This window comes from Silene latifolia, chromosome 3 (assembly GCF_048544455.1).
Source record: "Silene latifolia isolate original U9 population chromosome 3, ASM4854445v1, whole genome shotgun sequence".
NCBI classification, from domain to species: domain Eukaryota; kingdom Viridiplantae; phylum Streptophyta; class Magnoliopsida; order Caryophyllales; family Caryophyllaceae; genus Silene; species Silene latifolia.
The window spans coordinates 7,172,990-7,244,536 of NC_133528.1; the positions used below are offsets into that span (position 1 = coordinate 7,172,990).

Consider the following 71,547-nt stretch of genomic DNA (forward strand, 5'->3'; position numbering starts at 1 on the left):
CTAAGGCGGCCAAGGAGGAAGCCGAGAGAATGAGGGCAGCTGAGGAGGCCGAGGCTAAGGCCGAGGTCGCTAAAGCCGAGGTCGCTAGGGAAAGCTATTTGGGTTGCCCATCGAAGAAGATGCTCGCTGGCGATGGCGAGCAAAGAACAGGACATAGGGAGATGATATCTGTAACCTTTTGCCTTTCCTTTCTTTGTATTTTGTCCAACTTTGGTAGGTGGTCTTTTGGCTTAATCCTTATGGGGACGGCCGTCGTTTGCTTTTCTTGTAATTTGTTGAACATATTTAATAAGAGCTCGTTTCTTCTGCCTCCGGCTTGGCCGAGGTCTTTACCTCATTCCTTTTTCTTGTGCTAATAGTTGAGCGTCTCAATCTGTACTTAACGTTTTCACTTTGTCTCTTACTCGGCCGAGGTCTTTTCTCGTCCTTGTCTGAGTTTTTCTCATGTTATTAATTGGGCGCCTCCTTTGTTTCCGCCTTGGCTTGGCCGAGGCAGTTTAGAGTGCGTTCCTCAACTGTGTAACGCTTCTAAGGCGTTTTGATCGCTTTGCGAGTATCACCTGCGCTGGTCGTGACCGTCGAGGTGTTTGTTTCCTGAGGGTGATTGTCATTCTTGCCGGTGTGACGGTGTCAGCCGGCGAGTGCTCCTTGTTATTGACTGCCGTGGCGTCTACCATTTGGAGTGACTGCGACGGCGTCAAACCTCTTGATGGAGACTGCCATGGTGTCTACCAGTTGGAGTGACTGCGACGGCGTCAAACCTCTTGGGGTGACTGCCGCGGCGTCTACTACTTGGGGTGCTGCGACGGCGCCTACTTCTTGATGGAGCGTCGTGGCGTCTACCACTTGGAGTGACTGCGACGGCGTCAAACCTCTTGGGGTGACTGCCGTGGCGTCTACTACTTGGGGTGACTGCGACGGCGCCTACTTCTTGATGGAGACTGCCGTGGCGTCTACCACTTGGAGTGACTGCTGCGACGGCGCGTCAAACCTCTTGGGGTGATTTGTCGTGGCGTCTACTACTTGGGGTGACTGCGACGGCGCCTACTTCTTGATGAAGACTGCCGTGGCGTCTACCACTTGGAGTAACTGCGACGGCGTCAAACCTCTTGGGGTGACTGCCGTGGCGTCTACTACTTGGGGTGACTTCGACGGCGCCTACTTCTTGATGGAGACTGTCGTGGCGTCTACCACTTGGAGTGACTGCGACGGCGTCAAACCTCTTGGGGTGACTGCCGTGGCGTCTACTACTTGGGGTGACTGCGACGGCGCCTACTTCTTGATGGAGACTGCCGTGGCGTCTACCACTTGGAGTGACTGCGACGGCGTCAAACCTCTTGGGGTGATCGCCGTGGCGTCTCTGCTGGGGTGACTGCGACGGCGCCTACTTCTTCACGGAGGCGCCGTTCTTGTCGGTATGACAGTGTGAGTCGACGTCGCTTTATCGATAAAGACGCCGCTCTTGTCGGTATGACGGTGCGAGCCGGCGTCTCGTCGCTTCCTAGTGACTATGGGGAAAATGAACATTTTGATGGAAGACTTGGGACGATTTTTCATTAGATAAAAACATGCGTCGGGGTGCCCACAGCTGTTTTGGACACCTCCGCCGCTACACGAGTTTTCCGAGATTACCGGTGTCCTAATGGTTTATCAAAGGCACACCTTCCCGTCGGCCGCTAGTTACATCCATGAGGTCGCCCTCTGTTGTAAGGACAGACTTTTCCCTTTTCTCGATTTCTTTGCCACTTTGAGGGATTGCATGTTGCATCCCTCCTGCGGCGGCTATCCGGACGTTGACCACCTCGTCTTTCTCGTCTTTGGAGACGAGCTTATGCGCTTCCCCGGTCGAGACATACATCAGCGTTAGGGGCCCGGATGGACATCACTGCGTCGGCCTCGCTCAGGGTGACTCGGCCTATGAGAACGTTGTAGGCGGACGAGCCGTCGATGACCACGAACTCATCTAGGACATTCTTAGCCGCATTCCTTTCGCCGAACGTCACCGGGAGTCTGATTGATCCCAGTGGTACCAGGCCGGCCCCAGAGAAGCTGTATAGTGGGTTGGTGCGGCAGGGCTCAAGTCCTTGACTTTGGCCGAGGCCGAGGAAGCACTCCCGAACATGATGTTCGTGTACGCGCTGTGTCAATCGGGCACCTCTTGACCAGGTGGTTGGATATGTCCAAATTGACTACAAGTGGGTCGCTGTGAGGAGCGATGACTCCTTCGTAGTCCTTCCTTCCAATGGTCATATCGGGGATGTTGGAAGCGGGGATCGCTGTGTTGGGCACAAAGTTGATGGCCTGATATAGCTCGTTCGGGTGCCGTTTGTGCCCATGAGCGGACCCTCCGTTCTCGTTGCCCCGATGACAACATGGATCACTCCTATCCGTTCAAAGACGGATTTATTACCCGAATCGCTGCGGCGTCGGTCTTTTGGCCTGTGGCAACGTACTTGCCGAGGCTCCCCTTCCGGATCAGCTCTTCAATGGCATTCTTCGGATGCGGTGATCGTTGGTTAAATGGCCGGTGTGGCCGTGGTACTCACAAAGATCTTGGCTCGTGTCACCGTCACTTTTTGGCTTGGGGGTCTCTCCCACTTCTGGCCCTCGTTTTTGCTCAGGGCGAAGACCTTGGCGGCTGATACGACGAGAGGGGTTTTATCATTATACCGCCTCTGGTGGTACGTTCCTGAACTCCACCCGGCGCCCGTCGAGTCCTGTTTCCTGGCAGATTTGTCCGACCGTGACCCCTTATTGTCACGGCGTCTTTCATCGGACCGTGACCCGTTGTTGTCACGGCGTCTTTCATCCGGGTTGTCCTCCCGGCGGCTCTTCTTTTCTGAGTGCTCGGCCTCGCTGGGGCCTACCCAGGTCTTGTGATAGTCCTCTACCTTGATGGCCTGGTCGGCCATCTTCCTGGCGGCATCCAAGCCCAGGCCTCCGCACTTGATGAGCTCATTTTTTAAGTCTCCCCTTGGGAGGCCCTTCATCAGCGCGAAGGCCGCCAGTTCGGGATTAATTTCTCGAATCTGCTGGACCTTTCCGTCGAACCTCTTCACATAGCTTCGTAGAGACTCGCCCCCCTCCTGCTTGATAGTTAGGAGGTCCGACGTCTCCACGACCCTCCTCTTATTGCAAGAGTACTGGGCTAGAAAGGCGTCCCTTAGGTCGGCGTAATAGTATACCGAGCCGTCGGGAAACCCCTTGTACCAACTTTGAGCCATCCCATGTAGAGTTGTTGGGAAAACTCGGCACCAGACCTCATCGGGCTGCTCCCATACCGACATGTAAGACTCGAAAGCCTCAGCGTGGTCGGCTGGATCACTTTCCCCTTTGTATGATATGGGTGGCAACTTGAGCTTAGTTGGCACCTGGACTTCTAGGACGTAGGCGTTGAGGGGCTGTCTGACCACGTGTCGAACGACACGCGGCGATCGGCTCCTCGCATTCCTAATCCGGCTCCTCTCCTCGTAGCGGGAAGGACTCCTTCTTCGACTTGGACTTCTTCTCCAACTCTGCTGAGTCGGACTCCTCTGGCTCCTTTGGGGTAAGCCTCGTTCGTGCTGCGGGGACGCTGTCCTCCCGTGAGTGCGGGAAGGACTCAGGTCTACCACGCCCACTTTGGGCTCCCCCGGCGTCTTGACTGGTTCAGCTTCTCCTAGTGCTCCGTTCAAATTTCTCGGAGTCACATTTCGGGCCCTGGTCTCCTGGACGGTTTCCGCCGCTCTTGTCGGCGTGACAGTGTGAGCAGGCGTATTACTAATTAGGTCCGGGAGCATTTTCGGTTTGCTACGTCAACCACATGTCCCATGATGGTGACCTGGTTGGTGGCGGCGGCGTGTGGTATTATTGGCATCCCGAACTCCGGTTGGATTACTCCGCCGGTGGAGGGCCGTACGACTCAGAATTGTTGAAGGTATCATCTTGGTAGAATGCGGTTTCGTCGGTCACGACTGCGTCTTGTTGTTTCGACATCTTCTTAGCTTTTTGGGTGGGTTTTTGTTGTTTGTTTTTTTTTTTTGTTTGGGAATGAATGTGACTAGCTTCTAGTAGCGATTCCCCACAGACGGCGCCAATTGTTCCGGGTGTAATTCCAGAGCAAGTATGGTTACCACCCGTGGCTTGTAGAATAATGTCTTGAGTTGAATCCTTCTTTCCTTAATTGTTCCTCTCGGCCTTTCTCGCAACAATGAACGAGGCGAGGGCTTGGCTTTGTGCCAAGCGTACTCACTCCGACGCTCAAGTCGGTAAACTTAAGAGATAAGTTGTTACTTGGGTTTGAATGTATTTTGTAGAGAGATAAGGAAGATTATACGGATGAATAGTGTCTTTTAGGTTAAGTTCGGATCCTTTCCTCAATGAAGGTTGAGGAGTATTTATAGACCTTCACCTTTTGTCACGTAGTGGCCAAGTGGCCAAGTGGCTAGCGGTGGAAAGATCGATCTACCCCTACGGTGAGGGACCTATGGCAGGCCGGCGGGCCCTGTTGACTCACCGCCGAGGGATCTTGGATATGAGTACGCGGGTATGTGCCCGGTGGCACTGCAAGTTGTCATGCCGAGACCCCAGACCGACAGCCGATGGTCTGATCGGCTAATTTGTCTAAGCCGTTGACTTGCTGTGGATGTCTTTGACCTTGCTCAATATGTTGACTTGGTCAGCGGTGCAGAATATGCCCCATCAATAATATATAATCAATCAATACTATATATTAAATCTAGAAATCAAGGGATTTCAATGTAATTAAATAAATCTATACAAATTAATTTTACTATATAGTTTTTAATCATAGCACTGTGGTGATGGACCCGACCAAGAGACTTCAATGTAAATATTATATAGTTTTGGTTGAAGTATAAATTTAGAGAACATTATAATATGGCGATTTTCCTTAAAATAACATGCCCTACTTATGATATTAATCAGTATAAAGATGTTAATTATTTAACATACACAAATATAATATTAATCAATACTATATATTAATTCCAGAAACCAAGGGACTTCAATGTAATTAAAGAAATTTATACAAATTAAATATACTATATAGTTTTAAATCGATAGCACCGTGTGATGGACCTGATAAAGGGATCTCAATGTAAATATTATATAGTTTTGGTTAAAAGTATAATAAAAAGATGCCTTGATGAAGAATATTTATGGAAACTACATTAAATTAAAGTAATTAAATTTAGAAAACACAATAATATAGTGATTTTCCTTAAAATTAACATGCCCTACTTATGGAATTAATTAGTATCATCATAGAATTATAAATTAAATTAAATGTAGTAAAAGTAATAGTAGCAGCAACGGGATTAATAAAATTAACGGTATTAATGTGAAAGTAGTGATGAGTTATAATAATGACGGAAGAAGAGTAGTGAATATAACAAAGAATGTAGTGAAAGTAACACTGGTAACAATGAGAAAAAGTATGAACATTAAATAACCAATCGACTCAAGAAAATATTTTATTTATTTAAATATAGGGCGGATAAAATTAACGGGAATAATGAATTTAACAGTAAAAATAGAGGAATTAGTAAAAGAAACAATAGTAACCACGGGAGTAGTGAACGTAATGATATTAACAAATAATGTCCTGAAAGTAATAATATTAATAGCGGGGTAGAGAACGTGTCTCATAATTTGAAAATAATTTTTACATTTTATCATAATTACAAGATATGACATAGAAAAATATATTACTAATAGTAAACGTATGAGTTAGACAACTCCAATATAGTTTATTTCATTGAAAATGAAATTTAACGGTAAATAGAGGTAGCCCGGGCGAAGCCGGGCACTAAACCTAGTATATATATATTTTGAAAACTATTAAAAGGTAAATAAATTAATCTAGATTTCCAAAAAATATAATATTCCATAATTATTAGATTTGTAATTTAATTAGTAAATAACAATGATTGCTATTAAATAATATTATAATCTAATATTTCAGATTTATTTAAATATATAACTCTAACAATTATGATATGATAGTAACCACCATGTGAGTAGTAAAAGCAACAATAATAGCAATCGAAGTAGTGAAAGTCGTAGTAGCAGTAATTGGGAGTAGTGAAATTAACAATAATAAATGCGGGAGTAGTGAAAGAAAAAATCATGACGGTGGGAGAAGTGAAAGTAATAATAGTACTATAGTAGTCACAAAACATGTAATGAAGTAACCATAGTACTATATTGGCTAACTCTCTCTCTCTCTCAAAAAAAAAAATTCTCTCTAAAAAAACCCTGGCCTCCATCATATTATACACGGGGCTCCCATCGATTATCAATCAATCGATGGTAAACCCCAAAATTGTTTCAAATTTCAATCAATAGTATGCATATCTATCTTTTATTCAATAAAAGTCTCCCTTTTGGTGAGAATCGTTTTTCCGTCCCTTATTTCGGGGTTTTTCCATTTATTCATGGGGTTAGTTTCATCAGTAATATAGTCAAGAGTAGTTCGTTGATGGTTTGCAGCGTGTTCTTTCGAAGGGTAAAAGTGATTTGTCAACGATCTTTGGAACCAATCAGAAGTAAATTTTATCTCATAAATCAAACGAAGGATCCCTTCAAAAGCTACATGAAGATAGCGAAAATAGGACGAGCCGAATTGTCAGATGCTGTTTTACGATCTCTAGTTTATAAGAAAAATATTTTTCTTTGGTTTCCATTAGATTTATTTTCGATTATAATTATTCTTTGTAAGTGCCGTACGACGTTCTATTAATGAATTGTTCTTTTCTCTAAAAAAAAAACAACGGGGAAAGTATGAAAAATTAACTAACAATTCGATTTTAAAAAAATATTAATTTATTTAAATATATGAGTTTGACAAAACTAACTGGTTAACTGTAAAAATAACTGGGGTAGTTAAACAAACAACAACCGAATAAGTAATGAACATAATAGTATTAACATGGGATGCAGTAAAAGTAATATTAATAGCGGGAGTGGTGAGCGTGTCACGTAATTTGTTGATTAATTTTACATTTCATCATAATTTCAAGATATAAATTGTAAAAGTATGTGTTAACCAAATTTAGCGAAACATATTTCATAGAAAATAAATTTAAATGCTAAATAAAGGTACCCGGGCGTAGCCGACACCAAACCTAGTATATTCCTAAAGACGAATAAAACAAAATCCCTATGACTATACTTTCTCTTACAAATTGTCAAGACTATTTAAAATTGAAATTCTTGTGAATAACTCAAAAAAAGAAGGAAAGAGGGGGGAGTGGATTTATAGAAACACAAATTCTCATTATAGACGGGATACAGATGGATAATGTCTCTCTCACATATGAAAGTGGATAGTGCAAGTGAGGGGAAATAGATACCCACTTGTCTTTTCACTTTAATTTTGTGAGAGAGCCCATATCCGTCTATACCTATAGACGGATATTGGCCGTCTATAATGAGACCGATTGAGGAAGGATTTACCCAACTTGGTCAAAATGCAATTTTCCCGCGAGCTCAAAAACTGAAAAACAAAAACAAAGAGATGTGGAGTGGAACTTCATTGAGTAATTTCATCAAACACCTTTCCTGCACTATCCGCATTCAAATTCCTCGACCTTCATACCGCCATTTTAATGGCTTCCCTCCTTCTCAATCTCTTTCCTCATCTCCTTTCCGCCGCCATTGCAGCTCCTCTTCAGCTTCAGCTACTGCTTCCACGGATTCTGGCATTCCCCCTTACCATTCCGTCCTCATTCGATGTCGGAAAGATGTCGCTGTAATCAATCTCATTTCCATCACTAATTTGTTATTTATTTTATTTTCTTGAAACGGGGTTTGAATTTGGTATTGATAATTTGATATCTAAGGCCCCGTTCTCCCGGACTTAAATAATTCGGCTCATTTTAGTTCAGTTTAGTTCACTAACGTTTCGTTTAGCTTTTCAGTCAGTTCAGCATATTTGCGATTTTTTTTAGGGACCGTTTGGATACAATTTTAGGAGGGAAGGGGAGGGGAGGGGGAGTGAGGGGAGGTGAAGGGAGGGGAGAGAAGGGGAGGGCAAATGGGATGTGGGTGTTTGGATAACAAAAATTATGAAGGGAAATGGAAGGGGGGGAAGGAGGGAGATGAAGAATGGATGGAGGATTGAAGGATCTTAGTGGTATAATTAAATTCAAATAATGTTTTCTTTCCAAATCTTGCCACTCTTGGAAAGATTATAGTTTGTTATAGGAGGAAAATAAGTCTCTCATTTCTCTCCCCTTCCATTTCCTTTCTCCCATATTTTTTATCCAAACAAAAGAAATTAAATCCCTCCCTTTCCCTCCCCTCCCCTTCTCTCCAATTCCTTCAATCCAAACGGACCCTTAGGGTTGAAATAGGTTTCTAACATGGTCTTTGTTATTGACATCTAAGGCCCCGTTTTTTTAAGACTCAATTCATTTCAGCTCATTTAAGTTCAGTTTCGTTTAGTTACGTTTTGTTTAGCTTTTCAGTACAGTTCAGCAAATTTCGGTCCAAAAGAAGAGAGCTAAGTGACATACATGAGATTTTTGTGCTAGAATTGTTACTTTTTCGTAAGAAAGATGATGATTATGTTTTTGTTTTGGTGGTTTTTGTTATTGAGTTTGAAACTTTGATGGATGTTTCAGTTCTTGTATGTGTTGGGAGTATTTAGAGGTGATATATAGTAAGATTAATGAGTAAAATTAGGTAAATTGTTGGAAGTTAGCTGGGATTTGCGAGTTCTTGTTAATGTTTGAGCTTCAGCTTAGCTTATGTGAAAGTAGAGAAAAATGTAATCTTCTCACTTATCATGAGTTTTCAACTGGTGAATTTAGTTTCGGGTTTTGATGAATGCTGGTCTGACTTGTGTTAATTTGTTGATTGTACTCTCAACATTGATGTCAGCTAATTTTGGGGTAGGATTGGAGAAACAGTCGCAATTTTTTTTTTTTATCTAGGGAGCTTTATAAGTGTTGTGTAACAACTTCAAATGCTAGTAAGAGGAGAAAAACAACAACAATAACAACATTTGGCCAGTGCCTCAAGGCCCACTTCACCTGGAGGGTAAGAGGGGTCAATTTATGCATCCTTAGGCTGGTTACATATGACCCAAAATAAAACTTGGTCGAAGATTATGTCGGATTTGAGGACATAATAGAGAGAGTATGGCCTGGTAATTGAAGTATATGAGGGAGTTGTGGTAATTTTTATAAAAGTAAGTTTTGGTGATAAAGGATGATATGGGAATGGCTTTAGTTCGTTGTAAATGGAAGCTCAATTTTCCAAAAGGCTAAATATCATATTTCCAATATGCAGGATCCACTTTCAGAAGCTCTTATGAGTTTTGGTGCGAATTCAGTGAGTATGGATGAACATGAAGGCTATGAGGATTCTGACGAGGTACTTCAGCTGTAAAGTATCTTATTTAATTTTAATTCTTGGTGATTTTATTACCTGGTTCTTTGTGTGTTCTTCATTTTATGTCTTCTCATTCACATATGTTTCCTCAATTGTGATACTTTGTTTGGATACTCTAAGAGGTTTCACTATGGTGAATTATACCCATGTGCGTCATCAGTGTTCCGTATACCAATAGTTAACTTGTTTGTGTGTTCTGTGTAGTACTCAATTTGTACATTCGTATGCTATACTGTAGTTAGGCAAGGCGATACAATGTACCCAATTATTGTAGTCTAGGTCTAGCATACGACTACAATAATTTGTTATGACAAAATATTCAGCTTATGATATTTGTAATTTTGTGTTGTTTGTAATTGAACCATGTTCCATTTTACGTCATATATGGAATGTGTGATTTTTCTTTATTTAATTAACGCAAAGATGTGTATAATTGATCCATGATCCACCAAACCTCATTTTTTGAATGTGCAATAATACTTCAGTGTCAATGGCACTATCTAAGTAATAGTGATAATACGAGTTATAACACATTGTGGTTGTCGTTGTCTGCAGGTTAGCATTTGCTCAATATTCACTGAATGTGACGATGTGAACTCATCCATCTCACGCGCTGCTGATTCCATCGGCATGGACATGCCATCTTTTGAGCTATTAAAATATAACCCTTATGAGTGGTTAAAAAGAACTCAGGTCAAATTTTTATTTCCACGCTATTTTCATTTTCTTGGCACCTTAATCAAGCCTTCATTTTGATCTTATTTTGATTTGTAAGTTGTAACATTGGTTTTTGGCTGTCTCATGGTCTTTCAAAATAAAATGAGACATTTGAGATTGTGCAATATGGTTGATTACATTTTGTGAAATTCATTACATGGACATGGGTCACTAACTGACTATCAAAAGGAAAAGAGACACAATCAACTTCATATTCCTAAATCGGTTTCCATCCCATTACCAATTGGCAGTATATAAAGTGATTAACTATGCCCCTCCTTTATAACATGTGTAAACTTATTGGGGTTCCATACTCCCAATGATAAAAGCACAGATTGGACAAAATAAAGAAGAACAATGCTCTTTAAGCTGCAAATATATGGCTCAGGCCTCAGTCTCAAATTATCAACCAAAATCATAGTTAAAGGCTTTGATACTATGTGAATTTATCAAAGGGTCTAGCCAGCACCACAAATAAGAGCAGATTTCCTCTTCATAAGTAAAAAGGAGGTTTTATCCCAAAACCAATCGACAATGATGTACTACATAGTACATATTCACAAAAACATGTTCGTCTCTACTGATTTATCAGCAATTTCTAATGCGATAGTCATTCTAATCCATGCTTTGTGTCATTGTCTGATGTACCAGTTCCCTCTGAGTTTGAATGTCATTATGAATGCAACTACAACACCAATACACTAGGCGTGTGTGCACTTCCAATAGCAATTTTATGTGTGTGTGTCTGCGTCATCTTTAGTCGCTCACAATGTTATTGTCTCTAGTCTGTTAAAAAGGAATCTCGCATGCCTGGCCACGAAATATATTGGCTGATGTTTCATATAACCAACAGTTCATGATTGCTGACATTTTTGCCACTTATTGTGCTTCTATATGGCTAATTGCTGCTAAACCCTTTTCACTCGGCATTTTAAACACTGACTCTTAGGTCTTGATGATTTATTCATTGATTATTGCAGGAATCATTTGATCCTGTTGAAGTAACAAAGGGCCTCTGGATTGTGCCTGAGTGGAAAACTCCTCCTGTATGATCTTGTATTTTTTTTCTAGCCGTCTCCTTTTAATGCTTTAGTTTAACTGTTGATTGCAAAAAGTCACAAGTAATCTTTCTTATTCGTCGTATATGTTTTTTATATGCCAGATATCAAATGGCCAATACATGCTTTCTTTCATCTCTAACATTTTTGTTTGCATAGCAGTGGTAAATATCCAAGGTTTTCATATTATATCTATTTGCTTACCTTTCCAGGATGCTCAAGCAACAAATATTTTTTTGAATCCTGGTCTGGCTTTTGGAAGTGGAGAGCATGCTACAACCAAGATGTGTCTACTGTTACTACACCAAACTGTAAAGGGAGGTGAACGCTTTCTGGATTACGGGACAGGCTCTGGAATTCTCGCTGTCGCAGCAGTGAAGGTAAACTTTTACTATATGACCGGGTTATTAATTTGGGCCTTGAGGCATCCCAAACTCAGGCAGGGAGCTAAAAGTTTTAATAATGGAGGGAAGGAAAGGTCGACACTTACAGATTTACTGATCATTTGATTTCATCTCAAAAGAGTGATAGATGACTTTTTTTACCAATAAACAAGTGATAGATGACTTCAATGTTGCCATTTTTTTGTTTTTGGAATGAAAAGGTTAGGGGATCATTTGTTTTTCAATCACTTAAGCCACCACCAATAACAACAAAGCCATAATCCCGTGTTGATTTGACATTGGCAAATCATCGTTCAGAACCATCGATAGATAAAATAATGAAAAGACAAAAAAATAGTAAAGGAAACACTATATATAAGCCTATCTACAAATAAAGCTAGGAAATCGCACCAAAAAAAAAAACAAATAAATCTAGGAAAGCCATGTAGTGTTTAGTACTAAAAACATAAGAAAGCTGAATAAACAAAAATAATAATAACGCTAATAATATTATATTAATTAATTAATAATGATAATAGTTACGGAGCATATAGTAAAATAAGATAACATCTATAGAAAAGGTACTGTAATTTGGAACATTGTGAATGGTAATATACAAATGATTATCATAATTGCTATTTTCTGAGACCTCTAGTCTAATGAAGGATCAACATTTTTTTTGGTGGGGAATACAGTTGGGTGCTGCTATATCAGTTGGTGTTGACATTGAACCTCAAGCAATAACAGTTGCACGCCAAAATGCTGATTTGAACCATATATCCCCGGAGAAACTGAAATTGCATCTAGTCCCCTCAAAAGATGATGCGTCTTTCAGTGATAAAAAAGCGCCGGATGCTTCGCAGTCTAGAGAAGATGCCAGCCTTGCCACAGATGAAACTTTGCAGGAAGGTCTATATGATATAGTCATTGCGAATATTCTGCTAAATCCGCTGTTGGATTTGGCAGAAGTGATTGTTTCGCCTGCTAAAGAAGGTGCAACTATTGGACTTTCCGGCATACTGCGTGAGCAGGTAATTCACCAGGCCAGATATATTTATGATTAGTTTTAGCTAACACATAAAGTCATTGGGGAGGTGCTACACATGATTTGGGTTTGAAACCTGTCGGCTTTAAAATTGCTCGTGTGACTTCCTTTACACACAGAAAACATTGTGCCTGATATATGTATGTTCCGGGTGTAATTCCAGAGCAAGTATTGTTACCACCCGTGGCTTGTAGAATGATGTCTTGAGTTGGATTCCTCACGTCTCTATCGTTCCTCTCGGCCTCTCCTGCAACAATGAACGAACTGAGGGCTTGGCTTTGTGCCAAGCGTACTCACTCCGACGCTCAAGTCCGTGAACTTAGTAGGATAAGTTGCTATTACCTGACTAGGGATATATTGTAGAGAGATAAGGAAGATATTACCAGATGAATAGTGATTCTTAGGTTAATTTATGGATCTCTTCCTCAATGAGGGTTGAGGAGTATTTATAGACTTTCACCTTTTGTCACGTAGTGGCCAAGTGGTTAGCAGGTGGAAAGACCGTTCTACCCTCGGTCGATGGACCTATGGCAGGCCGGCCGAGGGTCTTGGATATGAGTACGCGGATATGTGTCCCTTGGTGGTTGTCGCCGAGACTCAGGTGTGAGCCGATGGGTTGCATCGGCTAGACTGTCTAAGTCGTTGACTTGTTGTGGATATCTTTGACCTTGCTCAATATGTTGACTTGGTCAGCGGTGCAGAATATGCCCCATCAATGTAGATATATGCACTTAGTATTGCTATCACCGATGTTACTCCCAACTCTTCATATGACCTATGTCCGACATGCAACATTTGGACATTTCCCTCCTCGACCGTTTTAGTTGTGAATTTCTTCTTGGGAACTCCAAGAACAATAAAAATGCTAATCCCTCTTGTACTGCAGGTCTCAAGGGTTGTAGAACGGTATTCACCGTTCATGGAGGATATTTCAGTTGAGGAGATGGAAGATTGGGCTATCATAAAAGGTAGAAAAAAAAAAGATTCAGCTGCTGCTTGATTTGCAGTTCTCTGAGTTAACCGAAGAAACAGAGTCAACTGTACACAATGATGTCCAGGATGTGCCAAGAAGCCGGCTCTCAGCTACACGGACCTTCTTAGGTTAACCCCATTATTCGGCAGCGCAACAGTGCATCATATGACAGCTATCCAATCAGACTGCCGTACCAGTAACTTAAAGTTGCATCATATGGCAAATATCCAATCGGAATGTCGTACCTGTAACTTAGATTATAAACAAGCTATTACAAAAGCTCGATCTTTTCAAACGCTTTGCTTTATCTCTGAATCCTATGGTTGTGTAGTCATTAATCGTATGTAACGAGAGCAATTGATCAATTTGATCGTATTTATATTGTCTTGCAAATGCTCGATCCATAGACGCATCTATCTTGCTGTTGAGTTATAGTGATGGCTAATGACTATACACAGATTAATCGATAATCTTATTTGGCTATATAGGTTTGGAATTGAACCCGATTCTTGTCAATCCAATGCTTCTCTTAAAAAAAACAGAGAATGAGAGGCTCGTAAAACAGAATTACAGGAAGAGCCTACTGTATACAGCATTTCAAAGTGAAGTCGTCGTCAGAAATCATTTTGGATGCTTGACAGTAACGAACAGCTTTAGCTGAACTCTCTCTTCCCGATTCTACTCAGTTTACATATAATGTTTATCTCGTGACATTCACCGCAAACAGGGAATCCACAATCAGGAAATGCATTACCGAGATTTAATGATTAAAAAAAGTATATTCAGTACTCCCTCCATTCAACTCCACTTTGCAAGTTTCACTTTTGCGCACTATTCACAAGCGGCCATTCAACTTCAATTTTCTCTCGATACATAAGTGAAAATATATTCATGTGGGATCTTATTTGATTCGTCTTTAAGAGTACATTAAAAATATCTAACTTTTATAATTTTTGCAAATACACAGTTAACGATATTTATCGTTTAAAAGCTGTGTTGGCAAACGTGATAAATGAAAGTTGTAAAGTGGAGTTGAATGGAGGGAGTATAAACCAATGGAATGTGAAAAATCAAAATACAAAAAGAAAACTACTCTTCGGTTGGGGGATCATCTTCGTCAGGCGAGTCTTCCTTAGCCTTGGCCTGCCTTTCTTGCCACTTTCCCCATGCCCATTTCAATATAATGTAACCCCCGAGTGCATATACCTGCCAAAACCGCCCCATAAGGTAATCACACAATTCATAGCAAGATCGTCTATCAGTTCATACTTCATAGACTATACATCTGAGGTAGTACCTCTTATTGTTTATTTTCTGAGTTTTATTTTAAAGTTTTTGAGTTCTGCTTTAGTATAAAGTTTTTGAGCACATTTACTGAAACATTACACTAAAAAAATATAATATTGCTCAAAAACTATATTTATAAATGGTAATATGCTCAGGAAAAATGTGTATATGCTCAAAAACTACAAGGTCTGAGGTACTACCTCAGATGCGTAATCCTTTTTCTCATCGTCTATACATGTTCTTGGCAAAGAGACAACTAAACAAGAGGAAATTACTCCTCCATCATAGAAACCTGCTAATAAGTGATGGTTCACTAAAGGAAGTACATAAGAACTAATGGTGTTGACTGTGCAAATTTGCCGAACCAACAATCATTTTCATAATCAATTAGTACATAAGAACTAATGGTGTTGACTCTGCACTTCTGACCAATAGGTTGCAGGTTCGAACAACCTTTCCCTTACACTGTTACACACTATTAAGCTTATGTTCATTCCATAACTTAAATAGTAAAAAGTGATCACATTTCAGACACCATATTATATCATCCAAAGTCGTTCATTAGTTACGCACAGCCAAATAGACCTCATTTCCGAGCACAATAGATAGTAAATATCCTACAGCCCCAATTCTCAAATGAGCTGAATATAAGCTAGTATGTATCGTTGTACGACATATAAATGTCTTGCAAGATATTAACAAAACAACAGTCTTACAGGAGATCAACTAAACATTGAGTCCAAACAGTCTTCAGTTATTCATGATTATACCCAAAACAGCGGTCTTACAAGATAAAATTAAGTAATCTAAATCAGTGACTAATAAAAGTTATTCAACCATAAGTATTTTTGGTCTTGCATTCCAAATTCCAATAGAATCAAAGACTCGTTATTCTTTAATTTTTACGAGTCTTTAATTCTGGATTATGATGGAATAAACCCTTCTTTTTCTACTTTTCATGCGAAGTATCAGTCATTCAATGCAATACTCAACCCAATTTTCTGAAATAACTTCTTTGTGTTACTAGTGCAAGAATAGTAAGGCTGCGTACATCTGACCCCCTATGCAATATCAATTCACCATAACCACTAATATGTTGAGACTAACTACAAATTAGTTTCTATCCAAGTAATCCAATTAGACATAATGGCACTTCGAAATTACTAATGTCTAATGCCACTCACGTTTGTGAGACGGTGAATAGTAACATGTCCTTAGACTTAGCTTGTATTGCTGTAACATTAACAATCTTACAAAATCAACTTAAAATATAGAATCTTTCCAACATTGAAACACAAAATAAAATCCAAAGTACATGGAATAATACAAATAGCAACATTACCACAGTCATTCAATGGCTCCCGCTAATTAGAAGCTAACAGAGTCGAATATACGCAACCTTACCCTTATATTAACAACACAAAGAGTCTGTTTCCGAATGAAAAAATAAAAAAAGTACCTGCCAAAGTATAATGGGATTAGTATCATCCTTAATATCATCACCTTCAATCTTAATAGGAGGAACATCATGTTTAACCAAAGGAAACCTAACAACATCAGGAGTTGTAAAATTACTCAATGGAACTACTGTTTCTTCTTCTTCAACATTTTTCACAGATTCAATATTTTCTGCATTTTGTTGCTTATTGTTGGTGAAGTTCATCAGTGCATTTAGCAGAAACTTGGGAATATTACATAAGAAAACAAAGGGATTATTTGGTTGATTTTCTGATTGTTTGGTTGTGGATGAAGTTTCTGCCATTTTCCTACAAAAAAGGTCAAATAATGGACAGTGTTGCTTTATTGTATCAACTATGAATGTGTGTTTTATGTGGGATATTTAAGGATAGTATTTGGAGTATTGATTACTCCCTCAATTCAACTCCACTTTACATGTTTCTCTTTTGCACACTATTCACAAGCGGACATTCAACTTCAATTTTCTCTCGATACATAAGTTAAAATATATTCATGTGAGATCTTATTTGATTCATCTTTAAGAGTACATTAAAAATATCCAACTTTCATATTTTTTTGCAAATACGTAGCTAAAGATATTTAACACGTAAAAATCGCGTTGGCAAACGTGATAAAGCAAACATGTAAAGTGGAGTTGAATGGAGGGAATAGATCCAAATCTTATTTGTGAGTCTGTGACGACTGACCGTCACAGACTATAACCGATTTAAATAATGTTATGAAAAAAATGGGATTGTGAGACGTCATAAGACTCATAACCTGGTGACCGTCAGTTCGTCACACATAAGACTTGTTGTTTGATTAGTAGGACTATTTGACTATATGGTCATAACTCATAAGCTTGTACCAATCGTTGGTTGACGCAGTGGTAGCATGGGACTGCGCTTGGTAGGGAGGTCTGCGGATCGATCTTCCACAACTGCGATTGGGAGGGGTTTAAATACCGTAATCCTTGGACACGCCCCGAAATCCGAATTAGTCGGCCCAATGTGGTTCGGATTACCGGATGGTTTAGATCAAAAAAAAAATAACTCATAAGCTTGCGATGTTATGGACAGTTGTTTTTAGGTCATTTTTCCAGCGACAAAATCGGTAAAATAATACTCTCTCCTAATCTGATTGTTGGTTCCTCTTTACTTTTCGATGCTAGTCGGGTGTTGGTTCCCCTTTTCTTTTTTGGGAAGTTATGTGTGGTTCAAATTTAATTCCATGTATGGTACGGTGTTTTATGGAGAAAAAGGATTGTACATCGGATATAGTACCTCACATTTAATGAGTTTTTGAGTTTTTGTGTATTTTTTTTTAGTTCTATAAAGTTTATAAATTATATTTTAGTTTTATGACGTCAAAAATTAAAATTTTCTGGGCTTATATGTAATTTTTTTGAGTTATAATGTAACTTTTGAGATTAATGTTTAAGTAAATAAACTCAAAAACTTTATAATAAAACTCAAAAAATTTAAATTAAAACTCAAATAATTTTATCTTAATGCTCAAAAACTATATAATCTGATGTAATATATCAGATGTATAATCCACTTACTATTTTTTATGTGGTACGTGCCCAAGAGAAAGGGAACCAACAATTAGACTAGGAGGGAGTAGTCTCTATTAAGTACTCCGTCATTTGTATTTGTCATTCATGTAAATATATACGAAGTAATATATTTTATTTGTTTCTAAATTGAGAAAGTATTATAGAAGACGTAAATCCTTAATATTGCTTATTGCTTATTTGGTCACGGCGGTTGTTGTTGGACAAGTTACCGAGTAATAATAATTCTTTACCAGCACTAATTAAAATAAGATTGACAATATATATAGTCTAGTGATTTCTGCTTTGTTCTTGGTAGATGATTAAGATTATTCTAGAGATTCAGGAGTAATGCTTTTATCATGGGAATTGACATCACTAAAGGTTGAATTTTGTGATACGTATATTTTTTTTCCTTTTTAAGACGAAATAAAATTACAAAGGGTAGGAAATTTGGATATACGAATCTTTGTGATTGTGTTGATCTTTGTCATCGGGCCAAAATTAGTATTTTTGAATCGTGTCGGAAAAAAAAAAAGGAATAAGGGACATGTGAAATTTAGATTGTATAGATCAAGTGCGACCTATAAGAAATGGAGGTCGATTTCTTTTGAGCAAATTGAGAGAATCCGGACCGCTCATTTACTACATGATTGAATGGAGGCTATCAAATTTTGAAGAGTTTTTCGAACAGCTTCACACAAAACGGTCTAATGCCAAATTCTCCAGTATCGAATGCCATCAATTCATATGCAAAGTTTGCAAATTTTTCAGTGTAACGACTCACAATGTGATTCTGATGTGGACGTGTTTGAAACTCAGGTCACCGAAAAAACACAAATTAGGTAATCAGTATTCAGTACGACAATAATACCCTTCAATGGCTTCATCGGCTTGTTATATACTCTTAGTTGCTCAAAAAAAACCGCAACAAGCAATTTTATCAAAATCAATCGAAACAAATGGATTGGGTTTTGGTACTGCTTTCCCATTAATACTCTATGTCATTCAATTAACCACCAATCCTATTTTACTCGATTAACCGCCGCCATCTTTGGGAGGAAATAATAAGTCGAAGGACCTAATTGAGTAAAACAGAGGGATCACGATTTCTCATTCTATAGGCGAAGATTCTTCTTTACAAGCAAATATGTTTTATTATGTCGCTGCATTATCCCTTGTCATTTGGGCTGCAGGAAATGAAAGAACAGAGAATATTTTTCGACACTTTGAGATACATGTCAGCTTAACGTACCAACTCTCGAATATAAATTGTGTTCATAAATCATACCTACACAGAGAAGAATAAAAATGCCTTCATGAGGAGATCACTTGCCAATGTTGCCATCTTTGTTTAGCGAACAATAAAAGGGAGCATAACAAAACAGAGTAAGAAGATTTGTGTCTATCAAATTGAAAGAAAAGAGTCTCAAATACACAAATGTTTGGCCAACACTCTCACGAGATGCCAACCATTGATCGAGCAAAGTTTAGACGAAAACATCACTAAGAAAGCGTTAATAAAAATTGTTAGTAATATAGTACATTCAACTGGTGTCTCAACACAGTTTGCAGCACATGTAAAAATACAGGGTGTGTGGCTTCAGCAGTTCACGCACATCAAAAACGGGCTGGAGTGTTTCTGAGAATTGGACCTCGATTGTTGTCTACAAGAGCATGACGGGTGAAAAGTCGAGCATTTCCCAATATATAGGGACTGATAAAAAAAAAAAGGAAATTTCCTTGCATTTATCATTGCTCGTGGGATGCAACCTTATTTCCGAAAATCAACCTAGCTTCAAAAGTCAAAACCTTTATTCCGCTTTTGGGTATGAGAGCATGCACACTGGTCACCACAAAAAGTGATGTTCCCGAATTGGCCATAGTAAAAAAGAAGAGAACGGGTGTGAAATGGAGAGGGGGAGGGGAAAACCGGGAGAATGAAGTGTCAACAGCGGTTCCGAGATACGGATGAGGGGAAAATAGGAAAGAGAGAAAAAAGACCAACCTAGAAGGTGGTATCCGTTGCAAATCATCGTCTAAACAACAGACATCTGAATCAGCGTTTCAGTTGCCTTCGAGCCAAGGCAGGGGCTTTGTTCGGAATATAAACTTTGTAGCTTACCTGCAACAAGATATAAGATACTTGTGAGATTCTATCCCCGCGTACAACTACTGCACTTCACAAATGATGGAAAATTTAAGTAATAATAAACAAATGAAACTCACCTGCACCATTTCACCACCTCTCATGACAGACATTGTCTTCTGCTGGAACTGCGAGTCCACATCGGTTTCATTGGTATTTTCATTTGAGCCGTGTTCTACTACATCAGAAGGTTGTGAAGCGGAGGCAGTACTATCTATGCGTGAAGATCCAGATCCCTTGATCGAGCGAAGATCAATAACTTTAGGGGCTGACAGGTTTGGCTGAGAGACTTCTTGAGAGGTAAACTGTTGTTTAGAGTCCCTATCTACAGGGGTTTTCAGTGTCAATGGGTTTGGCTGAGAAACCTCATGTGAGGTCAACTGTTGTGTAGAGTCTTTATTTATAGGTTTTTTCGGTGTCGACAAGTCTCGCTGAGAAAACTCTTTTGACTCCAGCTTCTGTTTAGTATCCTTACCTATATGTTGTTCTGGGTTTGTTAGAGAAGATGCTTGTGATACCGATTGTCGTCTCCATGTGTTTCGTGCTCCTATAAATTCTTTTCTTGGTGATGATAATCCTAACTTGGTTCTGCTATCAGCAAAACCACTAGGGGCAGTATACGTTTCAGTTAGACGGCTTATTCCTGACTCACGTCTAGGTAGAGAAGCATTATTACCAGCTTTCGACGAACTAGGCAAATCAGTGATATTATCCACTTCATCAGCCTTCGCCAACTTTTGAACAGATTTGAGACCACTATGTAAAGCACTTGTATGTGGGGCGTGATCAGTCTTTAAAAATGATGAACTATTCGGTTCACTATCGAGGCCCACTCTCTTATCCCCAGCATTCTTTGCTGACGATTTAACTTGGCGTTTGAGAAAATTTTCCAACGCCTTTTGTCTTAAAACTGCTGCTAAATCATCGCCATTTGAACTAGCAGTTTCAACAGAAACACCAATACCATTTCCCTTCAGTTGACCGTTCCCCCCAGAGCCAGATGTGGTCAAATTTATTCCCCCGGTTTTTTCTGTAACTACACTTTGACTTTCTGGAATTTCAGAAGACTGTACATCACAAGGAACAATTTCTCTATTTGTATCATCCAGGGATTTCAGTTTCCCAGAATTAACATCATGGGAAAATGAAGATGTCTCCCTTCTAATCACACCATCATTACTATCATTACTCCTACTAGGATACTCATCATGCTCAAAAACAATTTCAGCTTTATTTCCGTCCCAATTCGAATCTCTTATTTCAGCCTCGTCTTTTTCATGTACGACGACTATAATCGACTTTAATCGTTTTGTATTATTCTCTTCCACCATCCTAGCCTGACTATCATAGCTATGACTCTCAATATGCAAACTATAAGGGGAACGACTCTCTGACCTATGTTTTGTCTTATTCACACTCCTTTTTGTATTATTGTCCTTGACCATCCTATCCTCGCTACCATAGCTATTACTCTCACTACGCAAACTACAAGGAGAACGGCTCCTTGACCTACGCTTCCTCTTACTCAAGCTCCTTTCCTTACTCTTCTCCCTCTTTTTACTCACTCTCTTCTCCTTACCCTTCTCCCTGCCCTTCCTCTCCTTCACTTCCTCCTTCTCACTACCACCACTACGTTCACATGACGAACGACTCATAGACCGCCCACTCGAAGAACTAACACTAGGACTCCTCTTACGCTTCTTCCCATGTCGCTTCTTCTTGGACTCAGAACCCTTACTCATCTTCGACTTTTTCCGTTTCTTAACAACAGGTGAATCATCACCAGAGCTCTCACTCACCGAATTACCTCTCTTAACCCTCTTTTTACGATCCTTCCTATCTTTCCTATCTCGAGACCTCGCTCTCTTCCTACCTCTATACTCTTCCTCAGAACTAGAACGCGACAACAAAGAATTCGACTTTGAATCTTCCTCTGAACCTGAAACCGAATCATGCCGTCTTTTCGGTTTCTTGCTTTTATCCTTATTTCTTCTACTTCTCTTCTTGCTATGTTTCTGTCGAAATCACATATAAGCGCATATATACACATACACACTAACATTAAAACCTCAAACATTCAATCGAAACAACTTAAATCCACTAATCAAACAGCTAAATTACCCAAATTTAAACCCAACATCAACCAGAATAAAAAAAAGGTTAATCAATTTCCGATTAACAACCAGTTGACGTAATCAATGCACAAATATACAAACACTTACATCAAAACCTTGAACAGTCAATCGAAATAAATGAAATTCACTAATCAAACAGCTAAATTACCCAAAACTAAACCCAATTTCAATCAGAATTATATAAAATGCGTAATCAATCGCCAATTAACAACAATTTGACCTAAATTTGAAGTACCATTCAACCAAATAAAGATTGAATATCGCAAACTTGTGCATACATAACTAACATCAAAACCTTAAAAATTCAATCGAAACACTTAAAATTCACTAATCAAACAGCTAAATTACCCAAAACTAAACCTAATTTCAATCAGAATTAAATAACCCATAATCAAAAATTGCCAATTCACAACAATTTGACCTAAAATCTAAAGTTTAATTCCCTAATCAAACAGCTAAATTACACAAAATTAAACCGAACTTCAATCAGAATTAAAGAACCCATAATCAATTGCCGATTAGCAACAATTTGACATAAAATTCTAAAGTTAAATTCAATCGAATATAAATCGAATAACGCAATTAAAGGATGTAACTTTGAAATTAAAATTGGAGAATACCTGAGATTGAGATCGTTTCTTCTTGCGTTTAGAAATCGATCCAGTCCCCATTGCGAATTAAAATACCTGCAATTCAAAGAAATCAAAGAAAAAGAGGATGAACACAGAGAAAAATTGTTAGAAATTAGGTTAAACGATTGATTGATTGTGTTTATTGTGTGACTCGACCCTTGCAAATACAGTTTATATCAGTATGAGACTATGAGTATTGTTAAAGCCGTAAACCATCCGGTATCGGGATATCATATTCGAGTCCGAGTCAGATTCGGAGTCGATTAGGACTTAGAATTACAAGAGCGGTAAAAGTGTAAAACTAATATGGTTTTTTTGGGCTCTGTGTGTCACCAAATTAATTTACGTAAAAGTTTATGCTCATAAAAAATGTAAAAAAGAAAAAAAAATCAGCAACTCTTCTATAGGACCGTCCTATAGCATAGGACGGGCCCAATAGAAGAATTAGCCCAATAAAAGTGAAAACCATATAACAGTATTAACACTCCCACAAACATAAGCTACGGACTTTAGTCTTCTTCATCGCCACAATGATCGTGCCCCCACCACCTCCGCAATCACCACCGCTACACTATCTCCCAGCCACCGACCCAAATCTTCGCAGCATCAATCAATTAGACGAAACAGAATAAGAACGGCGACATCGATGGCGGCGCCATTCACCCACAAGTATGGAATTAAATTTTGAAGGTATCATATTTTAACAAATTGAAATTGACAACTAATTTATATTAACATGTTCATATTTTGTATGTTAAAGTTCTGATTTTTCAAGTCAAGATTTAGGGAATTCAAATAAAACTCAATATTTAACACATACCTTTGTCTTATATTCTCAGTTTGAAAAGCATTTGTTCTTACTTTAAAACTTACGGTTTTAGTTTGAAAACTTCATACTTTGCTATGAAACCAATTCTTTATTGTAATCTTATTTGGTGAAATAACATTTTTAGTTTGATTACTACCAATTTTAATTTGAAAACATATTTTTGGAAAGTAGGAATTCAAGCTCAAGATTATATTAGTTTGAGAACTTAATGTCTTATATTAAGGACTCACTCTCTTAAAATGACTAGCTAGAGTCTACTGAGAGGAGCGGCAATGCGGCATGGAGTAGAATCACCGGCCGATTTTTGATTGAAGACGAGAAGGTGGTTTTTTGTTTGAAGAGAAGCAGTTCATGGCACCATCTAGAAATTTAGGTAGTTGGGTTTTGTATTTCTTTGTTGGGATGTATTTGGTTTTTTTTGGGCTTTTACTTAATGGGCTGGTCTTATGATATGAGACCGTTCTATTAAACAATTTGTGAAAAACAATATATTACAGAGTATGAAATGTTCTCAATATTTAACTATTTATCAAGAAAAACCTATATCTACTTCCACCTTGATACCCAAGACCGTAAGAGTTTTTGGAGATACATTTTGACGGTGGAAAAAAAGTTATTATCCAGTTTGTTTAGTTGTTATCCACTTCGTAACACATGAGTATTAGAGTATTGTTTAAGACAAACATATACGTCTTAAATTTTAAAATTAATTAAATAAAATAGTTAACATAAAAACAGGAGAAAAAAGAATATACATTGGATGTATTACCTCAGATTTTATTTGTTTTTGAGCATATGTGTATTTTTTTTGAGCTTATTACCTCAAACTTTATTTGTTTTTGAGAAAAAAGAATATACAGGAGAAAAAAGTTAATAAGTTAAATTTCAATTTTTTTTCGTCAAAACTTAAATTTAACTTAAGGTTATATGTAATTTTTTTGAGTTTTATTGAAATTTTTTGAGCTTAATGTTTGTGTGAATGAACTCAAAAACTTTATAGTAAAACTCATGATTTTTAAAACAAAACTCAAAAACTTTATAACAATGCTAAAAAACTATACAATTATTGTCAAAAGTATAATTCACTTAGTGCAAAAACAGAATCTTTGAAAATTAGATAAAAATATTATATCCCTTTTATCTATTCAAATAAAATAAAATAAAATGTTATTTGACTCATTTCATCCTCAAGAGATGACCAAAATATGGTCTTACTGGAGACCAACCGATTAAGGAAAACAGAAAAGTTGTTTATCGTGTCAACAGAAGACATCATAAAACATAAAACATCATAAACCTTGATGAACAGCTGCATTTTTAACCCAATCCCTCTTCTCATTTCTCAAATCTTAATTTAGGGTTTACTCAACTAATCTCAAATCCCAATAATTTAGCTACAAATCCCCACTTTCTTCCCCTTCTATACTTATAATTTACACAAAAATGGGAAGAATATTTGTAATAGAATTAGAAGGTAGAACTTATAAATGCAAATTCTGTAAAACCCAGCTTGCTCTTTCAGATGATCTTGTTTCCAGGGTAATATTTTTTCACCCAATTTAAATTTACTGTGTTTATGATTGTTTTTAATTGCTGTTTTCTGGGTTTTTACTTATTGCTGTTATTAATTGATTTTCCTGTGTTTTTGGATGATAAAGTTAGTTTTTTTTCTTGTTTATTTTGATTATTTATATGTTTGGACTTTTTTTTATTAATTATAGCACAAATTCTTACTTGTGACGGTCACAAGTTATGATGGCACTCACAACCGGGTTGAAGTAATGTTAAAAAGGAAAGGGGGTTGTGAGACGTTTTAACTTAAGACGGTCACAAGCAAGACTTGCTGAATTTGTAGTTACTTTTGATTCATGTTTGTGGTTTTTATGTTTGAGTTTAATTTACAGTTTTCTCAGGCAAAAGAAGCTAACTTTATAAGATTTAGATGTTCCTCACTAATCACTCAATTAGCTTGTGTTTGGGTGATCAGTTGATAATGTTTTTTTTTTTTTTTTTTTTTTTTTTTTTTTTTTTTTTTTGATGACGAGGAGTAGTTATTCTAGCTAGCATAAATTTGAACCATATAACATGGGAAAAAGTGATCTTAAGCTAAAGACGGTCTCAAATGAGATATTTGTCTTTCCTTTAGCTAAGGAAGAGAAGGTGATGGAAAATTCTTTCGACTCACTATCATCCATGTCACAGTTTTATTTTAATTTAAACCAGACATTCAACTGTATGGAGGTGTTTTTCAGCTACAGTACAATTCTTATTTCATACGGCAGATCTAAAACAATCCATATACCAGTTACTGATGAGCATTAATTAGTATTTTTAGTTTAGCGTCATTGTGGACTTGCTAAATCCCGCACACATTTTTACATAATCCCGCACATTTTTACACCTTATTCCGAATCTACCTCTTTCACTTCTCACCCACAAACAACCCTAAAGAGAGAGAAAGGAGAGACTTGTAACACCCGCCCCTCCAGACGACCCACCAGTCGACCGGCGACGGAGAAGGGGGGAGGGGGTTGGGTCGACGGCGAAGTGGGTAGGGTGGTGTGTTGACGGTGAAGAGGTTGGATATGGTGGATGTGACACATATTTACATCGAATTATGGTGGGTTGTGTGGTCGACGGCGAGGCTAGGTAGGGTAGGGTGGTTGAAGTCGATGGGGTCGGGGTGGTCGCAGAGGAGGGGGTAGATCAACGGTGACATGGGTAGGGTTTGTCGATGGAGAAGCGGTTGCGGAGGTTTGATGGGACGACACAGATTGGTCGAGTGTGGTGGATTAGGATTTATACTTTTAAGATTTGCACATCATTAATATTTATCAGTTCACTCCATTGTATTTTGATATGAAACAAAAAAATGAAATGGAAAACTAATAAAAAAATTTATTTAAGTTGTGAATTTTTTTAGTGAATGCTTTTTGTCATGAAGCTAATAGTAAGCATGTGTCAAGTTATTCTCTACAGTAATAATTATTGCATTACTGAAAAATTTAGCAACTTATACTTTATAATTTAATATTAATTTTATTTTATTTTAATGAAAAAAACATAATCATGAATTTATTTAAAAAATTAGAGTTTATTTATAAAAATATATTTATTGAAAAGATAATAATGTAATGAAAGAAAATTTTATTTATTACCTTATTTAGCTAGATGCCTTTTGGAGGGAAAACTAAGAGAATTTTTATTCTCTTAGTAGTAGGGGAGATATTTAGCTAGATGCTTTTTGGAGGGAAAACTAAGACAATTTTTATTCTCTTAGTAGTAGGGGAGATTTGACTCGTTTCATCTTCAAGACTGATGGAGACCAACCGATTAAAGAAAACAGAAAAGTTGTTTATCGTGTCAACAGAAGACATCATCATAATCATAAAACATAAAACATCATAAACCTTGATGAACAGCTGCATTTCTAACCCAATCCCTCTTTTCATTTCTCAAATCTTAATTTAGGGTTTACTCAACTAATCTCAAATCCCAATAATTTAGCTACAAATCCCCACTTTCTTCCTCTTCTATACTTATAATTTACACAAAAATGGGAAGAATATTTGCAATAGAATTAGAAGGGAGAACTTATAAATGCAAATTCTGTAAAACCCAGCTTGCTCTTTCAGATGATCTTGTTTCCAGGGTAATATTTCTTCACCCAATTTAAAATTACTGTGTTTATGATTGTTTTTAATTGCTGTTTTCTGGGTTTTTACTTATTGCTGTTATTAATTAATTTTCCTGTTTTTTTTGTATGATAAAAGTGAGTAATTTTTTTTCTTGTTTATTTTGATTATTTATGTGTTTGACTAATTTGTAGCACAAATTATTGCGTGTGACGGTCACAAGTTATGATGGCACTCACAAATGATTGAAATAATGTTAAAAAGGAAAGGGGGTTGTGAGACGTTTTAACTTAAGACGGTCACAAGCAAGACTTGCTGAATTTGTAGTTAATTTTGATTAATGTTTGTGGGTTTTTTGTTTGAGTTTAATTTACAGTTTTCTGAAGGCATAAAGAAGCTAACTTTATACTTGTATAAGATTTAGATGTTCCTACACTAATCACTCAATTAGCCTGTGTTTGGGTGATCAGTTGATTATGTTAACTAGGTTGGGAGCTCAAATCAAATTTTATAAACAATGAAGAAAAAGAATGGGAAATCGAAATAGTTAGTTTTGTTTAAGACCGTCTTTTAAGATTACAACATATGGAGTAGTTATTATAGCTAGCATCAAATTGAACCATATCGCGTGGAAGAAAGCCATCTCAAGCTAAAGACGGTTTCAAATGAGATACTCCGTATTTTTCTTTCCCTTAGCTAAGGAAGAGACGGTAATGGGAAATTATTTGGACTCACTATCATTCATGCCACAATTTTGTTTTAATTTAAACAAGACATTCGAATGTATGTATGAAGGTGTTTTCTCATTTTTAGACGGTTCTAAGTGTGAAACGGATCTAAAACAATCCATATACGAGTTAGTAATGACTAATGAGTATTAATTAGTATTTGTGGTTTAGCGTGATTGTGTTTTTACTACTTATGATTACTTGCTTATATGGTGTGTTATTGTGGTCTAACTTACCTTATTCTGATGCTATCCACAGGCTTTTCATTCTCGACGAGGAAAAGCATACCTGTTTAACAATGCGTAAGCTTCGTGTAACTCTGCTATGTTATGAAGTGTTCGCTTATTTGAAAAATTACTTCTTTCTTGGTTTATGCATATGTACTCGTTTTGTTATAGCGCACGTAATTCTATGAAAATAAAAGAGTTGCTCCTCAATGCTCCTTTCTTCTTTCTTCTTCTTTTTTTTTGAGTCAATATGGCATGTGTTTTATATTTTGATTGGGAAAGAGCCTCTTAGGATGTAATGGTCATTTCGCTAAGAACTTAGTTCATGTTGACAAGGATTTGGCTTTTTGATAGGTAGTTTGCTCATATTCGCTCTATGGCTCAGTATCTCTTCCATCATGTGTTACTGGCACGTCGAGTGTTTAACACAACATATCGACAATTTTTGGCCGAAAACATGAAATTTTCACAAAAGTAGCCTTTGAATTGTTCTCATCTTGCTATAGCTGCAAACATTAGGTAGACCAACTTGTGAAGTAGTTAATGGAGTTAGGAAGCATTGACCAGATGAATATTTTAGGTCTTTTTATTAGAAACAGTTCACTTTACTCTATTTTTGGGTTTCACTTCAGTTACAAGATGCTTGGACATTTTCTCCCTTCGTCAGCAAACAATTTTTCACGTTGGTATGCTAAGATACAGAGTATAACATAGTCAAAGTCCATCTAAATTAGATGGTTTTCATTATAATGAAGTGGAAAAATCAACAAAAGAACTAATAAATGGATTGTCACTTAAATTTACGAAAAGAGTAGTTTTATCATGCTTCAAAACATATGAATCTGATGAAACTATGAAAGTTTGGTTCATAGTACTTTAGCTCAACAAAGTGGGAAAGAACTCAAATTTTAGGTCACCAAAGTGGTATTTGTGAAATCTCTTGGCACAGTGTAATTACATAAAACCTCAGGACACAATGGATTTTTTCCTTAAATACGGAATATGATTGCTGATGAGTTGATCTTCTTTCCTATTTTGTTTACTTTTTGGAAGTATATTTTTGTTTTGACTTTTGAATGATAAAAAGCTTAAAACTTGAAAGAAGTGTAGAACTGTTGCCAAATCTTGGGCCATTAAACGTATTGTGGACTTGTGGTTACACGGATTGTTATAGGCACACGAGATGTTTCACCTTGTATCACCTGAGTATAGCAATAACGAGATTCGTTCACTTGCTTGCTAGCCTCTCTCTCTCTCTTGTTATGGATGGAAAAGCCAGTTACTCAGTCTTGAACTATAAAGCGCAATATTTACTGAACTTTTAGGAGTTAGGACTTATGTACTTATGTTCATTGGTTATAAGCATCACTGTAGTCAAATACTTGAGAACCTGAATAATTTTCCCACGTTTGAGGATGCCTAATAGCGAGAAAGTTCAGCAAGATTTTAGTTCTATTTAACCAAGTATTGCTGTAGAAGATAATAGGAGATTTTCTGATCAGCTCTATTGTTCAGAATTCTCCTCATAAGTGGACAAGTGGGGCTTAATGTTCAGAAATGTCCTCGTACGAAAAGGATAAGTAGGGCTTATTGACTGACTCGAGGGATTACGATGTAATCTGTGTTTTCTGCAATGGGGGTTGGCAGCTTGGCGCCTTGGTGGGTGGTTACTCTTACATGATCAGCAAGAAAACCATGTACACTTCCTCTCATGCTAAGTGTGTTAATGCATCTGACTTCTTGATAATGGATTACTGTGATTTTTCAAATGTTCTTTTATATGCATTGGAAACTGAGTCATGTAACCTTTGTATCGCAGGATAAACACCGTCTTAGGTGCCACGGAAGAAAGACAGATGCTTTCTGGGCTGCATACTGTTGCTGATATATTTTGTTGCTGCTGTGGCCAGATTGTTGGTTGGAAATATGTACTCTTCTCTCTCCTTTCTTTTCCCATCCAAAATCTCCTCCCCCGCGGTTGAGCTTTGATTGTTTTAGTGACCGTCAATTATACTACTCCTTGCATTCCACTTTTGTTGGCACCATGTTTTTTTTGGGTTTGTTCCAAAATATTTGTCCCTTGTCCGATCTTTCTATCTTACAGTCCTTCTAGAAAAAAAATATGCTACAGGCAGCCGCAACTGTCAAATTTGATTAAATTTGATTAGGTGTCTGACTGTCAAACAAGCTAATACATAAAAGTTAGTACTTGTTATTGGCCTAAAATGTAAGTATTAGAGTGTCGTGTCGTACCGTATCAAACTTGTAAGAGTGTCTGATATGCTAAAGACTGTCGTAACTTATAAATAACCATGTTCATGCATTAATCATTATCTAATTTGAAACTGGTAGAAAGTGTTTCTTGAATTACTTGTTAATGAGACTATGCTTCTACATTTAGGGCAACACACGGCTCTTCTATGAAACATTTTCATGTTTTTGTCTTTAAAGATTCCCCCTATGATCTGGTTAGGTGGTAGTGGTACCCCCAGTGCCTTGGAGGCTCTTGCCTGTGGTGAGGCAATGGGCCCTTGATGCTCGTCCAAGTGATAGAATGGGTGAGGGGATGATCAAACACGCAGCCTTAGCCCTGTGTTAACTATTAAGACCAATGATGGGTTGTTTCCGGATGACCCATAATGAAACTTGTGTAGCAAATGCATTGAGACTCGGAGGTGTCTTTCTATTTTAGCCTCAAAAACATAAAAAGAAAAGACATCCAAAATCAGGGGTCCGCTACTTCACGATGAAGAAGCATAGAGATATTAATTAGTGAGTCATTTTGCATAGTGAACGCTAAAATGGAAATAAGGTGTGCGGTATATATGTAGTTAATTAACTTGGATTCTTGATTGCGTTAGTTGAGATACGGAAACATGGTTACGTGTACATTCTCCAATACCGGTACCGAGTAACTTCTCTGTGTGATTATTGCCAGGAAGCCGCTCATGATAAAAGCCAGAAATACAAAGAAGGCAAATTTGTTCTTGAAAGGTTTTTTTCTATCTTTCTTTACATCTCCCTCTCCATTAACCCATTCGCAAATTCTCGTTTAAGACAGGAGTATCCGTCTTAGATATTAGCAAAAAACTTGTCGTATCTATGCAAGTGGAATACTATTTGGCCCGTTTTAATGTTAAGACGGATATATCCTTCTTTAAGAGAGACTAATTGCAATTCACAAATTACTGTCACTTACTTTTTTATTGCTCTTTTGCCTTGAATGAATTTAAACAGAAGCAGGATCATCGATGGCTTAGACACCGAGTTCTACATAGATGCTCGTCCAATGAGTGATTCCGAAGATGTTTAGATATGTTTACGATCATGAATCTCATGCTTCCGTTGTTTTCTGGGTTCAGGATTGTAGTACACTAGTACCCCATGCATTTTGTACATGTATATATGAGCGCGACTTATTTGAGGATGTATTTTACGCGTGTTGCATGCTCTGTACTTCTTCATTGTAGTTGCATTATCGTGTTGTGATCCGGATGTAAGTTGCAAACAGTCCAACCTCAAGACGGAGGAGAAGATACGGCTTTTAGTTTGACGATGACAATAAGATTGTGCGGTTGTATGTCTTGTAACTTTAAAATAAATGAGCTATAATTCTGTGAACTTTCAAAGTACAATTATGTATGTTGAGTCTACTTGTGTTCCAAGTCTCATTTTTCAAGTTCACACTTTCTTAGTTACTAACTTTCTATACTACTATTTCATTGTTGTGATGCACGAAGTACTACGTACAATAAGAATATATCCATTTTTACATTATGAACATGGTATAAAAACGTGGCATAATCGGTGGTGATAGTTACGGTTGTGAGGTTTTAAGATCGGATGGTTGCGGATGTAATGGACTTGATCGGAGCTAATCCCTTGTAAATCCCTTGTAAGTAAAACACCCAGGCAGTGGCGGAGCCAGGATTTTAAGGCAGCAGAGCAAAAAATTTCAACGGTTGGGAAATATTATAAGGAGGCCTGAAAAATTTGAAAATTTTAACTAAAAATTTCGAAATTTTCAAACTTCAGCGAGGGCGACCGCCCCTGTTAGTCCCCTCCCCCTCGCTCCACCACTGCACCGGGTAATATTGTGAAAACATTTGAGCAAGAATGTTTAATCTTCGGACTCATTCTTTGGATGATAAGATCATCGTTGCGTTGCATATGAAACGGTTCATACATTCTTCTTAAAAACCGTCTTAAGTTAAGGTGGTATACACAAATAAAGGGTGTCACGTGAGAAGTATTAACTACTAAGTTAAAGACGGTATTAACTAAACCAGCTTAAATTTACAATATATGCATTAATTGTATTGGTTATTGTGTAATTTAGTTCTTAATTCTTAAATTAATACCCAAATTAAAAGGTATTTAATACTTAAATACAACCATTAGAGCATCCACAATGGTAAGTTTAGTTCTTTCTTACTTTACCTTCTTACATAAGATTTTCAGCTTTAGAATATTTGTAATTTCTACAAACTACTACAATGGTAAGCTACTAACTTAGTGTTGTGGCTTAAATGCACCATATGTCAACTACCTTCCACAACACTCTTTTAATTAATACATTTACTTATTTTACCTAGAAAATAAAAATTAAAAATATTTAGTGTTGTTTTAATTCGTAGATTTTTTCTTGTAGGCTCATTTGAGCTACTAGCTCCATGGAGATTCTTTTATTCAATTTAAGTTTAAGATACGAAAAAGTCTTTAATGATTAAGCAAGTAACTTAAAAACTCTTTTTATTTGCAAGCAAGTCTTTTTGCTTAATCATTGAAGATGCTCTTAGCATTACCCAATACAAATGCAAATGCAAAAGACGGTATGATTTAAACGAGCGTCCAATGAGGATTGGCGACCTGTACGCGAGGTCTCACTGTCAAGTGAATGGGACTCGTGTGTGAAAGTCATGTATTTGTCAAACGCGGCGTTGATTAGTACCGCTCTTCACGTGACACCTCACACTTGTCCTCTTTTTGTTCTATCAATCTTAATGTCAATTTAATTTAGCGGAGGCGTTATTACGGGCCGAACAGAGTCAGTATTTAAATTTGTGGGCGGAAATTTTTGGCAAAGGTAAACAGTAATGGCAGAAGAGAAAGTTGAAAATTTAAGAAAATAGGTCAAATAGATAAGTATCATTTAATAGGATATGTTGTCTAATACGGAGTACAAATGGTTCCATTTATTATCTATAAAAAGGCCTTGTTTTTTTAGACTGAAATTGTCTGAACTGAACTGAATTAAACTAAATTGAAATAAAAATAAAAAGATAATAATAATAAAAAGATAATAATAATTCTCTTCACTTGGGGAGCTGGGTTCGGATGCTGTTGCCTTGCTTAAGCGGATCCAGAAATTCTCGGTATCTCAGGATGCAGGGGCTCGGGTGGCCGCTTACATTTTTACTAGACTTAGCTTGTTTCTCGGCTCCCCACCAATTTCATGTAAACTTTTGTTTTTCATTTAATGAAAGCTGCGCGCATCCTATAATAATAAATAAATAAATAAATAAATAAATAAATAAATAAATAAAAAATAATAATAATAATAATAATAATAATAATAATAATAATAATAATAATAATAATAATAATAATAATAATAACAATTCACTGATACACCCCAAAATAAAAATAGATAACAAATGACCGGGACGAAAAAAGTACAAATTGTTCCATTTATTATCTATACAAAGACTAAGAAATCTAATTGATTATAGGCAAATTCTCATTTGTGACGGCGATACCCGTTACAAACTTGTGACGAATACTGTTTCCTCTCACAAATGACCCATTGAGAGGTGAGTGGGAAGCACATGGGAGGTGTCTCACCTTGTCCCCTCTCTCCTTTTTGTGACAAGTCACAAGCTTATGACGGAATTAGCCCGTCATAAGCAAGATTAGCTGTTGATTATAAATGGGTGATCGCCTGATCGGTATCACCATCTCAACATTGAACTGTAAATCTATAACCACATAAATCACACAGTTAAGAAATGAAAAATTTGGAGGGATTAGGGAGTAGGGGTGGGGTGTTAATGAGACGAGATAGTTCACGAGCTACTCGAGATTGGCTCGGTCACAGCTCGGCTAGAGAGCTTAACGAGTCAAACCGAGTAAAGGTTGGCTTGACTCGAAAAGTTCGCGGGCGGCTCAAACTTGTGTGATTACATAAGATATTGTTCATATTTTATAAATATATTTTATCATAATTATATTTTTGTATCAATATCAAACGTCTTTGTGATTTGCGAAATTTTTTTACATATAAGTTTCAAGCCTTATTATTGAAAATATCAAAAGAAAAAAATAAAAAAAATAAACAATTTTATATAGACTCGATTTGGGCTCAAGTTTTGGTTCGAGCTCGCGTTAAAGCTCGCAAGCTTTATAACGATCACATTTTTTCAAGCTCGGATAAGCTCGAGCTCGAGTTTTGGTTCTTGAGCACAAGCACTACTACAGATACAGCCTATAACAACGGGTAAAAACCGTTGTAAAATAAAAAAGCGGACGTTGTTAAAGCGGCCGTTGTAGAAGGTATTTACAACGGTTTGCTTATTTAGTGAAACCGTTGTTAAAAGTATTCACCACGGTTAAAAGCCGTTGTTGTTGGGTGTTCTCCGTTGTGGAAAGTGTCTCAAAATTTTGGAGGGAATAATATAACAACGGTTGTCCTATGTATAACCGTTGTTGTAACTTTCCCTCCAAAATTATGAAGTCTTTTCACAACGGGTTTATGTTACATACCCGTTGTTGAAATTATTAGTAACAACGGTTCTTTGTTTAATACCCGTTGTTGTAATTTTACCTCCAAAATTGTGAATACTTTTAACAACGGTTCTTCGATTAAAACCTGTTGTTGAATATTATGCGCGGGTATTTGTGAATGTCATTCACAACGGTGTTATTTTTATTAACCCGTTGTTAAAGGTATTCACAACGGTTTTTTTTTAGTAACCGTTTTTATTACGAACTCCTAATGTTTTGAAAAATTTAATTTGTTTCATGCCATTCAAAACCTCGATATATCAGAAGACAAAGATAAATCACAATTTGGGTTCATCGAACTCAATACATTCAATTCAACCACAACAAGAAATGATCATCATATATATATATATACTTACAAGGAGTTGAATTTACATGAACTAATCATTCCCTAACTTCAACAAAAATTTACTAATAAGTTGATCTAAACTCTGAGTATCATGCATTTCTAATATATTCTAAGACGTAGTTGCCCCACATGTCTCTTACCTCGTCTATATCTATATTTGAGTCTCGCTCAACTGTTTCGACGGGTTGATTGCATCTCGGAAAAAACAAAGAGAAGACATTATGGTATATATAGCGAGCAAGCAAGACAACATAACAACATCATGGCATATATAGCAGCAAGCAAGACAACATTAACTCTAATTTAAAAAAAGTAATAAACACATTATTAAATTACTAACCTTTGGAGGAATAATGATATATCTTCGCCTAATAATCTCCAACATGAACCGACAAACGTAGTATCCACATTGTATGCTATCCGGTGGCGAGGCTATTATTACATAAAAACAAACAGACGAGAGAAGGCTTACATCAGAATCTTGAACTTTAGGTATTGTATTAGTATTAAACACAGATTTTGCACTTAATATTATTGTATTTGAGCACGTACCCCTGTTATCGTAATAAAATCGGGGCCAACATCAGAATCTTTCGTGGGTTGATCCTGCTCGTTTGCTCTTTTCTTCTCAAAGGCCCTTTTTTTTAAAAAAAAAAAAAAAAAAAAGGAGGCGTAAACTCATTTTGGTAGGGGCAAAAATGAGCTTTTTTCTATAAATAAAAATTGAAACTTAATGTTATTATAAATAAATCAATATTATAAACTTACTTATTAATCAAGCGCTTAAAAGTCTCGCTTGGTTGATGATGTAAAGAGTCCAACAGAAAACTTTTTCTTTGTCGGCATGATGGTGCTAGCACCCAATGAGTCCTACATCAAGAGACATCATCATTATTAACAAGTACATATACTCCCTCCAAGTTTTATCAATCTTCCCCTTTCAATAAAATACTCCTCACATATATTAGAGAAAGGGGAAGATACATATCACTTGGAGGGAGTATTAGTTATGAAAATGCAATTGTAGGGGAAACGTAATATTAATTTGTTTATTACCCTTTTTCATTATAAACGCCAAAAATCAGCTTCTTGTTTGTCGTCAATTCTTTGAGCAATATAATCTACCCGTTGATCGAACGAGAAATCCAAAATAAATAAAGATAAAACATAGGGGCACGGGAACCGTAGTGATCGGATGGAATTTTCTTCTCGGGGATCACTCTCAATTGCAATATCCTACATTATTACGGTATTAATTCCGGTATTTAAAACACTATCTACCTAGTAGTCAGAATATTAGACTATGAAATTATTTATTAAGAAACTTACTTCATCCAAACAAATATGTGTGATATATCAATCGGTCTAGTCCGGCCCATACGGCTAGCGAGATCCCATGATATACGACTTGGCGCTCGGCCCCTAGAATATCCTCCTCGAGCGGAATAATTATCAGTTGCTCGGAGGCTATGCGATGGCCAGCCTCCTCATACAGTCTCATCATCGTCTCCGTTCTTACTTTTTGCATGTAATCCTTCCCTTTATATATTGTGGAGTTTATACTCCTAACTTTCACGGTAGGGAAAGAATGAGTCTTTGATGTGGTGCTACTACCACCAGCCTACACATGTAGTATAGATAATTAAAATAATAACAAATCCAAAGGTAATAACATATCCTAGTTGGAGTAATAAAAATAAAAGCGTACTTAATTAAATACATACCTCATCAAGTTGTTGTGAAGTCGAGGTCGTTGGCATGTCTGTGGACTTAGGCTTATCCGCCAAAGCCGCCTTTTTTGTTCCCTACAAAAAAAAAATAACATATAAAAACATTCAACAATTAAAAATGTAACACATATATATATATATATAAAGGTGTTTCTTCTAACCCTAATCGCTTTCCGCTTCTCAAAGGAGATATCTTCGCCAAGAAGATGTGAGTATCGAGCCATTGGATGAAACTTCCAAGCGCATCTCCCAGAATGGTAATGTCGTCACGAACCGGGACAGCGGTGGAAGTTTTTCATGGCCTGGATTGACTGTAGTTATCTCTACTATTCTATGATTCGGCAAAAGTTTTTCGCCATGAACTACGATTTCGCGCTGCAGGTTTGTTTTCTACGAGACCCCGGCCAACACGCACATGTGGCTTTTCGATTCTATTAGGGTCAAGAAGAATAATGGCCTCTTGTTTACGGCTTTGAGGAATATACACATACATACATTATTATTATATCTTTGCAAAAACGGTTCAGCATTCAAAAGATTTTGCAAAAACGCTTTCTGTCTCAGGCCGATTTTTGCACAAACTTCAGCATTCATATAAATTTAACTAATTAAACACTTCATGCATACCTTACTGAAAACAGGGAACTGACTTGAAGGGGATGTATCTCGTTTTCCATCACCGTCTTCTCATCAAGTTGCATCTCCTTTTCGGACCCATTATTTACCTAATAAAATTAACCAATTCAATGGCACCATGTCGAAGTTGGCGGTGAACACACCCCCGATCTTACAAAAAAAAAAAAAAAAAAAAAAAGAAAAATAAGGAAGTATTAGGTACTTGATCGGCTTTAGTTGTTACAACTTCAGAAGCATTATTAGGTACCTGATCCTTCTGAATCTCGTTGACCGATACTTCCTTCTCATGTATTGCCAAGGTAGTAGCGGCCTCTTCACCAATCTGTTGTACCTTATTATTACCCCCTTTAGAAATGACATCCTCCATCATCTTCACTTCTTCTTCGGAAAGCTTACCTCCAAAGATTCGGCTTTAGTAGTACGGATGCCATTAATCAAGTCGCTTGCCAAGAATGTAATGTGTCAGCAATTTTTATCCCAACAATAACATGTGAATTGAACTTAAATGAAAATAATAGAATAAATGTTACATTGTCAGCCTTCTCGGACTTAGTCTTCCTTTTCTTCTTTATCTGGCAGTTTTCCCATAATATTTCGTTACTCCAACCTGTAACGGGACGCCCCTCAAACGACTTGGATGTTCGGGTCGGCCGATCGCTCTAGCAAGAACGTCATTACGACCACTGGGAGTGAATTTCCCTTCTTCTACCTCTTTCAATACGTTATCCTATAATATATTAAATAAACTTCAAATTATATTTGTGACTAAAATAATAAAGTTAGTAATGAACTCGTCTTAATAAAATAATGCTTACTATGTTGGCCAAAACTTCCACATCGTATTTGTCATGCGACGATAGGGATCCTTTAGGCGTGTGCCCATGTTTATAAGTTACATGCCGATCCACCTCTTTCACTCCCTTTGCCACCTACACATTAACATGGTAACATTTATACACGTAAATGTGTATCAATGCAAGTCCAAGTGTGATTAAAAAAATAAAGTCTCACAGGGGAATAATGCATGCTACTTACGAGGTCCTCTTCTATCTTTCAGAACCGACTCGAGAACCATAGAATTTCCCCTTCTTGCATGAAATGTTAGCACGATTTCTTGTGCTAACGGACTTCAAATAATTATATAAAAGCGCAAGTTGATGAGATAATAAAAAGATTATATAAAGGACTCATTAATTAAAAAAATGATAGGTAAATCGTTAAAAGGCGAGGATATTTAACCGAAACTTCTCAGTAGTTCTCATCTTTTTGAAAAGATCCCATTCTTCCTGCTTGATGGTGGGACACTTGTTTTCCGGTGGGCTCTTACGCATCTCCCCGTTGCCTTGTCCACATACAACCAATCCCTAGCAACGGCACACTTCCACCGCCCTGTGGACCTCCGCCGCCTTATGCATTAAATACTCATCATGGCTTATATCGGGTATAATAAAGCCTTCCTTTATACGAGCCAAGTATAACTCCGCCAATTTTGGATTCAAAGTTCTAACATCATCTAAATGGATAGGCACAAACTGTCTTGTGCAAGCACCAATCCAATTGGAGAAAAGACCCGCATTTGGACCAAAGAGGGAAACCCTTCTCACTCCATGTTATTTCGAACTACTGTTTAGCGGCTATAGCGCAAGGACTCTCTTGCACTTCGTAGCACCCTCTCACCAGGCTTATTATCACCAGGCTCATTATTCTTTTGACTTCTTTTACGTTTTTCACCCATGATAATCCTAAAACCCAAATATGAATGATATATGAAATGAACAACTTAACAACGTACATGCAGAGTATTATCTAAAACCCTAAACCCTAATAGGAATGAAAATTTAAAACAACAGATTGAGCTTCTAAAATCCTAAACCCCGATAAGAGGAGTAAAGTAGATGATGCGGGATGATAAAGATAACAAAGAAAACGAAAAAAAACAAACGGATGCACGAAAAAAGAAACAAGATGATCATCTTAAAACCCTAATGACGAAACACAAAATTAAAGTGAACATACCTGTTGATGATGATGATAAAGAGAACGAAAGGGGAAGGCAACGGAATCGGGCCGGAAATCGGGCGACGGATACGGCGACGAGAATGTAAAAAGCGAGGAAGAGAGAAGAATTAACACAGGATACCAACGGTTGGAGTAATAATGTTGTGTGTGTTTTTGTGTATGGCATCTTTGGATGGGTTTCTATATTAGTTTTTTATTAAGACAACCTATTGACAACGGGTGCTCAAAACAAAACCGTTGTTGTATGTTATAACAACGGGTCAATAAACGTTAACCGTTGTCAAAATTTTATTACAACGGGTAAACTATACCCGTTGTAATATATGTTCACCAAATTTGCGCCAAAATGAAATATGTCAAAAAATATAATTGACAACGGGTAGAAGTACTACACCCGTTGTTGAAAGTATTAACAACGGGTAATTTAAATATAACCGTTGTTATTGTTGAACCTTTTTTTTTTTTTAAATTATGTAATTCCATTCTGGTCCAAACTGTAACAATACATACTGCAACATTATTCAAGCAATTTCAACACCAAAGCATCCACATCTAATAATAAGATCAAGAAAATAAGACAACTTACACCAAAGATGCATGCATACATCTTTGTACATGTCCCGATGAACTATCTCGGGATCGGGGACGTTTCTTGGATGTCATAGTTTCTTCGTTAACCCAAATACCTTCACCATGGTCATCACGCATATAGATGCTTTCAGTGTCCTCATGATCAGTGTCAACATCGTCGAAATAAGATACAGTGGTAGACTGATCCATTCCCTCAAAAACGACATCCGATCATCATCATCATTATCGGATGGACTACTCCTTCTTTTCCTTATAGACAGTACAACAGACCACTTCTTATCCATAGGATCGGTGACATAGAACACTTGTTTAGCTTGGGATGCCATTATGAAAGGATCATCCTTATTATTGCCAACCTTACCCAGATTGACCAACGTAAATCCCATCTTATCCTTTCGGACACAATGGATGTTGTTATCAACCCGGTTACATCGAAACAAAGGCAGTGTGAAATCAATGTAATCTAGTACCAATATTTCTTGAATAACACCATAATAAAGGCATTTTCCCCAAATAGGCTTTTTATCTTTTGAAGTAGCAAAGTGCATTGCCTCAAATTCAGAACTCACACCACTATTTTGCATTGTGCTCACCTCATCTTGCTCGCGGGTGTAAAAAGTATATCCATTAATGGCAAAACTGTTGTAAAAGGTGACCCTGGCATTTGGACCTAAACCAAGACGTAGTAACCTAGGAGAGATGTCATCACCAGTTTGATCAAGATAATCGTAAGACAATATTCCTAAACCACTCTGGAAACGTCTTCGTATGCTCGTTCGCAATCCACTTCTCGGTCTTGTTTTGGTGATCGTATTTGAGCTCATCTTTGTGTTGTTGAATATAAGGTTGCACCTCATCTTCGTTGTTTAGCACATACATGTGTGCTAAATGCAACATTTCACGTGTCACAATTTTTTCAACCCGGCCCCTAATACCTTTTACGGTCATCCAGTCACTATGACGATTCTTAGGAACGCCAATCAACTCCTCAGGGGAGAGATGAGCGTAACAATATGAAAGAGCTTCGTCTAAAATAGCGCGTTCAGCAATACAACCTTCCGGACGATACCGATTAGATGTATAGTCCTTGTAGACTTTCATCAATCTTTCGAAAGGATCCTGGTATCTCAAGTACACGGGCCCAAGGTACAAAATCTCCCTAACCAAGTGAATGGTCGGATGAATCATGATAGTGAAGAAAGAGGGTGGAAAATACATTTCCAACCGACAAAGAGAGGTTACAACGAGGTCCTGCAATGAATCCGCGTCATCGGGATCGATGACTTTCTCGCATATGGACTGGAAGAAGAGACAGAATCTAGTTATAGCATATCTTACCTTTTCGGGTAAAATGGAACGAATAGCCACAGGTAGTAATTGTTGCATCAAAGTGTGACAATCATGTGACTTTAACCCGGTGAGTTTTAGGTCTTGCATCGACACTAGGCTTTTGATGTTCGACGAATAACCATGTGGCACTTTAATTCCATTCAAGCATGCACAGAACTCTTTTCTCTCATTCCGTGAAAGGGTAAAAGCTGCTGGCGGTAAAAATGTACGATTACCTCTCTTCTGTGGTGCCAACTCTAGCCTAATACCCATCATTTTCATATCTTCCCTAGCTGCGGCGTTATCCTTTGTTTTACCAGGAACATTCGGAAGGGTATTGATAATATTATCACAGACATTTTTCTCAATGTGCATGAAATCGAGGCAAATGCACGACCTCCAGTCGGCCAATATGGAAGTTTATCAAAAAATATGGATCTTTTCTTATACCCACGAGTAGACAATTTAGAGCCGCTCTTCTTCCCATAATCTATCTCAATATGCTTTACTTTCGATAAACTTCATGCCTACTCAAAATTCTAGGAGGTTGACGAAGATCTTGTCTTCCATTGAATGCTTTTCGCATCTTGCGATAACAATGGTCATGAGACAAGAACCTCCTATTTCCCATATACACATACTTACGAGAAGACTTCAAGTATTCGGACTCGATATCCTCCCCACACAATGGACAAGCCTCTTTCCCATGAACTGTGTGCCCGAGTAAAGGTCGCCATAAGCCGGATAGTCGGTTATTGTACACAATAACATCGCTCTCAAATTGAAAGTTTCGTTCTTATATGCATCAAATACTTCTATCCCACTATCCCACAACAATCGCAAATCATCTAGAAGAGGTTCCAAATATACATCTATATCATTTCCAGGTTGTTTAGGGCCGGAAATTAACAACGACAACATCAAATACTTTCTTTTCATGCACACATATGGAGGTAAGTTATAAATAGCCAACACTACTGGCCAAGTACTATGTTGGCTACTCATGTTTCCGTGTGGGTTCATTCCATCAGTGGACAGCGCTAGACGTAAGTTTCTAGGTTCATTGCCGAACTCGGGATACTTAGCGTCGAACGATTTCCATTGCTTACCATCTGCCGGGTGTCTTAGCTTTCCATCATTTATTCTTCTGGTTTCATGCCAAGTTAACATTTTTGCATCATCGGGATTCGCATAAATCCTTATGACTCTTGGTATCAATGGAAAATACCACAACACCTTAGCGGGGATCCCTTCCTTATCCTTATAACGCCACTCCAAACATTTAGGGCAATTGGTTAAGTTTTGATATAATTTCCGATACAATATGCAATCATTTGGACATGCATGTATTTTCTCATATTTCATACCCACTCCTCTTATTAGTTTTTTCGCCTCATATGTCTTAACGGGTAGAACATTACCATCTGGAAGCAACTCCTTTATCAAGGCTAAAAAACTAGTGAAACACGTGTCACTCACCCCATTTGCCCCCTTGATATTATACAACTTCACCACAGCCGACATTTTTGTGAACTTACAACCAGGATAAAGAGGTGCTTCAGACTCACACAACTTCTCATACATGTTGTTAATAAGGTCATCCCAATTACTAGTGTCATCACCTACATCTTCAAAAGCAATGGAATCATCATCATTCTCTTCATTATCTATAGACCCAACATTCAACTTCTCTACTTCCAACTCTTCCAACTCAAAAAACTCGGCAAACTCAGGATCATCAGTTAGCCTTTCGTGTACCTCAACATCATCTTCTTCAGAGTTATTCTCTTCCTCTAATGATTCCCCATGAAAAATCCAAAGTGTATAGGATCGACTAAATCTCCACTTTTCTAGGTGTATTTTAACGTCAGGAAAAGCCATATAGCTAATATTACCGCATCTTTCACAAGGACATGCAATACTAGAAGAACCTTTCAAATTGTTCGAACGAATTCATAAAATTCAGCTAAACCATCCTTGTAGGTGCGGTCACTCATATTTGCATCAATCATCCAAGTTCGAGTCATTATTCTACATTCGTAATAATAGGCAACTAATTGAGAAAATACAATAATAAGCAAACAAATAAACGAAATAAGCGTTGCTAAGAAACATATATATACCTGATTGATAAACACGCGCGATGAGGGGGAGAAGACGTGACAACAGTGACGGAGATGAAGACAGAGAGACGATCAGGGAGGAATGGAGGATGATATAGTAGCAGTATTAGCTTGTGTTTGTGTTTGTAGCGTATAGCAGAATAAAGCAATATGTTGTTCTTAAGATTTTCATAATATTAATAACAACGGTTATTGAGACTACAACCGTTGTTAAAACGTATTAAAAACGGGTTCTAATATAACCGTTGTGATTACTTTTCACTAATTTGGCGCCAAACCATTAACAACGGTTAAATTTTAACCGTTGTTATTAGTTTTTTTATTAACAACGGTTGTTTAAGTATGACCCGTTGTTAAAAGAAATAACAACGGTTAACAACGCATAACCGTTGTCATTAAGTTTGGTAAAATTCGCGGAATAAATTCTACAACGTGTTTTGATGATTTTCGTGAATAAGCGTTGTTAAAGGGCCGTTGTGGTTGCCTGTTTTTGTAGTAGTGAAGCCGAGCAAGGCCAAGCTTGGCTCGACTCATTAACACCCCTACTAGGGAGTAGGAATTACATTCATTTCTATACAATACTATTAAAAGGGAAACTTAAAATGCCACGTCATAAATGCCACCTTACACTACCAAAAAGTCACGTCACTTACTACACATGACATGTCAAATTTTAATATGACATGGCGAGTTAATGTGGTATAAATCATCAACTTATTATTATATGACATTAATTTAAATATATTTTTTTCCAAAATTTATATATCTCTTTCAAATTTACATCAAAATTTCATAATTTATAATTAAAATTTACACCAAAGTTTACATCATTATTTCTAATTTTAAAAGTAAAAAAGAAAAAAAGAAAGAAATATTAAATGCAAATAGCATTACAAATATTATACTTTGGACTTTTAAGCTTGTAGATAAATTAAACAACAATTAAAATCAAAATTCATATTAAATTTTAAATTTTGACGTTTATTGTTAGAATATTTTAAGCAACAAATAAATATCACATAATTCTAATTTACTCCGTTTATTAAAAAAATAAATATTTTGTTGATATTAAGAGTAAATAATAACATATTTAACATTAAACAAGGTGGCTTTTGTCAACAAAAAAATAAAAAATAAAATAAAAATTAAAGCAAACCTTTAACATTTCATTTCTCCTTGCTCCATATTTATGTTTATATTAAATTTGCTAATAATGAAAAAGAATGCTCAAAAGTCCTAAAACCTTACTACATAATTATTATATATATTAAATTTGATGATAATAATAAAAAGACACCCAAAAGTCATAACATGCATCCTCAATTGGATATAAATGTTCGATGTAAGACAACATTTGTGAGCCAAATTTCACGCCAATATTTTTTTGCCCTCATCGCCAATATAATCGTAGTTGTATATGTAAATACTCTTTTTTAAATCTTATCAGTATATCAACATCAAGGTAAGTGTATTAAGGTAAGGTAAGGTAAATGTATTAAGGTTTTAAATTAATAATTTAATAATTTATTTTTAAGTTCCATTGGTTATGAAATGCTGATCACGTTTTAAAACTTTCTTATGTAGGAACTATCAAGATTTGTGGTAGGTAAATGTATTAAGGTTTGGTAAATGTATTAAGGTTTTAAAATAATAATTCATTTATTTGTTTTTAAGTTCAATTGGTTGCTCATCACTTTTTAAAACTTTCTTATGTAGGAACTATCAAGATTTGTGGTATTGTGTTATTCGAAGGTAAATAAATATACTTACATCTTTATGGCTCAATGTCCTTTTTCTATTATTATTTAAATAAAAACTTAAATTAATAACGATATAATATCACGTAAATCAAATTTCACCATTTTATTTCTTATTAATTACTCGATGGATTTTGTCCTTTTTTTTTCCCTATAGATGGTTCATTGGAGAAAAAATACTATATGGAGAAAGAAAATATTAGAATTGCTTAAACAACTACTCCCTTCATTCCACTCAATACTATATTATAAACTAACTACAAGATTGACTATAAGTTTTTGACGGAAGACAACATTTGTGAGACAACATTTAAGTAAATATTTTTGTACCGCTATCGCGAAAAGAATTGTATATGTCACTAACTTTTTTTTATCATTGTATCAGCATCAAGGTAAATGTATTAAGGTTTTAAATTAAGAATTCATTTATTTATTTTATTTTCCATTGGTTATGAAGTACATCACATTTTTAACCTCGCATATTTGTTGTTTATTTCTTATTTAGGGATATTGAGATTTGTGGTGTTGTGCTATTCAAAGGTAAATATACCTACATCTTTAGACTCAATGTCATCTTTCTTCCATTATTTAAGAGAAACTTAAATTAATAACAAAAATTAATGACTAAGTGATTTTTTTTATGTAGGGATGGTTTATTGAAGAAAGAAGACTAAGAAGAGAAATATTAGAATTATTTAAACAAATACTCTATTCATTCGACTCAATACTATATTATAAACTAACTATAAGATTGACAACATGAATGTAAATGACTAATTGTTTTTAGGTTCATAAAAAAAAATTAGTATTTCAAAAACTTTCAAATGTATGCTTTATTTTGATATGTGTTGTTTTTTAATCATCATTTTTCCTTAGAAAAATAACACTCATAGAATGAAATTGAATTTGCGAGGATCTCAATCTTATTGACATGGATAATAGGTAGCATAAATAATGGAGTGAAAAGTCCAAAAATTATCATTTAAGAAAGGGGTTAGATGTTAAATTAGTGAGGTGAATTAATTATCAATTATTAATAACTATAAAGATGAGAGAAATCTAAAAAGTTTATTTACATCTACATTATTCTTTTGTACACCTTAAATTTAATTTTCATTTTATTTAATTATACACATGAGACACATGCCTATTCAAAATGGCTTTTGATAGAAAACATGATTGAGTGGAATGCTTAGTTTACCTATTTTGAAGTATACGGTTGAATCCCCAAGGTGGAAAATTTGGAGAAATGTCAAAGCACATTTTTGCTTAATATTGTTTAATGGATGAAGTATAGGGACTTAATGATCCAATTATTACGAGTTGCTCCTTTCAAATTCCTAGTTCCGCAATTTATTATAGTACTAGCTACAATATTATGGGTGCTGTGAAATGTTAGTTTTTGTCACAACAATTCTAATCGTGTGTTTTATATTAATTTCGGATTTGTTGATAAAATTTTAATATCTAATTAGTGAGGGTGTTGCATGTTTGGCGATCTTTGTTTGATAATATTATGGTTTCATGTAATGTGATTATGCGAATACCTGTATTATTAATTGATTTTAATCAGCTTCCATTGAGTTGCTTCAGTTTTCGATTATGCGAATACCTGTATTATTAATTGATTTTAATCAGCTTCCATTTGCGCATATTTGACATATCACAAAGCACGTAAAAGGATTCGAGTAACACCACTTACCATTTAAAACCCTCATAAAAGAACGTCAAATAATGACATGGTTTTGATAAAAGTATTTACTATATAACACTTTAGTTTCTGATTTTACATAAAACTATTGTACAAAAAAACTAATTTGTCTTGATTTTATAGAAGTCTTAAAACATGAAATCATATTGTAGAATGTTATGATTTGCTTCACTAAAAATATCATACAAAAGATCCCGTGAATTTCACGGGTCACAAAACTAGTTTAATGATAAAACGGATATGTGGATCTGATTTTAAAAAGGGGTTTTCAAACCTATGCGGCTATTTAGGCATAGGAGCATACAACAACAACAACATCAGAGCCTTAATCCCAAAATGATTTGGGGTCGGCTGACATGAATCATCCTTTCGAACCGTCCATGGGTGAACGCACGCCTCAAAATGCGAATAAAAAGGGGAAGATAAAAAACAAAAGGGAGAACGAAAATGTAATGGAAAGTCAAGGTGAACTTAGGGGTTTTAAAATCGAATTCCGTCTTTTTTTATAAAAACTTAAAATTTAAATCGAGAGAAAAGATTAAAACGATTTTTAAAAACCGAAATAGGGTTAAGGATCCGGATAAGAAAGTGGTTGTTGAAAAAGTGTGTAATAAAGGAGAGAAAAATAAATAAATTAATTTCTTTAAATTAAATAAATAAATAAAAACACTAAATCTGTCAAAAAACATCAAATACTAAAAATCCACATGTATCTTTTCCCTCCATTGTGCCCTCTCCGTCACCATACTCTCCTCAAGCCCCAGAACTCTCATATCGTGCTCTATCATTCTCAACCATGTCCTGTCTCTGTCTTCCTCTCGCCTCTAGGGACCTTTTCTCGTTTCTCCAAGTCTCAGCCTCTCCTAACCACAAGTGCGTCCATAGGTCTCCTTCTCACATGGCCAAACCATCTTAGTCGGTTTTCCATCATCTTGTCCTCTATTGGCGCCACTCTAACCTTTTCCCTAATCACCTCATTCCTTAACCGATCTTTCCTTGTATGTCCCCATTAGGCATAGGATAAGAAAAAAAAATGTATTTATTGTAAAGAGAAATAAAAATAATAGGATATTCCAATTTTCTATAAAAACATCAATTAATTCTTTCATTTTTTTTGTTTTTTTATCCTATGTCTACTGAACATAGGTTAGAAAAATCGTTTTAAAAATTAAAGATATTAATTAAGTAGTGGAGGAAAGTTGGAAATCGTCAAAGGGAGACAGAGAAGCAGTTAGGGTGGAGCCTGTGAATGACGGCGCCCATTATATGCGTTGTTGTTGTCTATTCACACGTGTTCCCTCATTCTTGTCTCCTTACCCATCAACTATTCGTATTAGTATCACTATTTCTTTTGTACGGATTAATACTCTAGTTACTTCATTCAACTCTAACCAATGATGTCTTAGTCTAGTGGTTAAGATTGAGGTATCTTGGACAATAGGTCTCAGATTCGATTTCCCCTCCCTTTTATTGTAATGCTCTATCACTCTCCTTTTTCACGTTTGTCAACGCGTATTTTACGCGGCAAATATCGTTAGTTACGTATTTGCAAAAATTATAAAAATTAGATATTTTTAATGTATTCATAAAGACGAATCAAACAAAATCTCATATGAATATATTTTCACTTACGTTTTGAGATAAAATTGAAATTAAATGTTAATAGTGTAGAAAATAGAAAGTGGTAAAATGGAGTTGAATAGAGGAAATATTAATTATTCGCAAGGAGTTATTTTATCTTAAGATTTCGTGTTCAAACCCTGTGAATATAGCACTGTTAAATTCGTTAAATTCAGGAGAGCTTTACTCTATTATACTTCTACAAGAACATTATGCCATACAGTCAGTATTAATTACTCCCTCCGATTCACTATGATATTCCACATTACCTTTTGGGGAGTTTTTAAGAGGAAGGAGATTTGTGGTGGAAAATAGAGGAAAATGAAAATAAAAGAGAGAATGTGGGGTCACAAGTCATAAAAACCACAAATAATAGACTAATAAGGAAAGTGGAAGAACTTAGTGAATTTGCCATTTTCGGAATTGTGGAACATCTTAGTGAATAGGAGGGAGTATTAATGAAGTCTATAAAGTATTTTGAATACCTCCATGAGTACCAATAAAACTCTTGGAACGAACGTCTACCTAACAAATCAAGTCTTCTCCACCATCATGATAATACCAATTTTAAGTCTTTTAACATTTTGGGCACACCCTTGACTCAAGTGTTTTGAATACCTCCATGAGTACCATGACATTACGACTTCCCCCACTTCAAATTGTTTATTTTTGTACCAATATTAGACCTTAGACTAATGTATAAAACGGAGATATCCTTTATATTGTGACCTTGCACTCTAGAGTGGGCTATGTATTCTTTAAGCTTCCTATTTTTACTGCCAAAAAAAAAAATGTTTAATTTTGTCTAGCTACAAAAATCCTCTATTTTAACTAAAAAAACTTAGGAGAAAACGAGGAAATTAACTTAGATGAGCCAAATTATACATGAATAAAATTTCACGTAAAAATGACGAAATAAATATTTTCTTTATTAGTTTGAATGTACCATAATTACCATGTAACTCATTACGAGTATATCTTACAATTTGTTTTTGTAATAACAAAAGTTTAACTATAAACACTATCCTCAAACCTATTTACGATTCCAAATCCGATCCAAATAAATCGATGAAACTCAAACGGGGAATCCGTTGGATATAAAAAATGATAACATACTAATTGTAAAGGACTAGATACATACTCCATGTTAAATTGAAAAGATGTTTCTCATTGTATTCACATAGTTAACTCTTGTGCCTCAATATAAAACCTATAACAACAACAAAACCATAAAACCTACCCCTTCAAATTCCTCTTTTCAAATCTACATCTTTAAAATTATTTAAAAAAAAAAAAATAGACTAATGTGTCTATCTAAAAAGTCCCTGCTATTTTCTCGATACACTGTCCAATTCAATCCGATTCGAAATCAGACAGGATCATTAAGACGGTAAAGCTCCAAAACATTACTAGTACTATGTAAGGTGATCAAAGTATCAAACAACCCCCTGAGGTGGGGCCAACCTAAGATCAAGATCAAGATCAACGGTCAATCTTCCATTACCCCTAACCCGATCAACGGCTGAGATTTCATCTCGATTCTCCACCCTACCACACCCAAACACCTCCCCAATTTCCCTCACTCTCCTATCCAACGCGCCACAAACCACGTGTCCCCCAATCCCCAACACAACCCTCGATCCTCCGGAAAAACTCCCAATTTCACGCGCCACCCCATAACACCCACCCCCACGCGCGGCACCACTACCAAGACTAAGCTCAAGCAAAGGCAATCCATCATCACACGCGCCAAACGAGTCACCACCACTACTACTATCTTGACTAACCGGCTTTTCTTCTCCCGGGTACGCGAAATTCGTCTTAGCCTTACACCCACGAAACCCACGCGCCGCTTTATCATACGCAAAAGCCGCTTCCTCAGCTGTATCAAATGTTCCTAACCAAACCCGGGATTTTTTAACCGGGTCACGTATTTCAGCTGCGTATCGACCCCACGGACGTTTCCGGACTCCCCTAAAGCGGATCTCCGTTACGGAAACCGCTTTAGTAATATTATTATTACTATTATTATTATTATTACTTGTTTTTGGAGACATTTTTTGTGAGTGGGGAAATGTGGGAAGAAAAGGAGGCAGAAGTGAGGCGTATAAATAGGAGGAGAAGGGAAAGAATGAGGAGAAGAGAAAGCGGTTGGTTGGTTGAGTTTGGGAGTATAAATTTACATGAATTGACGCTGGTTTGTGGGATTTTAATGCGGAGTGATGGGATTTTATGAGTCGTACACACAATTTGCCTTATATATGGCGGCCATTTATTTGTTTTTGTCAACTTTTGAATTATGTCATGTCCAAATTTAATGGAATTTGTATAAAGTATTTAATTTTGTTTTGTTTTGTGTGGTATAAAATGATGATTCTATAACACCATCCCCAAGCAAGGTCAATTGCTAGGTCATGACCTTGTTTGGTCACACTAATCAACAATTAACCAAAAAATTAGGGTGACCTTTGGAGAGAAGAGGTCAATTTGTGACCTTTGGTGGAGCAAATTGACCAAACTCATGACCTATATGTGGCGATATGTGATTGGTTGACAATATTAATAATTAATAAAAAAAAATATATATATGAAAAGGTGATATAATGTGGAGAGATGTAATTGGTTGGAAAGTGAAAAATGATTGGGTTGATGACCTAGGTCGTGACCTTCTGCTTGGAAGGGTGAAAGTAGGTTAAGATAAATATAGTGGAATTAATAGTAAAACAAGGTCGCGACCTAATTAGCGCGACCTTTGCTTGGGGATGGTCTAAGGCGGCCATTATTGTTTAAAACTATCTACTCCGTAGTTAGATCATTGATCTTGCTTTAGACGGACTATTTCGGATTGAAGCAATCAAACGAGATTTTGTAATCATTTTACAGTCAAATATGACCATAATTAAAAACAAGTTACCATAAGTTATAACACTAGTTGTGATTACATTTAACCATACAATGGTTACATATGCCCATCTGAAACAAGAATTTGCGCTTATTAGGTACTTTCTAATTACTTTCTAAAACAAAAATTTAACCCTCCATCCTAATTACTTGTTTGAGAGGGCTTAAATAGTATGGAGTAACTATTAATTTAAATGACGTTTTAATTAATAAAAAATTATTTTATATTATAAAACGATTTTATCATAATGTGTATATCAATTTTGGGTTGGAATTTGATGAATTTGGAAAGGCCTCTTAGTGATATAGTATTATAGTACCTCATATTTCTCAATTCTCACAAGAGGAATCTAACAATTTTTTTTTGAGACACATAAATCCAATCTATTTAATTTTCTTCTTTAATAATCTATTATAGAGTATAAGATAAAATTATCTTAAGTAAAATTAACCAAAAGGTAACTGGAAATAGAAAAATTAAATGACATGTGAAAATGTAGCTAAAATAAAGCGCTGAAAAGATAAATGGTTGTATAAAATGCTTGACAAATTATCTGAAAAGGTGATGATTTTCAGTTGTTCCGGGTGTAATTCCAGAGCAAGTATCGTTACCACCCGTGGCTTGTAGAATAATGTCTTGAGTTGAACCCTTTTTGCCTCTATCGTTCCTCTCGGCTTCTCCTGCAACAATGAACGAACTGAGGGCCTGGCTTTGTGCCAAGCGTACTCACTCCGACGCTCAAGTCAGTAAACTTAAAGGATTAAGTTGTGTTACTTGGCTAGGTATGTATTGTAGAGAGATAAAGAGGATATTACCAGATGAATAGTGTATTTAGGTTAAGTTGTGGGATCCTTTCCTCAATGAAGGTTGAGGAGTATTTATAGACTTTCACCTTTTGTCACGTAGTGGCCAAGTGGCCAAGTGGCTAGCAGGTGGAAAGACCGTTCTACCCTCGGCCGATGGACCTATGGCAGGCCGGCCGACGGGTCTTGGATATGAGTACGCGGATATGTCTCCTACCGGCTAGGTGCCGGTCGGGACCTAGGTGACAGCCGGATGGACCGCGTCGGCTAGGTTGTCTCGATATGTTGACTTTCTTTGTGGATGTCTCGACCTTGCTCGGTGTGTTGACTTGGTCAACGGTGCAGAATATGCCCCATCAATTTGCCCCCAGCGTAGTCTATGCCGTGGTATGGGCTCCGATGTATCGAGCATATATTCGCACAAGTAATTTTCGCAAATTTTTCTCAGACGGCTTCTTCTTGTGCATCGGCGTGGCTCTTGTTAGGCCGTACCATATACCATATCCCCCTCCACATGGATGCGTAAAGGGCATCCGATGTGGAAAAGAACATGATATTTGGCCGAGACCAGGGTAGTGAGAGTCTTAGGTTGATTTTGATTGCCCCCGGCCGGTGCTTCCTAGCTTGGTTGATCAGGTGGCCGGCGGAGACTAGATTCCTAGGAGTTTGTTGAGGAAGATGAATAGTCGAAGATATGTGAATGGGCGTGTTGAAGACGCTTGGTCACTGTTGCATTGATTGACATTTAACTGTTGCGACGATTGACATTCCATGGTTGCATGCTCGACACGTGTCGCTTTCGCCGATTGGCCTGCCGCTTCATGGGGCGTGCTCGATTGGTCCTTCTTCATGGGCTTTTTCCCTATAAATAGGGCAGTTTTTCCGTGATTTTGGCCACCAATTTCGTTTTCTCAAATTTTTCCCAAAATCTTCATCTTTCTAAACTTTCAAGGGCTTCCTTTTTCTTCCAATCTTCAGAGTCTTTGATCCGGCGAGTGTTTTTTTCTTTTAAGGTAAACAAACGAACTTTTTCATCTCTTATTTCGTTAGTAATTGTTGTGAACATGTCTTCCGCTGATGCCGGGACTAGTACACCTGCGTCGGGGGGCCCTAGGTCTCCTTCTCCCGAAGTTGATTCTCAAATTCTGGAGGAATGGGAAGATGATGATTCTTTAGGTGATTTTGGTGATGACTTTGGTGATGATGCGGAAAGTTCTCGTCCTAATGAGGGGAGACAGTACGTCATGGATCACGGCGATGCCTGTAAGGTTTGTCTTGACCGTGCTTGGTCCCATAAGCTTGCCAGTTGTTCCGGCGGGAAACTTTTCGAGGACCATTTTTTTTGGTAGGGGATACAAAATTGTTATCCCCGAGGAGGGTCAGGCCGTATGTTGTCCTCCGCCAGGGCTATCTTGGCGTATACATGCGGCATTTGGAGTACGGGCTCCGGTTTATTTGAATGGGTACGTTATGGCCATAATTAGAGTCATGAACGTTGCCGTTGCCCAACCGCACCCGCGGCTATGAGAACCATAATCGGTTTTGTCGGCTTTGTCTCTTTAAGGGAGAGGCTCGACGGTGAATTTATTCCGCCGACTTCATCATCTTAAACCATCAATCTCTCGCGCGTCGGATGGTACGGTGTGCAAACGGAGCGGGGTTATGTCTCGTTGACAAACTTTCTTCTTGCAAGGACTGGCAAGGTCGGTGGGTGTACGTTAAAGTGTCGGATGACTATCCGCTGCCCCGCTCCTTCCAGCACCAGGTTAATTTGCGGTGTGAGACTAGGGCGGAGCATGACAGATGGGTCACTCGGAAGCATCTTAAAATGGATGCCAGCAGGGTCGTTCTCAAGGAGGATGAGAGGCTGGCAATGAGGCTCTTTGAGGTGGACAAGAGTGGGATGCCGAAAAGATGGATTCCCCGACGCGAGATCATTCTTCGGGATGAGCCGCTTTGCTATGTCGGCCTCATACCGGCCCTAGCACGGGGTGAGTGGGGTCGGTGTGAGGCCCATCACCGCTCTCAATGCTCCTGCTTTTCGAACCTCGATTTATTTCCTCTACTTGACTCTTGCTTTGTTTCTTTTGCAGACCACTTTGGACCGGACCTATCTGAGGATATCCTTCGGAGAATGGAGCTGCACAAAGATAAAACCGTTGCTAACTTGCATCTCAAGGCTCTAGCCCATGACCGCAGGACGTCGCCGAATGATCTTATGGAACAGCGGCTGAAGGTCTTGAGCAAGGAGGAGGCGCAGGCGAGGGTTGTTAGCGGCGTAGTGCGTCGGACGCGGAAAACAAAGTCTTCAGCGGCAACGGCGTCGACACCGGTTCCAACTCCCATCCCCTCCCTTAAGAAGGTGGAGATTGTTGATATTCCCGATGAGGGGGACTCTGATGCAGTGGGATCTCCCCTTATCCGTAAGAGGAAAGGGACGACTTCTACCGCCGGCAAGGAAGTGCCTCCTCCGGTCAAGAAGGCCAAACATGGTACCTATCTATCCTGTGGCTCAAATTTAGTCGAAATATGTTGATGCTGATGCCTTTATTAAATTTTTGTAGATCAACCGCTGCCGGCTTTCGCTCTCATTGGGCAGCAAGTGGAGGGGATCTCTGCGCAGGTCGGTGATCAGGGCGTCACTGTCAACTCTTCATCCCAGAAGGCTTCCCTCTCTCAACTGCAGCTGCAGGCTGGTGGTCAAAGTGTCACCACCGTCCCCTCATCCCGAAGGCTTCCGTCTCCCGCTTATAGAGGAAGGTACGAAGCTGATTAAGGAGCTGGCGAGGTGGAACGTGGTTACCGGTGCTAGTCTCATGGAGCAGGAGAAGGCCGTTGCTCAAGCTGTTTTTGAGCGTAATGCCACTAAGCAGGTGGCTGCGTCGGCGAAGCCTGGATCTCCTTAATGAGCAGAGGCTTAGGGAGATCTTTGAGAAGGCGCTCTTGGCCGAGAGAAAACTCAAGGAGGACGCTGAAAAGGAGGTCCTTGCTGAGAGAGCCAACGCCGAGGTCGCGGCACCGAAGGCGCGAAGTCTTTGGAGAAATGTAACCTTGTTCAGAGGCGTGCCGACCTCTATCTCCAGCAGAGGGACGAATCCAGGGGCCTGTTTAAGGCTCAGGCGGAGGTGATTCGGGGCAAAGAGGCCATCATCAAGCAAAAGGAGGAGGACAATGAGATGCTCCAAACCGTCATGCTCCCCAAACTGTGCGCTGAATTCCGGGATTTGGCCGAAGAAGCTGCTAGGGAAGTGATCGGGGAGCTTTTCCCTCTCGATGGTTCCTTTCCGTGGGGCCAATTTGACGAGCTGCTTGATGATAAGCTCGAGGCTAAGGAGAAAGCCTTGGCGGAGAAGGCCAAGGAGGCGGTGAAGGCGAAGATGGAGAAGGAGGCGGCCGCGGAGAAAGCAGCTCTTGCTGAGAAGGCTAAGGCGGCCAAGGTGGAAGCCGAGAGGATGAGGGCGGTGATGATGCCGAGGCCAAGGCCGAGGCGCTAGAAAAATTTGGGTTGCCCTTGAAGAAGATGCGGCTACCGCTGCGATGATGGCAAGCAAAGTCATAGGGAGAGGCGGCGGTCACCGAGGCTCACTGGCGTCTCGGATTGCCTTATCTCTTCACACACTACTATGTCTTTGCTTGATGAGAACAAGTTTACAGCAGATCTGTTTCACCGTTCGGGGGCCAAATACTAAACCCTTCCTCTCGCCATCTTTTGGCGCTTCAAATGATATACTTGTAACTTTTGCTTTTCTTTCCTTGTAGTTTGTACAACTTTGGCGGGTTGTGCTTTGGCTCATCCCAATGGGGACGGCCATTGTCTGTATTCTTTGTAATTTCTTTGAAACATATTTAATAAGAGCTCGTTTCCTCGCCTCCGGCTTGGCCGAGGTCTTTTCTCATCCTTGTCTTTTTTTTTTTTTTTTTTTTTATGTTATTAACGGGCGCCTCCTCGCTTCCGCCTTGGCCCGATCGAGGCGATCTTAGATTGCGTTCCTCGGTGTGCAACGCTTCGAGGCGTTTTGATCGTTTTGCGAGTATCAAGCTGCGCTGGTCGTGGACCGTCGAGGTGTTTATTTCCGAGTGTGATTGCCATTCTTGCCGGTGTGACGGTGTCGTCGGGCGAGTGCTCCATATTCTCGATCGCCGCTCTTGTCGGTATGATACGGTGTGGCGCGTCTATTTCTTGATCTTGACATCGCTCTTGTCGGTGTGTGTGTGAGTGAGCGAGCGTCTGTTTCTTGATCTGGCCGCCGCTCTTGTCGGTGTGACGGTGTGAACCGGCGTACATTTCTTGATGCGGCCGCCGCTCTTGTCGTGTGTGACGGTGTGGCGGCGTCATGTTTCTTGATAGCGTGTTACGTGGCGTCTACCACTTGGAGTGAGCTGCGACGGCATCTACCTCTTGGGGTGCTGCTAGTGGCGTCTACTACCAGGGTGGCTGCGGCGCGTGTATTTCTTTATAGCGACTGCCGCTCTTGTCGGTGTGCAGTGTGGCGGCGTACGTTTCTTCTTAATCTTGCTGCCGCTCTTGTCGGTGTGATGATGTGGCCGGCGTACTGTTTCTTAATCTTGGCCGCCGCTCTTGTCGGTGTAATGTGTGTGGCGGCGTCTGTTTCTTAATCGACCGCCGCTCTTGTCGGTGTGACAGTGTGAGCGGCGTACGTTTCTTGATAGCGTGTTACGTGGCGTCTACCACTTGGAGTGACTGCGACGGCGTCTACCTCTTGGGGTGACTGCCGTGGCGTCTACTACTTGGGGTGGCTGCGGCAATTTGTATTTCTTCATAGCGCTGCCGCTCTTTTCGGTGTGACGTGTGTGGCGCGTACATTTCTTGATCTTGCTGCCGCTCTTGTCGGTGTGACTTGATGTGGCGGCGTCTGTTTCTTGATCGACCGCCGCTCTTGTCGGTGTGACTTGATGTGGCCGCGTACATTTCTTAATCTTGCGACCGCCGCTCTTGTCGGTGTGCTTGTGTGAGCCGACGTACGTTTCTTGATAGCGTGTTACGTGGCGTCTACCACTTGGAGTGGCTGCGACGGCGTCTACCTCTTGGGGTGACTGCCGTGGCGTCTACTACTTGGGGTGGCTAACGGCGTGCATTTGTATTTCTTCATAGTATTTGCCGCTCTTGTCGGTGTGACGGTGTGAGCGGCGTCTGTTTCTTGATCATTGCCGCTCTTGTCGGTATGATGTGTGTGAGCGGCGTCGGCTTCTTTTAAATAACTGATGGGAAAAACTTACTTTGATGGAAGGCTTGGATGGTTTTTTCATTAGGTAAAAACATGCGTTGGGGTGTCCACAGCTATTTTGGACACCTCCGCCGCTACATAAATTTTCACGAGATTACCAATGCCCTAATGGCTCATCACAGGCGCACCTTCCCAGTCAGCCACTAGTTGTATCCATGAGGTCGCCCTCCTGCTGTAAGGACGGACTTTTTCCTTTTTCGGACTTATTCGCCTCTTTGAGGGATTGCATGTTGCATCCTCGGGCGGCTATCCGGGACGTTGACCACCTCATCCTTCTCGTCTTTGGAGACGAGCTTATGCGCTTCCCCCTGGTCCGAGACATACATCGGTGTTAGGGCCGGATGGACATCACCGCGTCGGACTCGCTCAGGGTGACCCGGCCTATGAGAACGTTGTAGGCGGACGAGCCGTCGATGACCACGAACTCAGCGAGGACGTTTTTAGCCGCATTCTTTTCGCCGAACGTCACCGGGAGTCTGATTGATCCCAGCGGTACCAGGCCGGCCCCGAGAAGTGTATAGGGGTTGGTGCGGGGGCTCAAGTCCTTGATCTTCGGCCGAGGCCGAGAAAGCACTCTCTCGAACATGATGTTCGTGTATGCGCCTGTGTCAATGCACCTCTTGACCAGGTGGTTGGATATGTCCAAATTGACTACAAGCGGGTCATTTGTGAGGAGCGATGACCCCTTCGTAGTCCTTTATTCCAACGATCATATCGGGGATACTTGCAGAGGGGATCCCCGAGTTGGGCACAAAGTTGATGGCCCGATATAGCTCGTTCGGGTGTCGTTTGTGCCCATGAGCGGACCCTCCGTTTTCGTTGCCCCCGATGACAACATGAATCACTCCTATCCGCTCGAAGACGGACTTCTTATCTGAACTGCCGGCGTCAGTCTTTTGGCCTTTTGCAACGTACTTGCCGAGGCTTCCTTCCGGATCGGTTCCTCTATTGCATTCTTCGGATGGCGGCGATCGTTGGTTAAATGACCGGTGTGGCGTGGTACTCAAGATCGCTCGTGTCACCGTCACTTTTTGGCTTGGGGGTCTCTCCCACTTCTGGCCCTCGTTTTTGCTCAGGGCGAAGACCTCGGCGGGTGATACGACGAGAGGGGTTTTATCGCTATACCGCCCGGTGGTACGTTCTGAATTCCACCGGCGCCCGCCGAGTCCGTTTCCGGTCGGATCGTCCGACCGTGACCTATTATTCTCACGGCGTCTTTCATCGGACCGCGACCCGTTGTTGTCACGGCGTCTTTCGTCGGGTGTCCTCCGGCGACTCTTCTTTTCGAGTGCTCGGCCTCGCCGGGATCTACCCAGGTCTTGTGATAGTCCTCCACCTTGATGGCTTGGTCGGCCAACTTCCTGGCGGCGTCCAAGCCTAGGCCTCCGCTCTTGATGAGCTCATTTTTTAAGGCTCCCCTTGGGAGGCCCTTCATCGCCGCGAAGGCCGCCGGCTCGGGATTAATTTCTCGAATCTGCTGGACCTTTCCATCAAACCTCTTCACATAGCTCCGGAGAGACTCGCCTCCCTCGTCGATAGTCGGGAGGTCGGATGTCTCTACGGCTCTTCTCTTGTTGCGGGAATCGGGCTAGGAAAGCGTCCTTCAGGTCGGCGTAATAGTACACCGAGCCGTCGGGAAGCCCTTTGTACCGGCTCCGAGCCATCCCATGCAAAGTTGTTGGGAAAATTCGGCACGGACCTCATCGGGCCGCTCCCATACCGACATGTAAGACTCGAAAGCCTCGGCGTGGTCGGGTGGGTCACTATCTCCCTTGTATGACGGAGGTGACAACTTGAGCTTAGTCGCACAGGGACTTCTAGGACGTAGGCGTTGAGGGGCGCCTAACCACGTGTCGAACGACACGCGGCGATCGGCTCCTCGCATCCCTAACTCGGCTCCTCCCCCGTAGCGGGAGGGGCTCCTTCTTCGACTCGGACTTCTTCTCCAACTCGCCGAGTCGGACTCCTCCGGCTCCTTTGGGGTAAGCCTCGTTCGTGTGGCGGGGACGCCTGTCTCCCTCCCACGAGTGCGGGAAGGACTTAGGTCTACCGCGCCCACTTTGGGCTCCCCCGGCGTCTTGACCGGGTCAGCTTCTCCTAGTGCTCCGTTCAAATTTCTCGGAGTCACGTTTAGGGCCCCTGGTCTCTGGGACGGTTTCCGCCGCTCTTGTCGGCGTGACGGTGTGAGCGTGACGACGTATTGCGATTAGGTCCGGGAGCATTTTCGGTTTCGCTACGTCAACCCACTGTCCCATGATGGTGACTGGTCGGTCATTTGGCGGCGGCGCGTCGGGTATCATTGGCATCCCGAACTCTGGTTGGGTTACTCCGCCGGTGGAGGGCTGCACGACTCCAGAGTTGTTGAAAGCATCATCTTGGTAGAACGCGGTTTCGTCGGTCACGACTGCGTTTTGTTGTTTCGACATTTTCTTAGCTTTTTGGGTGGGTTTTTGTTGTTTTTTTTTTGTTTGAGAATGAATGTGACTAGCTTCTAGTGTCTTCTCCCCACAGACGGCGCCAATTGTTCCGGGTGTAATTCCAGAGCAAGTATCGTTACCACCCGTGGCTTGTAGAATAATGTCTTGAGTTGAACTCTTCTTGCCTCTATCGTTCCTCTCGGCTTCTCCTGCAACAATGAACGAACTGAGGGCCTGGCTTTGTGGCAAGCGTACTCACTCCGACGCTCAAGTCAGTAAACTTAAAGGATTAAGTTGTGTTACTTGGCTAGGTATGTATTGTAGAGAGATAAAGAGGATATTACCAGATGAATAGTGTATTTAGGTTAAGTTGTGGGATCCTTTCCTCAATGAAGGTTGAGGAGTATTTATAGACTTTCACCTTTTGTCACGTAGTGGCCAAGTGGCTAGCAGATGGAAAGACCGTTCTACCCTCGGCCGATGGACCTATGGCGGGCAGTGACGGGTCTTGGATATGAGTACGCGGATATGTCTCCCGGTGGCTAGGTGCCGGTCGGGACCGGGTGACAGGCCGATGGACTGCGTCGGCTAGGCTGTCTGATATGTTGACTTTGCTGTGGATGTCTCTGACCTTGCTCAGTGTGTTGACTTGGTCAACGGTGCAGAATATGCCCCATCATCAGTAAAATGACGTGAAAAGATATGATACTTATTTAATATTATAAATTCAAATAATAAAATGAAAGATAAAATAAGATCAAGTGCTTTATTTTTGAAAGGTTATCTTAGATACCATTTCATTTCAGATAACTTATTTGATTAAATAAGTTACTTGCTGAACACTTATAAAAGGACAAGGTACCTGAAATTTTGTTAAATTTGATAAAATAAAGTAGCTGAAATGTCTTACCAAATAGAGTCAAAATGTTGTCATGTTTTTGTTTTTTAAGAAGCTGTCAATTATCATTAATTTTACTTCAAAAACAACCGAATAACTAAATATAATGCGTTTCATTTAATGATAGCGAAGCTAACTATATAACCGAACATCATTATTTCACCCATCCTCGAACATCTGCTTACGACATTTTTCCCAGATTCCAACAATCGACTACCTGATGATTTTCACTTCTCTAGTCGACTGCACGTGAACACTCTTCTTTCTCCAACTAAGCCACCCAATTACAGTAATATGTAAACATTTTCTTCTACGGTTTTTTCAGCATATTTTTCACCTTTTTTTTTGTATACATATGGTTAAAACAAACATAATTATACTTAAAATTCACGTGAAATCCTAAAAATCAGAACGAAACGTGAATGTAAAAATTGATAAATTAGAGGAAGTATTTGCTAGTGATAAATCCTAACTTCGTGTCTAACCTACCCATTTGAAGCATGGTTACATTGAATAAATATACTCTCTTATTCACTAGAATTGCAACATTTGTTGAATATATGTGAGTAGTATTTTAATGAAATGTTGCAATTTCAGAGAACTGGAGAAGGTAGCGTTGAGCAAAAAATCCGATTATCCGAACTTATCTACTGTCCGAACCAGATCCAAATTTTTGGATATCGGTCCCGAAAGTTAAGTTTAAATTTGATATTCGATATGAAACTTTTGTTATTTGGATCGGGTATGGATGTTAGAATTAAAACATTTGGATATCCGATCCGATCCAAAAATATATTTTTCTATAAATCCCGTTTTTTTTTTGCCATTTATTACCAATTTTTTATTTAATGAGCTGTTTAATACGGAGTTGTTAATATTTTGCCAAATATAGTATATAATTCTCAAATAGAATGCTTTTATTTGATACAAGAGTTTTTCTAAAATGTGCCCTGATAACAAAAAAAAGGTTTGGTAGAGGCTTATTTATTCAAGCCCAGTAACTTTTCCTCCTTTGAAGGAGTAATGTATTATTGACCTCCACCTTCCGTAATACTCCCTCCATTCAACTCCACTTTGCATGTTTCCCTTTTGCACACTATTCACAAGCGAACATTCAACCTCAATTTTCTCTCGATACATAAGTTAAAATATATTCATGTGTGATCTTATTTGATTCGTCTTTAAGAGTACATTAAAAATATATATCTTTTATAATTTTTGCAAATACGTAGCTAAAGATATTTACCGCGTAAATTCGCGTTGGCAAACGTGATAAAACAAACATGTAAAGTGGAATTGAATGGAGAGAGTAGTTACTAGAGGAACACAATATTGTGATTTTCTCATATTCCTCTACTTTTTGCACTGATTTGACTCATAATCCAGTAGATATTACCTCAACTTGCCAAACTTCACATACATGAAAAATTTCCCCCACAATCAAATCCTTGAGTAATTATGACCCCATTAAAATCTCCCCCTCAAAAATGAAGTGGATCTCAGGCGACCTCTAATTTATCATGATATAATCTCAACAAAAATTTCCTAATTAGATTATTATCATGTGCCATAAAGGTACATTTTAGAAAAAATCCTTGATACAATTATACTTTACAAAAGTTTAAACTATAAGAAAAATATGTTAGTACAAAAAGAAATTATCATGCAAGTTGATAGCGTTTTAAACTTAATTTTCAAGCAAATTTGAAAATATGCATATTCTAATCCGATCTGATTATTTTTAGATATTCGAACATTGGATTTCCAAAACATTTGGATCGAATATGGATATTTGACTTCACGAATTTCTACTATAAATATCTAATTCGAATTAGTATTCTGAATCGAATATCCAACCCGTGCCCTCTCTTAAATGGAGGGAAGTGATGGTTAAGAGGTGGAGAGGGTCGGCAGAGTAGTGACGAGCGATGTAAATATGTAAGCGGCGAAAAATCACAAGAAAACAAAAAAAGAAAAAAGAAGAGATGACTAGGGAGGTGAGCTATTGTAGTACAAGTGGGACCCAGTCAACGAGGGGTTTGACCAGAAAAAGACAAAGCCGCTGCTCTCTTCTTAAGTCCTGCCGCAAGCGTGGTGACATGAATTATTGTCCGCCTCCTTTCTCGCTTTTGTCCTCCCCCTCTCTTTCTCACCTTTTTTTTTTTTTTGTCACAAAAGAAGACGACACGTATGTGTCACTTTGGAGTGACGGATACCATTTTCTCTCACAAATGACCCAAATAGAGGAGAGAGGGAAGCACATGGGGTGCCCCCACCTTGTCCCCCCTATCCGTTTTGTAAGTGACATTATCCGTCACTTACTCCGACCCGTCTTCAGCAAGACTAACCTTTTTTTTGTTTGGATTTACATTATTCTTGCAACAAACCATCTTGGCCATCATAAATCATGTTCATCATTAATAATATAAAGTAAAAAAATAGTGATATAATTACAAAGTAATTAACTTTTGTCTATTGAGTTACGACTTACGAGTAAACGAGTAAATCGGGGCAGATTTATGTTGAAAATACGGTGACAGAATATTTAGACTTCTATCATTTAAAATTCACTGTAGAAAAAGAGTGTAAAAAAAATGATTTTTGCGACACGGGTGAGTTAAATCATTTCTATACATTTATGAGATACATGTGAGTTATATATAGAATTGATTGAAATGAAGTGTATATAATTCCCGAGACTGCTACTTTTATTCGCTTTAGATGGGAACGTTTGCATTGTTTAAGAGCGTACTAAATCAGTCGAACTATACATTCGTAATGTCTTCATGGCAGCAGATGTAAATGTTCCTGACGTAGGCGCCAGGCGGAGCCAAGGATTGAATCCTGTGGGGGCGAAAAATCCTATCGGGGGCGAACAGATAATGATATAAGGGGAGTTCGAATTTTTTCCCAAAATTTCCACTAAAACTTTCGCGATTTTCATCATCGGGAGGGAGCGAGCGCCTCTGCTAACCCCCCTAGATCCATCACCGGTAGGAGTAAGAAGATATACATCGATTGAGATGAGAGTTATTATTACTTCCTCTATCTCATTTAATTAAAGACAAATAAATAATTGAAACGAAAGAATACCGTTGACCGATTTATCAATTAGTCTATTCAATAATCGATTTGCTGTCTCGTAATAGTACGTCGAAGGTAGCCTACAAGGGTATGGACTATAGAGGAAGAAGAAGAGGTAGTGTAACGTGTCAAGTGCATGAAACGAGACTCAATACTTGAGAATAGAGATAGGCAGAGACTGCACGCCGCCTGCTATTTACTAGGAGACTACACCTTTAGACCTTGCCTTTATCTTTGGGGCGCCCTTCCTCTATTGCGGCATACTCAACCCTATACGGACGGAGATTGCCACCAATTTTTGACTAATCAATACTCTCCTTATTTCAATCATCTTCGTTTAGAGATAAAGACCAAGATAATGACAAAAAATTGAGAAAAATGATACGAGTAATAAGCTAAAGAGTTACATAATCACTTGCCTACCTCACAGAGTCACACACTTGCCTACCTCACAGAGTCACAGTGCAACTTGTCCACCTGTGTACAATTTACTAAAAATAAAATAGATAACAATTGAGTAATATTCCCAAAAAGGAAATAGACAACAATTAACCACCTGTGTACAATTTACTAAAAATAAAATAGATAACAATTGAGTAATATTCCCAAAAAGGAAATAGATAACAATTAACCGGTAAACAATTGACCGGTACACGGAGAGAGTATTTTACTTGCTGAAGCCGCGATCAATCGTGTTTAGTTTCGTCCCATTTTTTAGGTTGATTTTATAATAATAAGTTAATAACAATAAAAACATTATGCCCTTATACCATGCTACTTATTTTTATATTCGAGTTAGACAAACTACCTAATTAGTAATTACGAGTAATAAACTCACAAGAATAAGAGAAAGTGGCAAATATTCAAGAGAATCAATTAATCATAGATCGAAAGAACAAAACACGCTAGATTCACTTCCTCCGATATTAACCCGCCAATATACCGAGTCTAACTCAATACTCAAAGACACTCGCAAATGTTGGATAAGAGGACATGTACGTAGTTTTATCTTGCCATGAGAACAACTACAGGCCATTGCTCTGAGAAGGAGAGGCTATTGCTCTACGAATCTACGATGCATTTGTTGGCAGTTCGATGATTTAGGATCCAACAAAAAAAAAAAAAAATCCGGACAAAAATATTTTTAAAACCGTTACTAACTTGATCGTTGTTACCGTATGTTTAAAACCGTTATAATCGAAAAGTTTGTAAATTAAATTACAATTTTTTTCCAAAAAACCGTCTTTTTTTTGTCTTTGAAAGATTAGGGAGAGAGAGAGACAAGGGGAAATTATTGGGGGGCAAAATTAGAAAGATGTGTTAATTGTCGACGATAATTAGTAAAAGTGTCGACGATGTTTAACACGACCGTTAACTAATCAAACAATGTCCGAATGTAGCTTAGTCAAAGTAACAGACCAAGGGCTAAACCGAATATTTGTTGAGCGCCCGAGCCCTGAAATTGGAGTGCAGTCCAACAACCATGTACCAAGAGATTTCACTACAAATGTAATAAAATTCTGCAAGAGCGCAAGATCAAAGTCGATTCAACAAAGTAGGTAAGTTGGCTTTGAAATACCGTTCTCTCATCTTAAAAGCATCTGATTGTATCATACTTTGCGAACAGGAGGTTAGAACCTTTGGTCGGTCATGATAGCAGGTATTGCGTCGGCATGTTTTTGAGTGAGATATGGACCCCTTTTAATCGCTTCCTGCAACTGCGCCAACATTGTAGTAGACTAAAGTTAGTAGTTTCAATTGTATCGAAGCAAACTAAACTTTGCAGACGCTTAAAATACAACTTCAACTATGTAACTAACTAAACAGTATTAATATTATCAGACACACAGTATTTGACGATTCCTGCAAACTGGAGGTGAGGAGAGGGAAAGGGGAGGTTTGATGGCAGACTTCGTCGTCTTGCTTTTCACCTTTTCTTTCTACGTTCTTTTCGCAAGAGCGTAAGTATACCTTGTTATTGTCACCCGGCGGGTTGTATGTATCAGCGGTTTCTGGAAGTCAGATGTGATGGTGAAGCTGGTTCAATCGCTCGTTATCAATATTCCGTTCTACTACATACTACCTTAGTTTTATTAGTTTGTATTAATAATGTTGTCTTAGTTTTAGATAATGGATGTATTATGGGCTCCGAGAGCCGGAACATTATGTAATACATCTTTTCATCACTGTCAAAAAAATAAAAAATAAAAAAAATGAACCATATTACTATTCTGTATCAAGATGAGACTGTATTGGGATATGAAATGGAATATGGAAGTCAACTCGGAAGATAATTTTTTTCTCAGGTTCAATATCTAGACAACTACAAGGAGAGGAAGAAAGGAAAAAACGGGATGTTGGTCCCATTTCTCAGGTTCAATATCTAGACAACTATAAGAGAGACTTGGTCGTCTGCATTCAATGGTCTCACACAAGACCAACCGTTAGAAAAGTCCTTTCTTGGAGATTGTCAAAGGAACTAAGATGCGTATACCAATTTCAATAGCAACAAGTAAAAACAAAACCAGAATGAAAACACATATTCCCAAGCAGGTATTTGATATGCCATACCTTGGTCAATATCCCAACAAAAACAGAATCGTTCTTAAGGTTGCTCGACAAAAGTGCCTTGTTAATTGACAGACAGCACTCATGTCTGGATTCCATGCCTGACAAATGAAACAAGCTAATTCTCATTCTAGATTCATAGCATAAGATCTAGAGTGAAATATGAGTTGCAAAGGCCCGTCTAAAGTCATCATATAGAACCACAACTCCACAAGTTGATTACCGAACCATTTTATACAGAATGAGAACATTGAGAACGTTGAACGTAAAGTCGTGAGATGCACTCATGTCCCTACTCCCTACTACTCCCTCCGTCCCGGTCAATTGTTCTTTGATTTTGGCACATTTACCAAGGAAAGAGAAAGAGGTCAATTACTAAGTGACAAGTGGAACAAATTGAGTGTGAATGATCAAATTGTTCATCAAGTTCATTCTTAAAATAGAAAGGACAACAATTCACTGAGACACCCCAATATAGAAAAGGACAATAAATGACCGGGACAGAGGGAGTAATAATTTTTATATTCCATACTAGTATGTCGCCCGCCAATAGTTTATGTTTATTTTTTAGATATGTTTGGTGAGGCGGAGAGTGGTTTTGGACTTCCTCCCTCCACTTGCATTAGCTTAGATAAAATGTCAATCTAAAAGCAAACATTAATTATTAGCAGGGACAGAGGAAATACGCACCTATTTTCGTGCTTTCAATATAAGCATCTGTTACAATATTTATTATATCTTGTCTTGAGCAGACTTCCGATAAACACCACGCTCGAGTCACCAAACCAGATATCAATCTGTAACCCTAAAAAGAAGGGACACAGATAAATTTCAGAAAGAATGAGAACAGGCTACAAAAAAGAAAATAGTTCAAGATATAAGTTTATCCTGAAAACAATATGAACGAGGAACTGATCTATATCAGCTGGTTTATCCTAAATACAAACTAAAATGAAGTTATCCTAAATACTTACTGCCACACGAATTTCCGACTCCTGCTTCAGAACTGAGAGAAACAGACCCTGCCAGGACAAGAGACTCTCGTGTTAGCCTGTTAGAAAGACTTATTAATCCTTTTTGTTAAATCCGTGAAAGGCTTACTGTTTTGTTTCGTAACAAAAACTAAATGCCACAAGAAGCTGGGGAGAAGTAAAAGCAGCGAAACGACTCACTGATGGTGTCAATTTCGATGTCATTGACGCAATTTCATAAAACAAACGTTTGAAATTTTCTTCAGCATCCCTTCCCAGTAATATGTTGTTTTCAGATCTGTTCACTCCAGCTATGTTGCCAAGAGAATGCAGCGCAGCCTATGTATAACATTTAAAGAACTATTATTATATTCATTTACCAAGTAACTTATCCAATTTCTAAGCAACTTAAGAATGCCAAATTGAGCAAGTATCCTAGAGACAAGTCGTTTTACGCACTAAAAGCCACTTGGATTGCATTTAATCAACTAATTAATATCATGATTCCAGCCAACATTAGTTGTCATTTTGCACCATTACAAAACCTTTAACCCACGGTTAACCCACGGTGCACGTCTCAGGATTCAGAAAGGATATCTCTGAACAATAAGTAGAAATATCCACTTCATTGTTTGTTGGATTGGATCAAGCATATACTCCATGTTTAACATGACTATCCCCTATATTACACATTTACACTCCCTAAACCCCTTCAGAGGATGAAAATTTCCAGATCCCAACAAGATTTCAAGCCCCTACTAATGGAGTATTAAAACAATTGACTCAAAAAAGTACTAGAAACAACACAACAGGCAAGGTTATCTTAGCCTTTTGGAAACAAACTGTATGCTCAGAGAGGAAAACAACACTTTTCAGGCTAGGGACTACTTACCAGTTGCTTACCCCGTCTTTGCCTATCAAAACTTGTGCTGGTTACAAACTTTACTACTTCTAGTGACCTCAAGAGTAACAACTCTGCTCCACGCGCCGCTGAAAGTAACAAATAGTCGAAATCAAAACTGAAGATACCCAACATTGTAAGCTTATAGACAGAGACATAAAAATCAAACATCTTATAGAGTACAAATTACAAAACTAAATTATCTATGCTACTCAAACTTGGCTACCAATATCAGATAAGCACATGTGTTTCTAAGTGTCAAACTCAATCCATTTAAGGAAGATTGTCCTACTGTCATCTCCACAGGACTATTCGTCTCCAACCCGTACACCTAAGAGGCTAAGAATTCACTAAGTATCTTAATCACATTGTCAGCCAACCCAAAAACATGAGTCCAAGTGAGGCTTAAGTACAAGTTAATTTATCCACACAAAATCACTCTCTGAATATCTTCGCTTTTCTCTTCTTCAACCATAACACCACACAAGAAGGCAAACGCTTATACTTATTGATGTTGACTCGAATGCTTATTACAACAACATTACCCCATTGCCTTAATGGTTCCCGCAAATTGCGGGATAAGGGGGCCGGATGTACACAGTCTTACCCTTGTGTTAACAACACAAAGAGACTGTTTCCGAATGACCGGCTTGAATGCTTATTCTATAAGATAAAATCATACCATTATACAAGCAGTGGTGTAATAAAATGTTTTCTCCACAGAACGCTAATTTTTTAACGAAGCATCTCAATCAAAGACCCGATATGAGTTGTTAAATCACAAGTATATCCATTGAAAGCACACAAAAATAGTCAGGTAACTTACATGACCCTATTTGACCAATGGCCTCAAGTGCTGATTCACACTCATTGTCATTCACTGATTCATTTGACATAAGCCTTTTTTTGATTGCTTCAATTATTGAAAGAACACCTGACATTACACAAAGAATCAATCTCATGTAAGCTCCTCGCTTAATGTAGAATAACGATAGATCTGTTACGCCAAGCTAGTCATCATTATTTCAAAAACTGGTCTGAGCGAATACCTGATCCAAGTTGAGCTAACGTATGGCATCTCTAGTTAGATGAGCAAGAACACCCAACACATAATAGGAGCACTCGAGGTAGAAGTTATGATTTAGAAGGAAAAAAAGGTGGGTATCACATGGGGAATGATGTACAACTAGATAAGGATGCGAAATTAAACCTGTCAATAGAATTGGTACCCACCAGACACATCAAACTTTCAAGTAGGTGAACAATAGAAATATACGCTGGATGGTTGAACAAAGGCCTTCAAGTTAAATTCTGAACAAAATACTATCAACAGAGTTCCTTTCCCAACAACAGTTCTGAGCCCACATAAACAGAAGCTGAGACTAGACGCCAATTGCAGATTGGCAATTAGCACACTCCCTTACTCGACATTTTCTTATTCACCATCATCAACTCCTCCCTCACTTGCTCTCATGAACAAGGAACAGAAGATAGGTCTAAAACTAAACGCATGCCACCACTCCAACTTTTTCCCATTCTCTTCCCTATGTAAGATATGAAAAACTGAAACCATGGAAAGACCCTCCAGTATTCCCTACCTCCATGCTATATCCTTCTGAATTCAATAACCACTCATATATTATTGTATCAGTCTCCAATTCCCATCATCATTATACAGCAAGAAAAACTAAAATAAAAAAACTATCATAGAACATCATTATCTTGTTTTATCTACACCCCCATACTGCTTTTATGTTTTAAGTACAGCATGTAGCTATACAAGTAGCACGTCAAACACATCTCCGCGATATCCAAATCATGTCTTCCCATTTACCATCATGGATAAGATTAGACACCAAAAGTAACAAAAACAAATAAACAAGTAACAATGAGAGGACAGCCAGGTCGGCCTTTACTTGACAGATTGGCAGATACTAGCACCATAATTTCTTGTCGAAACAAGTCTCAGGAGTACAATAACTTAATATATGACAAACTGCTGGGTTCTTACCCGTTTCCTCAACAAACGTAAAAACGTTTTCCTTGGACAGTATTCTGCCACTTATCATTACTGATCTTGATCTTAAAATTGAATCCACTGAATTGTTACTGAAACAAAGAAAAACAGCAGCAAGATTCCATTACTACGCTCCTGAAAACTTTTTAACAAATATTTTGCAGTTTGCTTGCATTAAAACACTTCTTTTGTTTTCAATGGGGGACAATATTCCTGAGATATACCTTATTATAGAGCTAAGTAATTGAAGAAGACTTGTCTTTGGCAGGAACTCAGAAGCATGTTCAATTTCAGTCAGCTGTTACATTGGAACAGAAATAGATTTCATACGAGTATTAAATGAAGTAGCGTAAACATTACGACGGCATGAGATACAAACAGTAACAATGGGACTTATTATCTCAAACAGATAATAAGTATGGAGCCGCTGCAACGTACTTCTACTCCGGATTCTGTATTACAGTATATAGATACTATTTAGTGAGGACCTCCCTTCAGGAGTTCAGGCATCAACATCAGGCCTTTTTCATTTTATCCTTGGAGGATTGGATAAGAGAAAGCAAGCCAAAACATAAGCTATGTATGTTTAACATCTGCCACATAAGTCCTATACATATTAACACGTTTCTAATCCAACTTCAAGTAGGAAGGTGAAACACACCTCTTTTGAACATTGGATAGTTGATCTACTTCCTGCAAGAGCTTACTCTGCAGGAGTGCGGGTTTATATACAGATCTCGTGATCTATGAGCTAGAAGTAAAATAAGATATTCTACCTTATCAGGAGACAATTCAAAGAGAAAAACATTACTATAAACATAGAGCACTAGTGCGCTATGGACACTTACAATGACATCCAATTATGCATTTATAGGGACATTA

At 38.5% G+C, this 71,547-nt stretch overlaps 6 protein-coding genes across 10 annotated transcripts in view; 2 read left to right on the forward strand and 4 right to left on the reverse strand.

Moving 5' to 3' along the window:
• The first annotated feature begins 7,242 nt into the window (after positions 1-7,242).
• LOC141646991 (uncharacterized) lies at positions 7,243-13,968 on the forward strand. The gene is made up of 7 exons (XM_074455017.1): positions 7,243-7,753; positions 9,298-9,381; positions 9,955-10,092; positions 11,097-11,162; positions 11,387-11,554; positions 12,253-12,588; positions 13,489-13,968. Exons 1-7 carry the CDS (start codon positions 7,433-7,435, stop codon positions 13,600-13,602), a joined length of 1,227 nt encoding a protein of 408 aa, XP_074311118.1. The 5' UTR covers positions 7,243-7,432; the 3' UTR covers positions 13,603-13,968.
• Positions 13,969-14,064: 96 nt separating this feature from the next.
• LOC141646992 (uncharacterized) lies at positions 14,065-16,687 on the reverse strand. Its single transcript, XM_074455018.1, has 2 exons — positions 16,322-16,687; positions 14,065-14,781 (listed from the first exon to the last, which is right to left on the reverse strand). Exons 1-2 carry the CDS (start codon positions 16,622-16,624, stop codon positions 14,665-14,667), a joined length of 420 nt encoding a protein of 139 aa, XP_074311119.1. The 5' UTR covers positions 16,625-16,687; the 3' UTR covers positions 14,065-14,664.
• A 2,578-nt stretch (positions 16,688-19,265) lies between these two features.
• Positions 19,266-22,974, reverse strand: LOC141646993 (uncharacterized). 5 transcript variants are annotated; one of them, XR_012545657.1, is made up of 5 exons: positions 22,780-22,969; positions 20,105-22,039; positions 19,884-20,000; positions 19,383-19,721; positions 19,266-19,332 (listed from the first exon to the last, which is right to left on the reverse strand). XR_012545657.1 is itself a non-coding variant. In XM_074455020.1 (4 exons), the coding sequence occupies exons 3-4, from the start codon at positions 21,764-21,766 to the stop codon at positions 19,935-19,937; spliced, it is 1,728 nt and encodes a 575-aa protein (XP_074311121.1). In that variant the 5' UTR covers positions 21,767-22,124; positions 22,288-22,513; positions 22,626-22,939; the 3' UTR covers positions 19,266-19,934. The 5 variants fall into 5 exon arrangements, 2 of the variants coding, with proteins under 2 accessions (XP_074311121.1, XP_074311120.1); XR_012545655.1 differs by having other exon boundaries at positions 19,383-20,000; positions 22,780-22,974; XR_012545656.1 differs by having other exon boundaries at positions 19,266-19,721.
• A 1,823-nt stretch (positions 22,975-24,797) lies between these two features.
• Positions 24,798-31,894, forward strand: LOC141647026 (protein yippee-like At5g53940). Its single transcript, XM_074455057.1, has 6 exons — positions 24,798-25,159; positions 26,901-27,272; positions 28,242-28,285; positions 30,030-30,138; positions 31,149-31,204; positions 31,448-31,894. Exons 2-6 carry the CDS (start codon positions 27,177-27,179, stop codon positions 31,521-31,523), a joined length of 381 nt encoding a protein of 126 aa, XP_074311158.1. The 5' UTR covers positions 24,798-25,159; positions 26,901-27,176; the 3' UTR covers positions 31,524-31,894.
• An 18,400-nt stretch (positions 31,895-50,294) lies between these two features.
• On the reverse strand, positions 50,295-50,915 carry LOC141648596 (ethylene-responsive transcription factor 8-like). Its single transcript, XM_074457324.1, has one exon. The coding sequence runs from the start codon at positions 50,913-50,915 to the stop codon at positions 50,295-50,297; it is 621 nt and encodes a 206-aa protein (XP_074313425.1).
• A 14,590-nt stretch (positions 50,916-65,505) lies between these two features.
• LOC141646994 (uncharacterized) overlaps positions 65,506-71,547 on the reverse strand; it is an 11,424-nt gene continuing 5,382 nt past the window's right edge. The window contains exons 9-17 of the mRNA XM_074455021.1: positions 70,890-70,963; positions 70,660-70,757; positions 69,475-69,582; positions 68,640-68,737; positions 67,949-68,086; positions 67,751-67,798; positions 67,467-67,581; positions 66,780-66,877; positions 65,506-65,926 (exon numbers count right to left, since the gene is read on the reverse strand). Of these exons, the coding sequence (XP_074311122.1) occupies positions 65,840-65,926; positions 66,780-66,877; positions 67,467-67,581; positions 67,751-67,798; positions 67,949-68,086; positions 68,640-68,737; positions 69,475-69,582; positions 70,660-70,757; positions 70,890-70,963 (864 nt within the window). The 3' untranslated portion in view covers positions 65,506-65,839. The remainder of the gene's footprint in view (positions 65,927-66,779; positions 66,878-67,466; positions 67,582-67,750; positions 67,799-67,948; positions 68,087-68,639; positions 68,738-69,474; positions 69,583-70,659; positions 70,758-70,889; positions 70,964-71,547) is intronic.

Bases quoted from the DNA above. Each gene is read 5' to 3' on its own strand.
- LOC141646991 (XM_074455017.1), top strand. From the start codon at position 7,433: ATGAGACCGATTGAGGAAGGATTTACCCAACTTGGTCAAAATGCAATT. The intron at 7,754-9,297 runs GTAATCAATCTC...TCCAATATGCAG, and splicing joins GATGTCGGAAAGATGTCGCT to GATCCACTTTCAGAAGCTCT. The intron at 12,589-13,488 runs GTAATTCACCAG...CTTGTACTGCAG, and splicing joins CCGGCATACTGCGTGAGCAG to GTCTCAAGGGTTGTAGAACG.
- LOC141646992 (XM_074455018.1), bottom strand. From the start codon at position 16,624: ATGGCAGAAACTTCATCCACAACCAAACAATCAGAAAATCAACCAAAT. The intron at 14,782-16,321 runs GTACTTTTTTTA...CGGTTTTGGCAG, and splicing joins ATCCCATTATACTTTGGCAG to GTATATGCACTCGGGGGTTA.
- LOC141646993 (XM_074455019.1), bottom strand. From the start codon at position 22,830: ATGGGGACTGGATCGATTTCTAAACGCAAGAAGAAACGATCTCAATCT. The intron at 22,040-22,779 runs GTATTCTCCAAT...TGATTTCGACAG, and splicing joins AGAAACGATCTCAATCTCAG to AAACATAGCAAGAAGAGAAG. The intron at 20,001-20,104 runs GTGAGTTTCATT...ATCTTGTTGCAG, and splicing joins GAGGTGGTGAAATGGTGCAG to GTAAGCTACAAAGTTTATAT.
- LOC141647026 (XM_074455057.1), top strand. From the start codon at position 27,177: ATGGGAAGAATATTTGCAATAGAATTAGAAGGGAGAACTTATAAATGC. The intron at 27,273-28,241 runs GTAATATTTCTT...TGCTATCCACAG, and splicing joins CAGATGATCTTGTTTCCAGG to GCTTTTCATTCTCGACGAGG. The intron at 30,139-31,148 runs GTACTCTTCTCT...GATTATTGCCAG, and splicing joins AGATTGTTGGTTGGAAATAT to GAAGCCGCTCATGATAAAAG.
- LOC141648596 (XM_074457324.1), bottom strand. From the start codon at position 50,915: ATGTCTCCAAAAACAAGTAATAATAATAATAATAGTAATAATAATATT.